Source organism: Zingiber officinale, chromosome 1A, assembly GCF_018446385.1.
Source record: "Zingiber officinale cultivar Zhangliang chromosome 1A, Zo_v1.1, whole genome shotgun sequence".
Lineage (NCBI taxonomy): Eukaryota > Viridiplantae > Streptophyta > Magnoliopsida > Zingiberales > Zingiberaceae > Zingiber > Zingiber officinale.
In genome coordinates this window covers 136340457-136412545 of record NC_055987.1, presented here as the reverse complement: position 1 = coordinate 136412545, position 72089 = coordinate 136340457, and the positions used below count along the sequence as shown (strand labels likewise).

General features: G+C 41.5%; 2 protein-coding genes across 5 annotated transcripts; one reads left to right on the top strand and one right to left on the bottom strand.

Annotated features, from left to right (window-relative positions):
- Nucleotides 1-15341: 15341 nt before the first annotated feature.
- LOC122034658 (serine/threonine-protein kinase sid1-like) lies at nt 15342-24705 on the top strand. Of its 4 annotated transcripts, none has more exons than XM_042593989.1 (21): nt 15342-15861; nt 17418-17474; nt 17902-17929; nt 18017-18139; nt 19183-19294; nt 19444-19481; nt 19579-19632; nt 20727-20795; nt 20871-20987; nt 21109-21177; nt 21835-21914; nt 22060-22167; nt 22243-22618; nt 22736-22816; nt 22917-23078; nt 23174-23301; nt 23382-23511; nt 23911-24035; nt 24130-24285; nt 24365-24426; nt 24518-24705. In XM_042593989.1, exons 1-20 carry the CDS (start codon nt 15767-15769, stop codon nt 24399-24401), a joined length of 2145 nt encoding a protein of 714 aa, XP_042449923.1. In that variant the 5' UTR covers nt 15342-15766; the 3' UTR covers nt 24402-24426; nt 24518-24705. The 4 variants fall into 4 exon arrangements, with proteins under 4 accessions (XP_042449923.1, XP_042449916.1, XP_042449941.1 ...); XM_042594007.1 differs by having other exon boundaries at nt 15346-15861; nt 22279-22618; XM_042593982.1 differs by having other exon boundaries at nt 15343-15861; nt 24365-24705.
- A 13770-nt stretch (nt 24706-38475) lies between these two features.
- On the bottom strand, nt 38476-40357 carry LOC122034649 (squamosa promoter-binding protein 1-like). Its single transcript, XM_042593971.1, has 3 exons — nt 40222-40357; nt 39531-40080; nt 38476-38871 (listed from the first exon to the last, which is right to left on the bottom strand). Exons 2-3 carry the CDS (start codon nt 39884-39886, stop codon nt 38718-38720), a joined length of 510 nt encoding a protein of 169 aa, XP_042449905.1. The 5' UTR covers nt 39887-40080; nt 40222-40357; the 3' UTR covers nt 38476-38717.
- Between the last annotated feature and the right edge of the window lie 31732 nt (nt 40358-72089).

The window sequence follows — 72089 nt, the reverse complement described above, 5'->3', positions numbered from 1 at the left end:
AGTAACTGAAATTAGTAATTTCAGTAACTGAAATTCATAGGGATGTTCGATAGTTCGTGGAAGTTTTTCTAGGAAAACTTCCAAGTTCAGAACCTAGAACCTGGAGGATCTACAAGCATAACGATTACCTAAAAATTATGGTCTGAACTTGTTTATAGCCCTAAAGTTGCAGACATTTAGAAAACAGACAACTTAAGGCCTGAAAACTGAAATTTTTGACCTTTGTTATGTTCAGTTTCAAGTTTGTCAAAATATAACCAACTTGCTATCATTCTTTCAAGGACTTGTCCTAGTATCAATCATGAAAAGCATCGTTCAAGTGTATCAAACAGTCCATCAACCAAAGTTTCATAATTTCTAGGTAAAGGTCCAACCAAGTTTCCTTGGTTGGAATATATGAGTAAGATCTAGGAACCAAATACACATGAATTATGTAATGGTCTTCCCCATACTCAATTTATGTCTCTTCAACCTAATTATTCAAGGGATGCATGATACATTTTGAATAATTCAGCTGATCCTAGCATCTCACCCCATTTCTAGCAAACAAAAATCATTTGTTAAACCTTATAGTTTGTGTGAGATGTTCCCAAGTTGCCCAAATTAATTTTCCTATTTCTCTTGTTGTTTTAATTGTCCTTATTGATCATGATGAAGTCCTAATGGCCTATTGAGCCAAACACATTCCCAATTCTCTCCTCAAATGACTAAATTCATTTTCCGGAAGAGGTTTGGTGAAAATATCGGCTAGGTTTGACTTTGACTCAACATAGGTGAGTGCAATGTCTCCCCTAGCTACGTGATCTCTAATGAAGTGGTGACGTACTTCAATATGTTTGGTCCTTGAATGATGGACTGGGTTTTTTGTTAGGTTTATTGTGCTGATGTTGTCACACAACACTTGCACTCCCTTATACGAAAGTTCATAATCTTCTAGAGTGTGGATCATCCACAACAATTGTGATACACTCTCTCCCATGACAATGTATTCAGCCTCGGTCATGGAGAGAGCAACACAATGTTGCTTCCGACTTGACCAACTAACCAATGATGAACCTAAAAATTGGCAACCCCCACTAGTGCTTTTCCGATCCAATTTTCACCCAGCGTAATCGGAGTCGGTATAACCTTTCAAGTCAAAAGACTCCGTACGAGGGTACCATAGACCTACTCTAATTGTGCCCTTAAGGTATCTCAGAATTCTCTTAACTGCAATTAAATGAGATTCCTTGGCACAGACTTGATATCTAGCGCACATGCCCACAGCAAAAAGTATGTCTGGTCGACTAGCTGTGAGATATAGAAGACTACCGATCATGCTTCTATATTGCATTAGATCAACTGGTTTTCCATTCTCATCATTGTCAAGGCGAGTGTTTGTTAACATTGGAGTGGATACTTCCTTAGAGTCACTCATTTTGAATTTCTTGAGCATCTCTTGAGTGTATTTTGTTTGATGGACATAAATGCCATCTCGAGTTTGTTTGATTTCAAGTCCAAGGAAGAATGTCAATTCTCCCACCAGACTCATCTCAAACTCACTTTCCATGTGAGTGATAAATTCATTCAAATAATCCTTATTGTTTGAGCCACAAATTATGTCATCGACATACACCTGGGCTACAAATATGTTTTCACCATCTCTACGCAGAAATAGTGTTGGGTCTATTTGACCTCTCACAAAACCCTTTTCTAATAAGTAAGTTGACAACCTTTCGTACCATGCTCGAGGTGCTTGTTTAAGCCCATAAAGAGCTTTCTTGAGCTTGTACACGTGGTTTGGAGCTTCGGTATTCACAAACCCCGGTGGTTGTTCAACATAGACCTCTTCTTTAATGAAACCATTTAAGAAAGCCGATTTAACGTCCATTTGATAGAGCTTGAAGCCTCTATGTGCAGCAAAGGCTAGCATTAAACGAATGGACTCTAATCGAGCCACAGGAGCATAAGTCTCATCATAATCGAGGCCTTCGACTTGACTATAGCCCTTGGCTACAAGTCTTGCCTTGTTTCTTACTACTTCTCCCTTTTGGTTTAACTTATTTTTGAAGACCCATTTGGTTCTAATAATGGTGGTCTTCTTAGGTCTAGGAACTAAGTCCCACACTTGGCTCCTTTCAAATTGACCTAACTCATCTTGCATAACTATGATCCAATCAGGATCGTGCAATGCCTCATCAACTAATTTTGGTTCAATTTCTGAGATCAAAGCGACCTCATTAGACTCATTTCTGAAGAATGATCTAGTCCTAACCCCTTGTTGAATGTCTCCCACAATCTGGTCTTGGGGATGACTAGAGGCTATCCTAGATTGCCTTGGTGTTGACGGTGCCTCATGAGTGATCTCACTAGACACAGGCAAGGGCTCAGTATCAAGTAAAGGATTAGACTGAGCCCTCTCTTGCCTTTGCTCATCGTCATCAGAGTCAGCCTCGACTCTTTCTATGTTTCGATCATTTAAACTTAGATTTCTAAGTTCAAATTGAATTTCTCCTACATCCCTTAATTGATCATTTGATTTAGGGATTTCTTCAAATGCTACATCCGAGGACTCTTCAATCAACTTAGTCCTATTGTTGTAGACTCGATAGGCTTTGCTGGTGAGAGAATACCCAACTAGTATCCCTTCGTCAGCCTTAGCCGTGAACTTTCCAAGATGATCCTTGGTGTTCAGGATAAACACCTTACAACCAAACACCCTAAGATGTTTAATTGTAGGGGGTTTCCCAAACCAAAGTTCATGGGGAGTCTTTCCTAAAAACCTATGTATCAAGACTCGGTTTTGCACATAGCAAGCGGTATTTACCGCTTCAGCCCATAAGTAGCTCGGTAATGAGTACTCATTGAGCATGCTTCGTGCAGCCTCTTGCAAGACTCGGTTCTTTTTCTCCACAACCCCATTTTGTTGTGGGGTCCTTGGAGTAGAGAACTCATGCCTATATCATTTTTCTTGACAAAATTCTAAAAATCTATGGTTTTGAAATTCTCCACCATGATCACTTCTAATTGTTTTAATTGTTGTCGATTTTTCATTTTCAGTTCTTCTACAAAAAGAAACAAAAACATCTATGGTTTGATCCTTATTTTTCAAAAAGAAGGTCCATGTATATCTAGTAAAATCATCAATGATCACTAAACAGTATCTACTCCCATTCAATGAAATAACATTACTGCAATCAAACAAATCCATATGCAATAAATCTAAAGCAGTAGATGTATTTACAATGCTTTTACCTTTATGAGCCACTTTTGTTTGCTTACCCTTTTGACATGCATCACATAGTTTTGTCTTTTGATACTTGATGCTTGGTAAGTCTCGCACTAATCCTTTGTTGGCCAGCTTTCGAATATTCTTCATGTTTACGTGGGCCAACCTTCTATGCCACAGCCATGATTCTTCTTCTTTTGACATGAAACACTTAGCAGAGGCATTAGCAGCACTTTTAAAGGATACTTGGTAAATGTTATCTACCCTTGTGCCTACTAGTACCGTGTCAAGTGTGTCAATGTGTGTTGACCAGACATTGACTTGAATGAAACTCATTTGTGTAACCCGTATCACACAATTGGCTGACACTTAGGAGATTAAAGGTCATCCCCTTGACTAGAAGGATATTTTTGATTTGGAGACATTTGGATATTTGAATATCTCCAACTCCTATAACCTTAAGACTACCATTATTACCAAAGGACACATTACCTCTATTTTTGTTTTGAAGGGTAGTAAAGAGTGACTTGTCCCCGGTCATGTGTTTGGAGCATCCACTATCAACAAACCAAGTTGATAGATGCTCCCCCTTGACAAATGCCTACAAGACACGAAAGATAGATGTTTTAGGTACCCAAATCTTGGGACCTAATGCATCTACAATGAAAGACTTAGGAACCCATGCCTTGGTCACACCCTTCCTAGTCTCATGAACCCTAGAAGCATGTGATTTATGAAATTGGGTTCTAGACACTAAGGAAATGAAACTAGACTCCTTAGGTTGATATCCTAATCCAGCCTTGTTGTAGACCGCCCTTTGGGCATTTAGAATCATATCTAAGGTCTTAGAGCTAGTTGAGAATTTCTCAAGCATTTTCTTGAGTTTCTCAACTTCACTCTTTAAGGCTTTGTTTTCATCCTCAAGAAGCTCTTGATGAAGGTCATCAACCTCATCTTCCCTAAGAGTCTTCAAGTGTTCTACTTCTTCTTTTAATAATTTGATTTCAGTTTTTGATTTCTTAAGCAAAGTTGATAAATGTGCAATAGTTTTATAGCATTTTTCTAAATGTGGAGAAGTTACCTCTTCATTTTCTGAAGATGATGAAGCCGTGGTTGATGTATCACTTCCGGAGTCCGATTCCTCCCTTGCCATGAGCGCTAATTGACGAGTGTTTTTCTCCTTCTCTTCCTCCGATGAGCTTGAGGAGGATTCATCCCAAGAAGCTTTGAGAGTTTTCTTCTTCTTGGCCCTTTCTTCCTTCTTCTTGAGTTTTGGACACTCGCTGCGATAGTGTCCTTTCTTGCTACACTCATAACACGTAACGTTAGTCTTATCAATATTTTGATCAATAGACTTACCTTTCCCTTTGTATCTCCGGCTCCTTCTCATGATTCTTCTCACGAAGTTGGCCATCTCGCTTGATGATGATTCACCTTCATCATCGGACTCGGAGGAGGATGAGGATGTAGGAATTTCTTTCTCCTTCTTCTTTTCTTTCTTCCTTCTTCCATCCTTGCTCTTTTCTCCTGCAACTAAAGCAATACCTTTCTCCTTTTGACCCTTGTTAGCAAGTTTATAAAGTTCCATTTCACAAAAGAATTCATCTAACTTAACAATTGAAAGATCCTTGGAGACCTTGTAGGCATCTACCATAGATGACCACAAGGCATTCCTCGGAAAAGCTTTGAGAGCGTACCTTACAAGATCGCGATTCTCTACGTGTTCATCTACGGAATGAAGACCATTGATGATCTCTTTGAACCTTCCGTGTAGTTCACTTACCGTTTCGTTCTCCTTCATGGTGAGATTTTGTAGTTGGTTTAGGAACAAGTCTCTCTTGGCGATCCGAGAGTCTCGAGTTCCTTCTTGGAGCTCAATGAGTTTGTTCCACAAATCCTTTGCACTCACAAATGGATCTACCTTGACAAGTTGATCTTTGGCTATCCCACATTGTAGGGTGACCACTGCCTTGGCATCGGCTTGTCCTTTGCGAGTTTGCTCGGCGGACCACCTTGACGACTCTAGTTCCTTACCTTCTTCATCCTTCGGTGGTGTGAAACCTTCCTTGACCGAGAACCACATGGAGATGTCGGTCTTAAGATAATACTCCATACGGCTTTTCCAATATTGGAAGTCCGCTCCATCGAAGTAGGGTGGGCGATTAGTACTAAAACCTTCCTTCATAGCCATCTTCTTGCTCTTTAGGGTGTTAATCCGGATGAAGAGCGCCTAGCTCTGATACCACTTGTTAGGACCTTCGGATGGCTAGAGAGGGGGGTGTGAATAGCCTCCACTAGAAAGTCAATCAATTTCCTCACAAAACTTTGTTAGCACAGCGGAAATAAACAAAACAAAAACTGATGCAAGGAAAAAAATCAACCCACAACTTACACAAGTATATACGAGGTTCGGGGATAACTTGCCCCTACTCCTCGGCGTGTCCGTATGGTGGACGATCCCTTGATCTTTCAGTAGATCACACCCCGGACAAATTCTGGCTAAGTATTTCTCCTTCTCGGTGGAGTAACCTCTCCACAAAAGTCACAGAATAGATTTGTAAAATAAAGCACAATGACTTACAGAGTTCAGTGGCTAAAGAATTGAGCAAAATGAACTTACAGCCACGAAGTGAAAAACGCAAAGACAGAAGGAAGCTTCAGCCAAGAGCTCAACGACACAGCCTCTTGCTTAAGTGACAGAGAGTTTTTCCAGAACCTTAGCAAACCTCTCTTCTTCCTTCTTCTTATTCTTCTTTCTCACTGTCCCGAATCATTGTCACCTGTGTCGAATCACTGCAATCAACTCAGGCGTCGCCAATCACTCTTCCTTCTCATCTGGTTCTCTGAACTCACACCAATACCATCCATGGTCTTCACTGGTGTCTCTGAGCTCGAACCAATGAGCAAGAGTCCAACTGATCACGGCCAGTGAACGTTGAAGCTCGAATTGCATCACTTGCAGTGAAATACAGCATAAAGGCCACTTGTTCTTATTCTTCTGATGGAGCTTCATTTGAAATTAACCAATGGCACGATACCTGCAACTCAGAACTTAAAAATCTCACAGATGATTTGATCGGTGAATCGAAATATCGAGAAGCAAAAAACAACGACATGTTGTGGATCGGTCAATGCACGATCCATAGCTCTGGACCGATCGGGACTCATCCCGATCGGTCGAAGAGTCTGATCGGCGTGGGACCGATCGCCTATGGGTGGATCGGTCCACGATCGATCCCCTCTCGCTTTGAGTCCCAGTCTTTCTGATCGATCGGTCATCAGACCGATCAGATAACCCAGTGTGTCCTGTAGTTACTGATCGGTCTACAGACCGATCAGATAACCCACAGAGACTTTCTGTGTGGTCATTGATCGGTCATGAGACCGATCAGGTGACTATTGTATCACTGGATCGGTCTGCCGACCGATCCAGCCAACCAGAGTATCACTGGATCGGTTAACAGACCGATCCAATGCCCTTGTGTTAGTTTTAGAGCCTCCCAGCCCTAAACCCTAACGTCTTCCTGGTCCAGAGAACGAGCTACCAACCCCTCTCTGACCTAGTTCGGAGAACGAGCTGCCGAGCCCTCTCCGACTCCGTCCGATCCAGAGAACGAGCTACCGAACCCTCTCTGACCTAGTCCGGAGAACGAGCTGCGGAGCCCTCTCCGACTTCGTCCGGTCCAGAGAACGAGCTACCGAGCCCTCTCTGACCTAGTCCGGAGAATGAGCTGCCGAGCCCTCTCCGACTTCGTCCGATCCAGAGAACGAGCTACCGAGCCCTCTCTGACCTAGTCCGGAGAACGAGATGCCGAGCCCTCTCCGACTTCGTCCGGTCCAGAGAAAGAGCTGCCGAGCCCTCTCCGACTTCGTCTGGTCCAGAGAACGAGCTGCCGAGCCCTCTCCGACTTCGTCCGGTCCAGAGAACGAGCTACCGAGCCCTCTCTGACCTAGTCCGGAGAACGAGCTGCCGAGCCCTCTCCGACTTCGTCCGGTCCAGAGAACGAGCTACCGAGCCCTCTCTGACCTAGTCCGGAGAACGAGCTGCCGAGCCCTCTCAGACTTCGTCCGGTCCAGAGAACGAGCTACCGAGCCCTCTCTGACCTAGTCCTGAGAGCGAGCTGCCGAGCCCTCTCCGACTTCGCGTGCCAAGTATCCGTACTTGGACTTTTCCTCTCCTCATGATCAACCTTGATCATTAATCAGTCTGAGTTTAATTAATATCTGATACAAACTTAAATCAGTGTCAACATCAAAATAACAGCCAGGTCAGACTGTATCAACACATATAAATAAATTAGCTAAATCAAATCCTCGAGAAGCTAACATAAATCCAGATCCAATTATAAACCCTAATTGGATCATCTAACTCCTCAATCAATTCTAACAAATCCATTCAAATTAGGACTTACAATAAGCATAATTCATCTAAAATAATCAAATCCAACCATGATCTACATCTAAGATCAAAACCTACATTTAACTATTCAATCACACTAATCATGAATCAACTAGTGATATACTAACCATCTAGTAATCCATATCATCTCCAATTCAACCCATACCTAATTCATCAACAATACAAACTAATTTCCCTACTTCTTACCTTAATCCACAGCCCAACAAATCCATAGCAAAGACAACTTGCTGTCGGGACAGAAGTAGCTGTTGGAAATCAAGAAACGCCCTGCAATGCACTGTCTGGATCAAAATGAAGCTCAAGAAATCGACATCCAAACAACAACCAAATTTCCAGAACAACCTGAGCACCTTACCTCTTCCTCTAATTGTCTGCAATGACCAAGAACCCGACGAAGCTGCTGCTGGAAACCCTAATACCATAGACTCAGGCCGATACAAAGGTGGTTGTTGGCACTGGATGGCTGGTAGATCGGTGTTAGGGCACAGCGTATCAAGACTCAGTGCTGGCACGTCAGCAACGTCGGAATCGAAGGAGCAGCGACGCTGAGTGAAGCTAGGGCAGAGGAAGGGTGGTCGACGCTCTATGGCTGGCGGTGGATCTGAGCTTAGGGGGCTTCCTCCTCAGGCGACGTCGAAGATCGCAGAAGGTCCGTCGGCTTCAACTCGTCCGCGAGAGAACAGAGAGAGGAGGAAGGAGAGTTCGGGAGAGGAGAGAGCTGCGTCAGCTGTGGCGCGAGCTCGACGAAGGGGAACAAGGAAAGGGGGTGTGTGGCGGTGGAGAGGCTAGGGCAGAGGGGAGTCTCAGTCGCGGCGCGCATGTCAGAAGAGAGGAGAAAAAGAAAATCAAGAAAAAGAAAACAAAAGGAAAAATGAAACTTTTCCTCGCTTAAATTGGGTAACCTAAACAGGCTTTCCCTGGGCCCCATTTTTATCCCCGTAAACTCGTCCATACGAGCTCCGAAAAATTTCGGAAAAATTTCTAAAAATTCTGAAAATTTCCCTTATTATTATTCACTATTTCTTTTCGATATTTTACAGTAGAGGGTTCTGATTTTAGAAGGTACTATGTTCACTTCTGTTTCTAGAGTATATCCTTAAAATGAATTTTGGTAATTCTGAATAACATTGATCTAACTATTTCTATAAGAGTCATATTTCTTCATTCTACTACACCACTCTGTTGAGGTATACCAGGTGCAGTCAGATGGGATTGAATCCCGACTTCTGATAAGTGACTCCTGAATTTTCCTAGGAGGTACTTGCCACTACGATTTTACCGTAGTGTCTTGGTACTTTTACCTTGATGTTTCTTCACATCAACTTTGTACTTTTTGAACTTATTAAAGCACTTAGACTTGTGACGCGTCAAGTAAATGTACCCTTATCTCGAATAGTCATCTATAAAAGAGACGAAATATTCGAAACCACCTCTTGCCTGGATAGTCAAAGGTCCACACAAATCAAAATGAACCAATTCCAACACATCTTTGGCTCCTAACCCTTAGACTTAAAATACTTCTTGGTCATTTTTTCTTCCAAGTAAGACTCGCAGGTTGGAAAGTTTTCCACCACTAATGAACCCAAAAGTTCATCGGTTATCATCCTTTGAATCCTACTCAAGTTAATATGACTTAGCCTTAGATGTCAAAGATATGATTGGTTCATTTCCGAAGGTTGTTTTCTCTTATTAGAGTTAGAAGATGTGTTATTAATTTCCATTTGTTGCATCGTGGAATTTATTGGATTGCCATCCAATGTACCAGAACAGATAACTTTCCTCTTTTCCTTGATAACAACTTTGTTATCAAAAGAGACAGAATATCAAGGTATTGTTCATCCGAGGCTTAAGGTTTCTTATTTGTACCTGCAAGATTAGGTCGAATCGACGCCTACTGTTCCCTCTTTCGGGAACGCGTCCTCACCTACACTTCTCAGGAGATTTACCTGATGCCAGCACGATCCTCCTACACATCAAAATCGGCGCTCGATGCTTCCGGACTTTCTGTTGGACGCCTACTTCCCGACCCGTCCAGTCTTTCACCTGGTTCGCGACACTAGGACTTTCACCTAGGGTTACCACCCCCTAGGAATTTTTGCCTGAAGCCCTCGACCCACCAAGACTTTCCGCATAGGGTTACCACCCCCTATGACCTAGGGTTACCACTCCCTAGGATTTTTCACCTACCTAAGCGCAGCTAGGACTTTTGCCTAAGTACACTTAGGACTTTCCTACAATCTTATTCAAACTGTTAGACCACAAAACAGCTTAACTTTGAATCCTTTGCCATTATCAAAACACAGGTTCGATCGTCGGATGCTTCCAACACCAACATATATGATATAACTAGAAACCTCAAAAATCAAGCATAGGTATCAAGCAGGAAAGTAACAAATGAACACGATATAAGGTAAAGCAGTCTAATCCATCAAATAATGACCATGCACTAAGCTCGAAGGCAAACTAAATAAAGGCCAAGGAAGAAGTACCCGCCTTATCTGTCGATCGTGACAAACCAATCTCATGTCGAGACGCTCGCCTCAAATCAAAGTCCTGCGATCACATAATATATTTAGCTAATTACATAGGTAGCAAATAGCTAAATAACTCCCCAATCTAATTGGGGAAAAATCTTAATCGAAATAATTAACCTAATCCCTTAATCCAATTAGGTTTAATTAAATTCACAATTCTTCACTTCAGTCCTACTCATGAGTTAACCAAATTAATCATGGACATTTTCTAAAATCAATATACATTAATCAAATCCAATCATCCATAACATCCCATTATCCCCAACATAATATGATATAAATCCTTATGCATCCATCTATCACATAAATGCAACCAAAAACTCCATACTTAGCTTACCTTGATCCAAAATAAATTCACACCCTTTGATGAAGAAATCCAAAGTTTGTTGTGGAGAAAAATGAAGCTTCCCCACCAATTCACAGTTGATCCGGCACAAACAGAGAAGACAAGAACTCAAGGCATTTCATCAAACACCTTCCCGTAGTCAGAATTTGATAGAACGCCTGGTTTCCATAGCCGGATCGGAACTAAACCCCTATACAAGGAAAAGATCCAGAAATGTAAGCACAAACCAAGACAAAGATCAACTGGAAATCAGGAACAAGAAGGGCTCGACCGACGGTGGATCGCGGCAAAGAATCGACAGCATCTACTGGATCAAAGCGACATTGATCCAACTAGGGCACAAGCAATGGAGCAACATCCCTGACCTGACCCCGTGACCTCTAGCGATGACGATGGCATGGAGGTAACGACGCTAGGGCACCGCTGGAGGGAGAGCCGCAGTGATAATCGGAGAGGGGTCGGCGATCTAAAGGGACAACTGAACGGCATAGGTGATCGACGGAGAAGAAGGTTTGTGGTGATGGGTTGGACAACACCGGCACGATCGAGAATCACCGACATCAGGGCGGAAGTGCGATGAACAACGACATCGGGGAAGAGGAGGTCACGCGAGAATGGGATGAGGTTCCACACCTTGAGAGGGAGAGGGAGGAAGGAGGCTCGGCGTCGGTGATCGGGACAAAGGAGTCGCTAGAGAGGGAAGGGGGTCTCGGGCAGAAGGAATCGGGGAAGAAGAAGTCGCGCGTGAAGGGGGAAGAAACCAATATCGGGAGAAATAAGGAGAGAAAATAAAATAATAATAATAATAAAACCTGGGTTTAATTAAATTAAACCCTAACTTAAATCCTCAATCAACTTCCATTTAAATGAGTATTCCAAATAGGCCTTCACTGTACCCCGAATCCATCCCCTCAAAACAGATCATACAGACTCCTTTTAAATCCCAAAAAATTTCTAAAAATTCTAAAAAATCCAATAAGATTTTTTGTCCAATAACATTAATTATTTAATTTTACGGTATCTTATATGCCACCTCCCCTTTTTATAACCCTTGCCGTCGGTTACAAAGAAAGAAAAAATAACATAATTCTGTTTAGAAAAAATCTCCCTTTTATAATCGAATTCTGTTGGGGTAGATGTGAGGCTTTATATAGAGGCTACAACAGGGACCTAGAGGAGGAATTGGTTTAGGCCTCCTGATGGGCTTGGGCTTCTTGTGTTCGACCCAAACACTCAACTCAAGTCCATCAATAATAACTCATACCACTAAAGGGTTATTATTGAACTATCGCACCAATTCCATATTACAATATGGGCTCCTTCTTATCATGAGTGTGTTAATCTCCCTGTGTTTAAGATATCGTATGCCCGTTAATTAAATGAGTTACTGACAACTCAATTAATTAACATCTGATTCCAAGAGTAGTACCACTCAACTTTATTATCATGCCGGACTAAGTCCACCTGCAGGGTTTACATGATAATCCTTATGAGCTCCTCAAGGGGACATCATCAACCTAAATAATTAGGACACAGATTCCTTCTATAATCAATAACACACTATATAAATAATACTATCTCCCAACTCATCGGGCCTATTGATTTAACGAATAAATCTCACACATTGATAAGTTAAAGAAATAAATACTAAGTATACGTGCTTGTTATTATACAGGGATTAAGAGGGCGCACATCCATAATAATAGAGGTTTTGTTCTTTATGTAGTTAGTACAAATCAAACAACCTCAAACGGTCCTGCTCAATACACACATAGTGTACTAGTGTAATTTTATAGTCAAGACAAACTAATACCAAATTACATTACAACCGTTCCAATGGTTTACCCCAATCTATATTGGTTGTAAGCTACTATTTATAATTTATAAGGAACCGATAACATGATTTTCTATGTGGCACCACACACCATGTTATCTACAATATAAATTCAATGGATAATTGCATCAAAATATATATATATATATATATATATATATATATATATATATATATATATATATATATATATATATATATATATATAAAATGCAATCATTTGACCAAAGTTATTCTCATTTCAAAATATTTCAAAACAAATATTCATATAAAAGCTAGGCTTATAGTATATATCCCAACATTTCCTGTACACTCAGTCAGACTTATTAGAACAATAATAATCTTTAACTTTGAACCCTTTGTCATTATCAAAACTTGGATTCAATCATCTGGTGCTTCTTGCACCAACATCGGTGACTTTTGTCGATGATGGCGAGCGACAAGGGGCCTCGATGATGGATTATTGCCGGAGTGGTACTCCAGTGAGACCTTCCATTCCCTCACCCCTCTGTGTAGACCTTGTAGATGTGACTTGTAAAAGTACGAATCTCTTAGATGGTGGCAGTAGTTCATCCCTAGGTGCTCGTCGGAGTGGTTCTTCTCCGATGGGTTCCCTCATCTGCTCCCTGACCTAAATGGAGTCCTCCTTGTGGATGTGGTTTACGAAGGCAGGAGATTTTGAGGAGTGCAATAGCGACTGTTCATCTATTTCTCTAGCGAAGCTCCTTCCAAATTCTAGCATCGGGCATGGCTGAGAACTCCCTGCAGATGTTGTTAGTGGTGGTAGGAGTTTATCTGGAAAGCTCCAGTCGTTCACCATCCTTCTCCAACAAAAACTCTAGTGTACTATTTGATTTCTGTTTCCATTCAGCCTATCCAAACCAACATGGTTCGCACTGATGAGAGCAACTTTGATGAGGTTGGACAACACCTCCATGTCTTCCAGTCAACTTCCACTAGAGTGGTTCAGCTTTGGGGAAGAGTCACATCATTTCTTGTCATCGACGCGAGCATTCCAACATCTTTGTCGCTGCCTACTGAAGCTGGTGTTTCTATCTCCAGGCCCTTCCTGTGACGATGGAGGGTAGTTAGTTGGAACATATCGTGAAAGAGTGGTTTGGTTAATTTAGTTTATTTTTGTGTTTGATTTTGTAGTTATGTTATAATGCATGCTAGATTGTTTAGTTTCGCACTTTGTTTAGTTTCACTTATGCATGATTGTTAATCTTATATTATAAGGTGACAATGTGGTGTAGGCTTATCATTTATGCATAGTTAGGTTGTGCTTATTGCTATTAAGTTTGTTTAGTTCAATTACATTTATTTGATTATTATTTTGCAACTTCATTCGTTTTCATATCATGTCTATTGATGATGATGCTTATGTTCATCATTAATATTTAAATAAGATTGTTAGTTAATTCTTCTTGCATATTATTTTTGTTGATGGTGTTATCTGTAGTGTGGCAATGCCTTGTAGATTCATCGTTGATTGTTAGTTAGGACTTTATTTGTTGCATTAGGTTTGGAGAACAAAACCCCCAAAACAACCCCTATTCGATTTCATCTTAAAACAACTGCCTTATCATTGGTTCCGTGAGAGAGATGACTTGAGCCCTCTACTATACTACCTTAGTCTAGGTTAAGATGTTCGGTTGATTATAAATTATTAATTTTGATTTACAGATGTGACATTTTTTACTTATCAAACCCCTTGGCAGTCATTCTAACATCTTTTCCGCTTGTTTGTCATCGTCCAAGCTCGGAAAACCACATCATCATCATTGTCATCAAGCGATTGACAATTAAGTTGGCAATATAGAAAACTCACCGATGATTCACCCATCGGCGTTCGCGGGTATGATCACCCACTAATCAATCTAGAGGCCTTAGATTGTATGAGAAAACAAGAAAAGAAGAGAAAATTTAGTTTTTTCAAAGCCTCTGTACCCACTAGGCAAGCTGAAAGCATGTCTCTAGGTTGATTAATGAGTTTTGGCCAAAATTTACTAATCGATCTAGAGACCTTAGCTTGCAACCATTTCAAGTTCTATGAGTTTCTGAGATTATAAGGAGTCAAAATATGTCCTCCATTCTTATTTTTGGCTTCCCTAGTGGTAATACAGAGGTTTTGAAAAAATAATTTTTTTCTTTTTCTTGTTTTCTCATACGTTGGGCCTGATGTCCCTATATTAGCCCAACATGGTCATAATATACTCTCATATCAGGACCAAACAAAAAAAAAAATTTAGTTTTTTCAAAACCTCTATACCATCACTAGGGAAGCCGAAAATATTAATAAAGGACATATTTGGATTTCTTATACCCTAAGAAACTCCAGGACCTGAAATAAATACAATATGAGACTTCTAGGCTGATCAATGGATTTTGACCGAAATCCACTGATCGATTTTGAGAATTCAGATTTTATCCATTTCAGCTCTGGTTGGTTTCTAAGGTTTCTAGGAGTTTAGATATACCCTTTATTATTATTTTCTATCTTTTCTAGTAGTGGTCCAAAGTTTTTAAAACAAATAATTTGAGTTAATAAAAATCAATAGGTGAGAGAAAGTGAAAGAGAAATTTATTTTCCATAAGCAAAAAGAGAGGGAGATATGTTTTTTAAGTTGATAAATGAATTCTAACTTAAATCCACTGATTGTCATAGAAAAATTATATTATACTTATTTTAGATTTTGTTAATTTTTAAGATATATTTTAGATTTTGTTAATTTTTAAGATTATAAGAAATTTAAATGTGCACTTAATTATTATTTTCGATGTTTCCCAACGAAGGTAAACTAAATAAAGTCAAGTTAGAATAAAAATTGATAAGTGAGAGAAAAAGATAGAAATGTCTTTTCAACGGAGAGAAAGGGAGGGAGATCGAAGGAGGGAGAGAGCTATTAAAATGGCATACGATTGATAGATGGTTAAGAAGACTAGATAAATTAGTGCCCTTTATTCTTAGGAAAGTATGATACGGTCAATTCAGAAAGCGTGCGCATACGCGGATACGCCCTTTAATCAATTGCGTTTCAAATTCGATAGGATTAAATTCTAAAACATTATTTTGTTTTGTTTTGTTTTGTTTTTGTTAATCTTCTGGACAAGGGACGTCGAAAGCATGCTCCGCACAGAGCACAGTCGACAAATAGCCATTTGTTCAAAGGATCGTTGGCCTCCTTCTCTCTCTCTCGTTTCCCTCCTTTATCGATCGCATTGCTCCACTTCCAATTTTGCCTTCTGCGATACCTTCCCGGATTCGTTCTACCTTCCAATCTTCCCTGGATTTCGCCCAAAGCTCGGATCCTACTATTGCCGTGGCTGGCGCGAATTGAAGCAGGTGGTCTAGGGTTTCCTAAAACTTGGATTTCTGGTAGGTAGAAGCAGGGTCTAATCGTGTCGTCTTTCGGAACCCGAGATGTCGGACCCCGCTGCCTTGGCTGCGGCCGTGCAGACTCGATTCGCCTCTCTGGAGCTCGTTGGCAGGGGATCCTTCGGCGACGTCTTTAAAGGGTGAGGACCAGATTCGTCTTAACTATATGAAATTCACACACCGAACAAATCTCATTCTGTTTCTTCGCAGATTGTTTGGAACCACAACGTTTATGTAACTGAAATTTTATTTCTAATATTGTACCAGATTCTTGTGTCTGATGAACATGAAAAATTGGAGATTGAAATTTTATTCTAAAATATTGGTCTTTTAAAATCCAACTAAAATTGTTCCTATTGTGTGTGTGAGAATTATCGGAAAATCATGAGACTAATTATCTCTAACATGATTCAGAAATATATCTAACCTATGTTTCAAAAAACAAGGAATTATTTCTAATTCTCTTTTTTTTTCATTCACATTACTTAAATCCCACCATAAGGAGGACCAAAATTAGAATTCATAAGAATGCTTTTCTAGTCTAGAATTGGAAAATTATTTTCCAACAAGAAGTACTTCCACCCCAGCTAAAAGGGAGCCTTGGTTGTTGCTGTATGACCTAGAGGTCATGAGTTCGAGTCTCGGAAACAACCTCTTGCAAAGAAGGATAAGACTGTGTATAATAGACTCTTCCCTGTTACCCAGCCTTGGCAGTGTGCACCATGCTGCCTTTTTTAAGTACTCCCACCCTAGCTATCATTTAAAATTTTCCTATAAATGCATCTAGAACCTCTCTCGTATTTTGGAAAACAATGACTTAGCAATAGAAGGTCTGCCTTTTAGGTGTCTCTTGTTTGCAGTGGTTTGGTGTAAGACGGATTGCTTGACATTCCTATTGCAAAATTTCTCTCTTGTATAGAATATTTCTTCAGACTAAATTTGCATTCTCTGGCGCGATGTGTAATTGATATTTTTTTCTTCAAGGTCTTATCATAACTTCCGTGGACTAGGCAGTTGTATTAGGTATGTGAGAATTGAGAAATGTCAACACAAAAATGAACACATTATATAGGATGTGGAGAGATATGATCCATCTTGTATTTGATTGTTTGCAGAAGGATGAAATTCAAGGAATAGCCTTGATGGGATTATAAGACTTTTCAAAGATTTGTTATTTGCTTCTCTTGCAAAACGTTGTTCTGAGATAAAAGTATAACCTCACTTAGCTATATGAGCATTCTATTTTAACATTTTTGGTTGTCCCAAAGTGAAAAGATTCTTTGGTTCTTCAGGAAACTATGATTGTTGGGTGCTCATCTTAATCATGACAAGTGATTTCCATATTGTGTACCCATGTTTGTATTTCTTTATTAGTAGTTACTAATGTAGCTTCTAGAGCCCAATTATAGTGCCTGCTTAAACATTTATAGTACTTAGCCTTGCTTCCTATTTGTTGGTTTGTCAGCAATGCATATGCTTGTGAGTTCTTTAAATTTCTTGTCGTGTTGTGAACTCAAGTTCTCAGTTACCTTTCCAAAGTGTGTTTAATGTTCTCCCTGCCATATTCTACCTTTATAATCTTTAGAGCATCTCAATCCGCTTGTGTGAACCTTGCTGAACTGTATGCTGGTCTGCATCATGATGATTTCTGGAATTAATAGGTCCATGAGTCCTGAACAAATTATCTCTCATGCAGGTATGACACAGAGCTGAATAAGGAGGTTGCAATCAAAGTTATAGATTTGGAAGAAGCGTATGTCCTTGCTTACCATGTTACATGAAACTCTTAATCCTCAAAGTATTAAATTGTCTAATTCTTCTTTATAGTTAATGAAAAAAAAATGCACAAAATACTCATACTAACACTGGCCATTTTTAGTACTTATGGTTCAAAAACTTGCATAGACTTGGGATAATTAGAATGAAGTTCACATGTATGCTACCCATGCTAATTACTGATTGACTATCTTAGCTCTTTGAGATGTTTCAATTCTTCATCCAAATTGTAGGTTGGAAACATTGTGCATCCTACAGCTGGATTGTAAAATTTATGTTTGCTCCATTTCTTGCATCAAACACCATTGCATTTATTTCTCATTTATCAAATGTTTACTTTTTGATTGTTTTAACATTTATTTTTTTTTTACATTTTTTTCTTGCTTGCAATATTACATTTATAGCGAGGATGATGTCGAAGACATTCAGAAGGTTAGTTCATGTAGAATTGCCTTTTCCCTGAATATTATTCATAATTTCTTGATGGAAGTCTTCTTTTATTATTTATTTATTTTGTAGGAAATAGCAGTTTTATCACAATGTAGATCTCCATACATTACTGATTATTATGGATCCCATCTCTATCAAACCAAATTGTGGATTGTGATGGAGTACATGGCTGGTGGTTCTGTTGCTGATCTAGTGAGTTAAACACTAAAGTTTACTCTTTTTTATGACACCATCCATATGTGTGACTTTTTTGTTTTGCTTGTGAAAAAGCATTTGATTAGGTTGAATTTCATGTCATGCTTTTTTTTAATAATAATAGATATTTGTTTTCCATATAACCGGAAGCAAAAGGTTAAAGGCTTAATATAGTAAAATTTAAGTTTAGCAATATTAGATGTAATGAGACAATTGTTAATGTAGGAAATAACGAGTTATCAGAGCTTTAAGTATTTAGGATCATTTTTGCAAAAGGATAGAGGGATTGAGAGAGATGTCTTACATAGAATACAAGTAAGATGGTTAAAATGAAGGAGAGCATCAGGTATTCTATGTGATTGTAAAGTACCTCTAAAATCTAAAAGAAAATTCTATAAAACGGCGGTTAAACCTTCTATGTTATATGGAGCTGAATATTGGGGCATATGAGCAAAAAATGAGAGTTGGAGAGATGAGGATGTTAAAGTGGATGTGTGGACATACGAGGATGAATAGGATAAGAAATGAGAATATTAGAGGGAAAGTCAGGGTTGTATCTATTAAGGGAAAACTCCGAGAGACGCGTCTAAGATGGTATGAACATGTACTTAGACGACCAATAAATGTTCCAGTTAGCGATATGGAACTATGACAAATATGCACATCAAACTAGGAAGAGGTTGACAAAAAAATACTTGATTAGCAACAATAAAACAAGATAAAAGTTATTTAAATATAGGTGATGATATAGTAAGGGATAGATTCTAATGGCGTAAAAGGAGGATTCATATAGCCGGCCCCATCTAGTGGGGAAAGACTTGATTGTTGTAATAGATATTTGTTTTCTTATGCCCATATTTTTAAGCTCTAATTTGGTAAAGTTGTACTTGATTTGTTCGTTTTGATTGGTGTTTATATATAAAGTATAACTGAGTGTTTTTCTAAATTTTCTGTGATATACAGTTGTCTAAAGTTCTGACAAATTTGAGAATATTGGTTGCACAACCTTGGTATTTCATCATAATACTCGTGTTTTGTAGCTCCAATCTGGCCCCCCTCTGGATGAAATGTCTATTGCATGTATTCTACGTGACTTGTTGCATGCAATTGAGTATCTGCACAATGAAGGAAAGATTCACCGGGATTTAAAAGGTTATACTTTTGACTTAGCAATCTGGTCCCAGGAGATGCGTGTCAGTGCTGATATCTGTTAGCTTACCATATGATTCTTTTTTGTATTTTTCACGTTTTATTAGCTTCCAAGCTTCATTTAACATACAGCTCATTTATTTATTTTGCAGCTGCAAACATTTTGCTTTCTGAAAAAGGAGATGTGAAAGTATGGAAATACTACAGATTCTTTGTTGCATTTATAACTGTTGGAGACAACCTAAGCTGCTTGATGCAGTTACACAATGTGTCTGTCTTTGTTGTAGGTTGCAGATTTTGGTGTTTCTGCAGAATTGACAAAAACAATGTCAAGAAGGAAGGTACAAAGTTGACGGTCATTAAAGCATTTGTAGCTAGGATTTTGCTTCTGAACAAAAGTGCATTTAGGCCTTTTTTCTTGTATTACCTTTTAACCTTGCTCCATGTTGAATGAAAACAACCCTTTGGATCATATGACAATGCTTATATGCTCATGCTTCCTGGACAATTTCTTTTGCAATGCTTAATGTTTGTTAAAGTTGATTAGATTTCCAATGTCCAAAATGCTCAAGTTGTAAGTAAAATGATCAATCAATATATTTATGTTGTTATCACTCTCCTTCAAATATAGATTGGTGCAAAATCTGCTTGTTCGCTGAATAAACTGGGGAATGGGGATGCATGTCAAATACCAATACTCATAGGAGCAAACACTGACGGCTAAAGTTGACTTAATTGATCATTTATATTTTCAGCAGTTCTTATTTTCCTGATGTTTTTCTACAAGATATTTGAGAGATTGAAGACATCATTTTATAAACACTAGTAGGACCAATATAGTTTTATCTAACTATGCCATTTGCCACTTTTAGGGTAGAAGAAAATTTTTATAAGCGTATAGAACATTGAGTCATGTTTTATCGTTTAGAATATTTGGCAATTAACAAAGAATTCAAAGGATCTATGTATGAACTTAGAGGAAAAATAAAATAAAAATGTTATATTTGTATATAGTTAGATGTTGCTCAAGGATATAGGTTAAGACGATGAGTATGAGTTCATGGACAACCAAGAGATATCATAGTTAGACGACAAATAGAATTGGATAGAGTTGAAAGTGTGTGGTGAGAAGGAATACAAAAGAAAACTCTACTTAATATAAATTGAAAGCCATTAAAATGACTTGGACATTAATACAGCTGTAGCCTTATATAACTACATAAGATTCATATAGGCAACCAAAATAGTTTGCAAATATGAGTTATTGGCTTTTTCTCATTGCTGTTGTCCTTGCATTTCTTATTGCTTCAGGATGCATAGCTTGTTGTTGCTGTTGTTGTTATTTGTAGTTATTATTGCCCTATTTTGTTTAATATCCAAGTAAATTTCTTATTTCCAAATGAACATACCATTTTTTTGTTTTTGACTGTTTCAGACATTTGTTGGAACTCCATTTTGGATGGCTCCTGAGGTCATTCAGAATTCTGAAGGATACAATGAAAAGGTACATTGAAAAATGTTGTTTTCCAAATGCTTTAATTCTAGTAATTTCTCTTGATACATCTCATTGCTGATGCAGGCAGATATTTGGTCTTTAGGTATTACTGCTGTAGAAATGGCAAAAGGGGAACCTCCTTTGGCTGATATGCATCCCGTGAGGGTTCTTTTCATTATACCGCGAGACAATCCTCCTCAGGTCTTCGTGTTTGTTATTTATGAAAAATGTCATTTTAGCACCCCGTTTTACTATCCAATATAAAGTTGTTTTTCACTAATGATGAAAAAAGCCTGTGTTTGGTAAATATGCTTTTCTGCAGCTTGATGAGCATTTCTCTCAACCTATGAAAGAATTTGTATCTTTGTGTCTAAAAAAGAATCCTGCTGAGGTAAGTTTTTCCAAGACCAGTAATATTTTTATCATTATTGATTACGCGGGAAAAGATAAAAGGCATAATTGTGTTTTTCATTTGCTTAAAATCTATAGAAGGTAAGGTGTATAATTTTTTCAAATGCATTAGCCTTGTTTAGTTCCAGCTACCAAGGCACTTAATCATTGCCCTTTGCATGCCAACTGAACATGGCATTCCTTCTGTGCAAGTTTTGTGCTAATAAGAGGAACTTTTCTGTCTTTTAACCAACAAGTTAGAAGCATGTTATTTTTGCTGTAGACTTATTCCCATTTATATTGTTTTTTTATATTGCTGCTATCTGTTGCTCTGCTCTTTCTACAAATGTCAATGTTATTAAGAGAATGAATCAAAAGACCCGATCTAACATTTACACAGTTTTGAATTTGAGAAATATTTCTTTTCGCATGGCTTAATTGTTTTACAATGTATTTTCTTTTACTCTTTTTTTATCTTTTATCCTTTACTGTGACTACATTGTATTTGATTTTCCCTCCTTTTTTTAATGCCTTCTTTAACCTTCTAATTCAGAAAATTTTCTTAGCTGTACGTACTATAAAAAAGGGTTGCACTTGTATATGCACCTGTTGGGTCTATGATGTTGAAACTTGAAACTAAAATGATTAGCTTCTTCAGAGGTCTAGTGCGAAGCAACTTCTCAGGCATCGCTTCATCAGAAATGCCAGAAAAAGTCCAAGACTTTTGGAGAGAATAAGGTATTTGCAACAGTGCAAGTTGAACTTTGAAACTTCAATTACAATTATTTTATGCAAAAAGTGTTATTTAGTTGGCTTGCTCGACAAATAGTTCTCCTTAGTGGAGGATAACTTTAATGAGCTCGTGGTTTGCATTCTACAACAGAGAGAGGCCAAAGTTTCCTACCAAAGAAGACACGGAAGCCCAAAATCATACGAAAATGTATGATGATGGAACAAGAACCATAAAGGTAGTTAAGGATGCTTATTCAAGGTAAATTCTTCCTGATTGTTGTGTCAGTTGCATATCCTTTGGGGATCCTTCTTCGTCTTACTTTGCTCACCATAGTCGAAGCAAATTCCAGAATAATGCTATCTTGGACAGTGGCATGGATGGCATGGGTACAGGAACTGTACACAGCATCGAAAAGCCAATTGGCCAAGCATCACAAGGTACAGGTACTGCACGGATACCAAGACCAATGGATGGTTCACAGGGAACAGGGACAGTCCGAAGTTCTGTAAGATTGCCGCCAGTTGATTATACAAGAGACAGAAAGTCTGATGCCATTTATGGTCCTTACAAAACAAACAAGTCTAGTAGAGAATACAAGGTGTCATCTGAATCGGAAGGTTCGTTTGATGATTCTGCATCAAGATTCTCATTGCAGAAGGAAGCAGATCGTGCCAAAGATGCTAAAGAATTAGAAGATTCTTTTGAAGATGTGGGTTCTGTAACTTTGTTATTCTGATTCACAAATTATTACTATAATCTAAACCCAAGGATCTGATCTAAAGTAAACACGACATTCAACATCTTACGATATTTGTTTGATTTTCAGGATGAAAGTGGATCAGGTACCATTGTTATACGCTCTCAAAAAGAAATTTTGAAACAGGCTGCATTTGATTCAAATGTAAAGGTAAGATAAAAGATTAGTTTTGAATGATTAAAGGCATTCATGGTGATTCATGGGTGCCCAATTGGTTCCTTAAGCAATTGCGATCTTTCCTGTATGACAGCCTCTTAGTAGATACACCACTTCTGGAGATATGTCAATTAGTGGCACAGTAGTTCATGGCAAAAGTGATGAAGATGTTACTCGTTCATCAAAGTCAAGGCTACGGATGCAAGACAAGTTATCAAGTAGCTCCAATGAAGATAGTGCTACAAACCTTGCAGAGGTTGTTTATAGTATGACTGACAATTGTGTGTTCATGGACTTCGGTTGTACTTTGTTGCTAATGCTTGTCTGAATGTAAATACTGGAACACTTTAGGCGAGAGCTGCACTACAAGCAGGAGCAAGAAAAGGAATTGCCAGGGAAAGGCCTATGGTGAACAGACAAGTTAAGGATTCCCTTGAGCACAAGTTGACTGAGAGGACAAATGCATCAGAATCCTCTAGGTACTAAATTTCTCTAATTTTAAACGCAATGATGGTGGCTGTTAGATTTTTCAGATAAGAGTAGCCCTTTTTTAATCCAGAAATGATAGTGAGGGCCTACAGAAGGTACTGAACAAGCCACGTCAGTCAGGCACTGAGCTATCTCAAACCAGATCTGTTTCGGCAGCTTCTCCTGCATTGTCATCATTGATTATTCCTTCCCTAAAGGAGGTGTGCTTTTGAGATATATTTGTATTTATTACTATTATATATGAATGCTCGATCATTTGGCAGCGACTTACCTTTTTGATGTTGATTTAGAGATTGTGACATACTAATGAAGATAACTAGTGCGTGCAGCAAGTTTGTCAAAATCCATTCTATTATTCTGCTTCACTATTTTGTTGTATGGCTGTTATATAAATATTTTTTGCAATACAGAATTAGGAGTACTGTATAGGGATTTATTTAGTTATCCAAGACTAGTTATTTGTATTCTGATGTGAACACAAACCAGTTTGTCTAGTTTTGTGTTTTCGTGGAACTGCATTTTTCTATACTGAGTAAAAGACTGTTTTCCACATCCGAACTTGATCAGCAAATTCTATTTGTGTTGTTCATATCTTGTAGGCTACTGGTGATATGTCTCAAGCAACAGCAGTTGCAAAAGTAATGGAGTCGCTGATGGATTTGGAACACGAATTACCTGGCTCTTGTGAAACTTTAGTTATTAAGATTCTTAGACGAGTAGAGAGGTATCTCCCTTTTGACCTCATTTACCAAGTACAATTATCGTACTAGCTATGGGATCTGCTCTGTACAATGAACCTATTCAATCTCTACATGCAGTTCTAAGGAGCCGTCACTCAAGCGACTTCATGAATTAGCTGTCAGTATGTTTCCGGAGCAGTCTTCCCAGGATTTCATTGATAGGAAGAAACAACTTAACTCATCACTGCTTGAGACCCCCAGCTTAAGCCCGCTAGCAACGTTTCTTCTCACAAGGTAAACTGGCACGATGCTCTGATTATTCCTCCAGTCCAGAATCCTTTGTTTTTAGTAAAATTCTATTAACTCCATGCAGATGGCGGGGCCAAGTTTCTCAGGAACTCAGCTCATGAAGGAACCATAAATCATAATAACACAGTATACCCTTCTTGTAAATATGTTTTGGGCTATTAGCATCTGCTGCTGTGTTAACTGTTGCTTTTCTTGCCTTTTTATTTTATTCCTCAAGGATGTGAAGAAATATCGCATGCAGGGGGAAAAGTTCCTGTTCTTTTACCATTCATCATCAGGGTTCTAGGCTGATCCCAAATTTTCAGACATCTCTAATCGATTGTATCAAACCCATTATTGCCTTCTTAATTATAAATGTTCTGAATGCATCTTTTTTGTAAATATATAAGCTATGACATTGTCCAAGTCTCATTGGCATTGGATGTCTATTTTGATGGAATTTAAGATAAAGCTGTGAACCAATGCATTAAGAGGTTACTTCTAAAAAATAAATAGTCAATTGTAGAAACAATAAATAAATAAATACTCAAGGTGGTAAAGGTGGTTTGCTCATTCTTAACACATTTGTTAGCAGGTCATTAGGTTAATACGGAAAAAGATAAATCATGGATTACTGGCCTTGAGCAATTAAATTAAAATTAGTTATTAACTATGATAATATTATCATACGTTAGCCAATTATATATTTACTATTATGTTTTAGCCAACTGTATATTTCTGGGACAATAAATAAATACTCAAGATAGCGTTTCAGAGGGATTGGGATTCTCAATTTTCCCACCATCAGGTAACTAAATTAATGAAAGTTTAAGGAAAAAGTAAAGATAAAATCAGCTGAAGGAATGAAATTAGTTTGGAAGTCGTAATCAGCAATTCTACGAACTTAAAATCTTGGACCGATACCTAGCACAGCTAGTAGTGATTCGCTCTGGCGGCGATACGTGTGGCCACGACAGCGGCATCATTCCTGTAAAGGTACTGAACAATCCGTTTTTGCTTATTAGTCGCATTCGTGACATCGGAATAGTCGCTGCTCCTGCTAAGATGCTGATCAATATGAATAAAATTTATATGTGTTAATGTCTTTTAGTTAGTCATCCTATTCGAAACCGTGAAATTAAAAAAATTAGAAGGTGACGGCTTCACTGATTAGATATGGGCGTCGTTCCACTATGTAAAATAAACAGTGTTTGTACTGGATCGGAAAAAGAATTCCGATGTTGATTTTCAACGTTCAAATTAGTCATCGAACAATATAAAAAAGTAGAACAACAGTAACAATAGTAGAATTCAAGAATAATGTCTACCTCTATCAGTGAAGGACCTTCTTTATATAGAACCCTGATAGGCAGCGTGTACGCTTCTCAAGGCATGAGCACGCTCTCTCATATATCCCATGAAAGAACCTTATCAGGAAAGTACTCCTGACACCATACCTTAACAGGGCATGCATATCCCTGATGCGACAGTAGAAGCTTCGGCCGTACGATCTACCTGCCCACCATGTCTCGTGTCAGCAACACTATCTCCCAAAAGATGTCGAGAGATACTATAATGGCTCCGCTCCTTGGTTGGAACTTCGCTCTGTCCATGACCAGGTCCCATTGCTTGTCTGAGTGGGGTAGTCGCTCGATCGGGGCTCCGCTGCACCCTTGGCCAGGTCCCGTACGAGGTCCTGCCACTCTATATCAAGCGTTGGCTGTCTCACGCATCATCCCGAGCCTGAGTGGGGGTCAGGTCAGACACGTATCATTCTGGTCGGGGCCTGACCGCCCGATCGACAATTGTAATTGTCTTCTATTCAACCTTTTGACATCCGGGCGTTGACCGCCTTGACTTTGACCTCCACACTGGCAATTGATCTTGTGCTAGATAGGCTTCCCTTCATCGCTGCATCACAAGCCTCCCTCTCAAGTCTAGTCGAAGGAGGCTGCAAGTCCGACTGACTGGACCAGTAGTCTTCGATGACTTATACGCTTTTGTCGTTCGGCCTCACAAGGCCCGGCTGGATATATATAAATGCCACTCGGCCTAATTCCTTCGGAGTGACTGTGTTAAGGTCGTTCGACTATATGATAATCACATTCTCGCGCCGCTCGGGTGATGTGCGGCAGCACTTGGTGAAAAATTCCTTTCTCGCGCTCCTTAGCCGAATACTCTGACGTCATTAAATTTCTCAAAGACCGTGCAAATTCCTGATCATTATGGCTGAGCACGTGACCATGCTTTTTAATTAAGCCTCATTAATGTTGCCCAGTGGATGAGCGTCATGTGTCCCTCTTTCTGCCGCCGTACGTTTGACGTGATAGGCAGATATCTGCTGACGACATGACAGACGCCTTTTCGAATTCAATGACTGGATTTTCTCCTAGGTTTTCGCACCCTAGATCGGACGGCTTAGGTCGATTGGTCGTAAGGTTTATAAACCTCATGTGCGTTGCCTTCTTCCTTTGTGCACCCTCGTCTTTGAGTTCTCCGACTACGTTTCGTTTCTTTTCTCTCTCCAGCGATCTTCCAGTAAGCTTCCTCTCCCTTTCAATCGACTCTTTTCGTTACACTTCAATCTCCTTATTTTTCAATGGCAAGCTCCTCACTATCCCCATCGTCGTCCCTGGGCTCTATTATACATCCATCAAGTCCAGGTTCGACGGCGACGATGCTAAGAGTTTGAGAGCCACTTACGAAATTCCTTCTGACTATAAAAAAAAGTCTTCCTTCGGCTTTCGACCACCCAAACGAACCACCGTCGGATTTTTTATGCTTCTTTAGGGAGCAATTTACCGTCGGTCTGTGGTTCCCGATCCACTCTTTTTTTTGCCGTTTGTAAATATTTTCGCATTTCTCTTCATCAATTAGTGTTAAACTCCTTTCGATTGCTATGCGGGGTCGTTGTTCTATTCTGCCTACATGACATTCCTCTTACTTCTCGGCTCTTCCACTATTCTATTATTCCAGATTGTCCGAACCGGGGACTTTTCTTTTCCAAGCCCGAGTAGGCCTAGTCTTCTTTGATAAGATGTCGTCCTCCAACAAGCATTGGAAGGACTACTTCTTCTTTATTCGTTTTCTCGAGCGGCTAGACTTTCCGACCAGTTGGCAATTAGAAGTGTCGAACCCTCCGGAGCTCAAGAAATACAAGAGCCGATCGGACTACCTCCACGCAGCTTCAAGCGTGGTCAGTCAGAAATACCATATCCACAAGTTGCTGCTGGAGGGCGTCCTCTACGTGTTCGGCCTAAGCCCGATCCGTACAGGCCACCTCTAACGAGTCGACCACCTCCGATGAGCCCCTTTGACAACGCAAGAGACGCCGAGTAGAGGGGTCCTCCCGAACTGCCACTTCGGCCCTGTAGACCCCCCACAACAATTATCTCTCGACCCTCATCTGAACGGGGTGAGACTTTGCTTCCACCTCTCGAGTAGGGAATTGGGGAACTCCCTGCATTCCTATCCTCCGATCGGACACCTTCACTGTATGGACTGCTTCAAGGGGCGATTTGTGCGCCGTTGATCGCCTTCATGCCCTCGCCTTTGCCGACGGTGCAAGTGCCCCACATTCGGTCAGTCTCTCACATCCCACGACCAGGGCAACTTTTAAACCTTCTAGTCAGAGCGGCCAAAGATCAATAACGGCAATCATCCACTTGCCGACTGACAAGTATCGCAATTCGGACGACCCAGCGTCCCTCACCCCCAAGAATCAAATAAGAATCCAAGGGCCGCTCACACATATATGGGTTGATGCCTGACCACGTGCAGCGATTATAGCTCTGGGGGAACTGGCTAATAGGCACACCCAGATGTCCACTGGGATATGTATACCTTTATTTTTCCTTCTTTTTTTTTTGTTCACTCGGCTTATATAATGTTATCATCTTTGTAGTACTAGGTGGAAAGCCTAACCATGTGCCACAAGCTTGTTTATCTGGAGCATGAAGTCCAACAGCTTCATGCTCCGAGCAGCCAATCATCTGCTTCTCAGGCGCAACTGGAGCAGATGAACACTGAGATGACTCAATTAAGAACCGATCTGAATAAGAGCTCCGAGCAGCTTGAGGCGAAGAAGGGCAAGAGCGCCGAGCAGGCAACACAGCTAGCTCAGCTTAATAAACAGGTCGCCTCCTTCGAAGCGAAGATCCACTCAGCCAACACCACGAAGCTCCAAGACATAGAAGACTTGGAAATCAAAAATAAAGTGTTTTGGGTGTTGGCTCAGAACCTGAAGGATGTGGAGGCCTCGCTGAACACCGAACGAGAGGGAAGGTCGGCCAATCGGTCTACTGCGAAGGCCCAGCTTGATGCCAAGGATGAGGAGCTGGCGACACAGAAGGCAGACTTGGAAGCCTCCTGAGCGGCGCTGCAAGTTTACGAAGATGCAAAGTCCAGTTGGTTCGAGGCGTAGAAAAAGGCTTACCTCCGCTCAGACTCCTTCAATGACAAGGTCACTGATTGGGTGCTCCATCTCTTCAATCTTGCGATTGACGGAATGCTTTGTTGGTGCAATATTCCCTAGGTTAAGGTTAACCTGATTGATTGAGCTTGAATTGGTTCAAGCTCGAGTCTTGATATTTGAGTTTCAATATTTGACAATACATGAAGACAAGACATGGAGATTGCAGGTGCAATTGTTCATGTGGTGAGATTGTGAAGAAGAGTTAAGTAGGTCAAGGTTGACTGGATACTTGACTGGAAAATCCTGGTGAGTGAAGCCAGGTGAAAGTCCTAACTGGGAAGTTAGGCAATGGGAAGTCCTGGTGAGTGAAGCCAGGCAGTTGAAAGACCTAGTGAGTGAAGCTAGGCAGAAAGGAAGTCCTGGTGAGTGAAGCCAGGCAGTTGAAAGACCTAGTGAGTGAAGCTAGGCAGAAAGGAAATCCTGGTGAGTGAAACCAGGTGAAATTCCTGATGAGTGAAGCCAGGTGAAAGTCCTGGTGAGTGAAGTCAGGCAGTTGGAAATCCTGGTGAGTGAAGCCAGGTGAAAGACCTAGTGAGTAAAGCTAGGCAGATGGAAATCATAGTGAGTGAAGCTAGGTGAAAGTCCTGGTGAGTGAAGCCAGGCACAAGAAATCCAGATGGATCAAGTTTGATCAGACATCTGGTGTTGGAAAGTCAAAGTAGGTCAAAGGGATTGACCGGATACTTGGCACGAAGAAAAGTCCAAGTGGGTCAAAGGAATTGACCGGACACTTGGTGAGCGAGTTCTAGCAGGTCAAGGATGACCGGATGCTAGACATGATGTACCAACAGGTTATGGTTGACCGGATGTTGGTTTAGGGGACTTTGGACTTGATTTTGGGCAAATTCAAGGAGCTGGATCGATCAGCCGATCGATTGGGCGAGTCCCCGCGACAAGCCTCCTCCCAATCGATCAGTGGATCGATTGGGGAGAAGTGTCGCGTGAACAGAAAGCCTCCCAATCGATCAGTCGATCGATTGGGAGCCTCCAATCGATCGGGCGATCGATTGGGAGGTGCGATTTCACACAATAATTCCTAGATCGATCGGCTGATCGATCCAGGCAATTCCCGAGAGCACAGAGGTGCTATGGATCGATCGGTCGATCGATCCAAAGCCTCCCCGGTCGATTGGGAGCAATCCAATCGATCGAGATCCAACCGTTGGCACAGGATATAACTGTTAGCGAGCGCTTCTCTCGGTAGAACTTCCACGGCTTTCATCTCCGATCCTCACAGCGACTCCAGCGACTTCTCCACAGTTCTCACGCCAGATCTTGAAGGTTCTTGGAGGTTTTTCCAAGTCAAGAGGCGAATCTACAGTAAGAAGAAGAAAGCTAGGGTTAGGGTTTTCTTGTGCAAACTTGTAAGCTTTTACTTATATTTTGTTTCCTTTCCCTTTCTTCTTGTAGTGTGAATGTGTAGGGCTTCTCCGCCTTCGGTAGTTACCGTAAATGAGTGTTTTATTAGTGGAGGGTGTGTGAGTGTATGGATCCTTGGATTAGTCACCTCTTGTAAGGTGGAAACCAAGTAAATCTATGAGTTAGTGTTGTGTGGTTGTTTCTTTGTATTTTCCGCTGCATTTCATCATGAGAAACAAGCAACGACGAACATGAGATCACGACGAGCTATTCAGCCCCCCCTAGCTACATTTTGGTCCCAACAAGTGGTATCAGAGTGAGGTCGCTCTTCACCAGAATCATCGATGGAAGGGGCAACAAAGCTAGAGGGTGTAGAAGTTGGAGCAAATTCTATAAAGTCAAACACTTCATCATCAAGCTCAACTTCAAATGGAATTCCAAGATGGTCTTGGATTCGACACAAGGGTGCCTCCACCATTCACAATGATGAGCTTCGATCTTTGGAGATCAAGGATCGAAAATTTCTTAATGGTAGAGATAGAGCAATGGTTTGCTCTAATGGAAGGCTTCGAAGCTTCAAAGAATTCAAAGGGGAAAATTCTCAAGAGAAGCAAGTGGAGCCAAGACCAAATCCAAAGATGTGAGGCAAATGACAAAGTGACCAAGCTTTTGGTCAATCTATTGCTGAGCAACATCTTGGAGCAAATTGGAGATTTTGAATATGCTAAAGGGCTATGGAGCAAATTGGCCAAAATTCATGAGATCCCCTCCACTGTACCAAGCCAAGAAAAATCGAAAGAGGGTGACTCATTAGAGCAAGACCAAGAGGAGGAGAATTCCGAAGGTGAGAGATGCTCATCTTCCAAAGAAGAAGTCCAAGAAGCCTCATCTTCAAAGGAATGCAATGAAGAGGGCAAGGAGAGGGCATACTCCTTGTTCCATGTACAAGATGAAGATGAAGAAACCTCCACCTCTAGGATTGAGGGGGAGTGTAGATCATTGACACCGGAACAAGAAGAAGCCTCCACATCCGGGTCAAGAGAAGAAGAGGATGAAGAACCCTCCACCTCCACAAGTCAAGTCAAATCTATTGGAGGAGCACCATTATCGGAACAAGAGGAAGCTTCTACCTCCGGATCAAAAGGAGAAGATGTCATCCCTACACAGGAAGGTATAAATGTTTCAATTAAAAATAAAAACCATATTATATGTTTTGAGTGTAGGGAACATGGGCACTACAAGAGCAAGTGCCCTAAATTGGCCAAGAAAAAGAGCCAAGTGGCACCAAAGGGTAAGGAGAAGCCCAAAGAGACCGCTCTCAGAACAAAGAAGAGCAAGAAACACATTGTGTGCTTCTCTTGCAATCAAAAGGGACATTATAGGAGCCAATGTCCCAAGGGGAAGAAAGCGGTCAAGGTTCATGGAGGAAGCACAACTCAAGGGGGAGCCTCCAAGGTAAAAATAAAGGTATCATTTATTGAGCCTACTCCTTTGAAAAATGGTAAAAAGCATGCTAGTTCTAATGTTTATCATTTTAATGCTATTTACCACAAAAATAGGGAGCATAATAGTATTAAAGAAAAATATATGACTCTCCATGCTAAGACTACCACATCTAGGGCTAAGAAGGTAGATAACCAACTAGGAAGTAATCCTAAGGATTTTAGGTATTTACCTAAGAAAAAGAAAAATCAAGGGTTTAGTGAAAAATCCAAGGTTGAGGGATTATGGAGAGAAAATCAAGTCTTAAGGTCAAGACTTGATAAATTGGAGAGGACTCTTAGGAAAATCACAAATGATACACAAGGATGCAAGAGTCAAAACCTCTAGGACAACAAGGGTCATTCAATGGTTATAGAGGTTTGGGATACAAACCTAAGACAAAGAAGGATGTACCTTCTTATCATAGGGTTCCATATAGTTATGAAACCAACCCTAGGTCAAATGGTCAAGTCAAAAATACTAGGAAGGTTATTCCTAAGAGTATTTTTGCAACAAAAGTGACTAAGACTTCCAAGAAGTCCAAGAAAGTCACAAAGAAGGTCACAAGGGAAGAAATCCCTAGGGTTGACCTAGAAAGTGTGACCAAGGCTTCTAAGAAGCCTAACAAGGTCACTAGGAAGGTATCTAGGGAAGTTATCCCTAGTGAATACCTAGAGCATCCAAGGAGCACCAATAGGTTTTGGGTTCCTAGGAGCATTTTCTCTACCCCTTAGATGGGTTAGAGAGTGTCAACTCTAATTGAAATGGTAGTTAACCCAATCATGATAAAGTTGGCACTCTAAGAGCATTTTCAAGGTTATTGTTAACCTTTGAAAATGATAAGGATTAATAGCTTACTCTTGGAAAGAGTAAGATTAGCCAAGGTTTTAGGATACTTAGATAGGTAATCTAGGTATTTTATTTATGCTAAAACTTGCCATGTTTGTTTGCCTTTTATATGTCATGACATCATATTTAGTTGCTTTGGCATTCATACCTTATTATGAAAAATATAAAAATACCATGTCATGGCATACATACATCATATAGTCATAGGAAATTTTCTTTTGAAAATTATTTTTCTTTTTGATGCATGCCATAACATATCATGCATTATTTTAATTCCTTGCAATTTAAGGACAAATGACATTTATTAACAAATAACATCCCTGGTGGATGTTCATAACCTCAAAATGCCTAGATAGATATGCATGATCCCTAGATTAGGGCAAAACCAAACTTTACATCTCACTAAGAACTATAAGGTGACTTGTATGTGGTTTCGTACACATTAAATACAAGTGAGATGTTAGGATGATGAACAAAACTCAAGATGTTGAGTTAGTGCATTCTTGTGAGTTTTAATTTCATCAAAACACATAGTTATGTGTTTTCCAATCATTAGGAAAGCTAATGTACAAGTCATGTGCATTGAGCCCAAAGAACATGGTTGGAAATTGGTTTTGAAAATGGTTTTAAAAAACTTTTGGAAAACCTTGATGAAGACTATCTTTTGATGGTACTCATCATTGAAAAGTTAGACACAAACTAGAAGAAAACACTAAAGTTTTTACAAGTTTTCTAGTTTGTGTCAATCTTGGAAAATATGAAGTATTTTCTTAGAAAACTATTTTTCCTTGATAGTATATGCCCTAAGGAATGTTTACATGGATTTTTATGATTTTTGGAATTTTGTAGATTTTTCTAGGGGTTTCTGAAATTGACTAAAATAGAATTTCAGCTTTTTCAGATCTTCAATCGATCACCCGATCGATTGAAGGGTCTCAATCGATCAGGCGATCGATTGAGAGCAAGCTTCTCGTGAACAGAAGCTTCCTGGATCGATCCACCGATCGATCAAGCCCTCCTGAATTGATCAGTGGATCGATTCAAGCAGGTTCAATCGATTGGGAATGCTGATTTTGGCTGGTAAAGCCTGATTTCAGCATTTTCAACCATCTTTAGTCTAGGTAACCATACCTAACCCCTCAAAACATATTTGTATACAATTAGGGGGAGTTTTTATGATGAAAACAAGGATGGATTGGTTAAGGAAGACTAAGTCGAAGTTTAGGTTGAGGTTTGGTTTCAATATTGAATTTTTGAACCTCAAAACTTCTAAATTTGGGTTTCCTAAAGGTTTAGGGATTTCAAGTCATTTTTGGTGCAATGACAGAAGTTATGTGCATGTCTTTAGGGGTAGTTACTCTTTAAGGACATGAAAATTTATTTTTCATACACCTTGGATGGTGGTTAACCTTCTTTAGCGAAAATGCTTAAGGTTGAGCATTTGAATGAAATGAAGAGTGGATATCTTCATTATTTATGTGGTGTTTGCTCACGCGTGAGTATTTGATGACAATGAAGGGTATGAGACCTTCATTTTAATCGTGTGTGAATATACCAAGTGGTATATGTTCAAGGATGAGCGTTTAGAATAATGAAGGGTATGGGACCTTCGTTATTATGTTGTGAACAACGAGTGCAGTTGTCAACAACGTTGGGTAACTCTTCAGGGGGAGAGTTCTTAATGTGTGCTAATAGGGGGAGAATGTAGGGTTAAGTTAAGCCTTCATTACCTAAGAGGGAGTTTGCCCTCTAGAAAAGGAGGAGAATGAAGGAAACCATCATTCTCATATTGGCATGAAAGGAGTTGAGGCTATGAGATTAGCCTAACTTGAGGTGGTATTGTCAAACATCAAAAAGGGGGAGATTGTTGGTGCAATATTCCCTAGGTCAAGGTTGACCTGGTTGACTGAGCTTGAATTGGTTAAAGCTCGAGTCTTGATGTTTGGGTTTCAATGTTTGACAATACATGAAGACAAGACATGGAGATTGCAGGTGCAATTGTTCATGTGGTGAGATTGTGAAGGAGAGTCAAGTAGGTCAAGGTTGACTGGATACTTGACTGGAAAATCCTGGTGAGTGAAGCTAGGTGAAAGTCCTAATTGGGAAGTTAGGCAATGAGAAGTCCTGGTGAGTGAAGCCAGGCAGTTGAAAGACCTAGTGAGTGAAGCTAAGCAGAAAGGAAGTCCTGGTGCATGAAGCCAGGCAGTTGAAAGACCTAGTGAGTGAAGTTAGGCAGAAAGGAAACCTGGTGAGTGAAGCCAGGTGAAAGTCCTGGTGAGTGAAGTCAGGTGAAAGTCCTAGTGAGTAAAGCCAGGCAGTTGGAAATCCTGGTGAGTGAAGTCAGGTGAAAGACCTAGCGAGTAAAGATAGGCAGATGGAAATCCTAGTGAGTGAAGCTAGGTGAAAGTCCTGGTGAGTGAAGCCAGGCACAGGAAATCCAGATGGATCAAGTTTGATCAGACATCTGGTGTTGGAAAGTCCAAATAGGTCAAAGGGATTGACCGGATACTTGGCACGAAGAAAAGTCCAAGTGGGTCAAAGAGATTGACCGGACACTTGGTGAGCGAGCTCTAGCACGTCAAGGATGACCGGATGCTAGGCATGATGTACCAACAGGTTATGGTTGACCGGATGTTGGTTTAGGGGACTTTGGACTTGATTTTGGGCAAATTCAAGGAGCTGGATCGATCAGCGATCGATTGGGCGAGTCCTCGTGACAAGCCTCCTCCCAATCGATTAGTGGATCAATTGGGGAGAAGTGTCGCGCGAACAGAAAGCCTCCCAATCGATCAGCCGATCGATTGGGAGCCTCCAATCGATCGGGCGATCGATTGGGAGGTGCGATTTCGCACAATAAGCCCTGGATCGATTGGTGATCAATCCAGGCAATTCCCGAGAGCACAGAGGCGCTCTGGATTGATCGGTCGATCGATCTAAAGCCTCCCCAATCGATTGGGAGCAATCCAATTGATTCCGACCGTTGGCGCAGGATATAACTGTTAGCGAGCGCTTCTCTCGATAGAACTTCCATGTCTTTCAGCTCCGATCCTCACAGCGACTCCAGCGACTTCTCCACAGTTCTCACGCCAGATCTTGAAGGTTCTTGGAGGTTTTTCCAAGTCAAGAGGTGGATCTACAACAAGAAGAAGAAAGCTAGGGTTAGAGTTTTCTTGTGCAAACTTGTAAGCTTTTGCTTATATTTTGTTTCTTTCCCTTTCTTCTTGTAGTGTGAATGTGTAGGGCTTCTCCACCTTCGGTAGTTACCGTAAAGGAGTATTTTATTAGTGGAGTGTGTGTGAGTGTGTGGATACTTGGATTAGTCACCTCTTGTGAGATGGAAACCAAGTAAATCTACGAGTTAGCGTTGTGTTGTTGTTTCTTTATATTTTCCGCTGCATTTCATCACGAGAAACAAGCAATGACGAACACGAGATCGCGATGAGCTATTCACCCCCCCCCTCTAGCTACGTTTTGGTCCCAACATGCTTGACCAACTAAAGGACGACAACTACATTCCAATCGCTCTAACAAGCAAGGTCATCAACTAGGACAAGATGGCCGAGTCGCTGCCCGATGATGTTCTGAATTATCTTGAATGAGCCTGCTCCCGCGTGCCTTCTTTTTTGTACTACCTTTTTGGGCTTGTAAAAATTATGCAAGTGTTAATGAATGGTCGTCCACTCGGTGAACCATTTTATTTAATGCCACTCCTTCGTTCTGCGCCATTTGGCTCTGCCTTTTCATATTTTTTGATTTACGAACCGCTAACTATAATGTGCTTACTAGTGTGGCTTCGTGACCTTCCGATCGGCAACGGACTATCGGTTTTCATAGCCGATCGATCAATTCATTATTATTGAACGACCACCTTATAGTAAAAATTGTTGCTTTTGCGTAGCGTTTCTGGGTTATCCTTTGACGCCGATTGAAAGTCTCGGGTTTAAGGTCGTTCGCTCGACCATTGCTAAAAACCAAGGGTTTAAGGTCGCCACTCGACCGCTGAATGACGTAGACATGGGTTTAACGTCGCCGCTCAACAGTTGACGAAGACCGGAAGTTTAACGTCGTCGCTCGATGGTTGGTGATGACAGGGGTTTAATGTCGTCGCTCGACGGTTGACAAAGACAGGGGTTTAACGTCGTCGCTCGACGGTTGGTGAAGACAGGGGTTTAACGTTGCCACTCGACAGTTGACGAAGACAGGGGTTTAACGCCGTCGCTCGACGGTTGACGAAGATAAGGGTTTAACGTTGCCGCTCGACGATTGATGAAGACAAGAATTTAATGTCGCCGCTTGATGGTTGGCGAGGACATGAGTTTAATATCGCCGCTCGACGGTTGGTGAAGACAGGGGTTTAACGTCGCTGCTTGACGATTGACGAAGACATGAGTTTAACGTCCCCGCTCGACGGTTGGTGAAGACAGGGGTTAAACGCCACTGCTGGACGGTTGGCGAAGACAGGGGATTAACATCGCCGCTTGATGGTTGACGAAGACAGGGGTTTAACGTCGCCGCTTGACGGTTGTCTAAGACAGAGATTTAACGTCTCCGCTTGATGGTTGACGAAGACAGGGGTTTAACATCGCCGCTCGACAGTTGGCGAAGACAGGGATTTAACGTTGCCACTTGGGCTTGTATCAGTATGTCGAGATCCTCTTGCGTCAGCGTCATTGTTGTAAAACGTCCAGCGTCTTCCATCTTCCCGTTCGAATGCAGGTTGCATTCCCACAGACGACGTCAAAATGATTCTGTCCGAAACCTTGAAGCTAGAAAGCTGGGAGGTGGCAGCTTCACTGACCGGACATGGCTTCGCTCCGCTCTGCAAAACAAACGGAGTGCCAGGCTAGGGAAGGGATCCCTAACGTTGGCCCTTCGATGCTCAAGTCAGTCGTCGGAAAATGTGGAGAAGTAGAGCTACAGTAGTAACAGTGGAATTCAAGAATAACACGTACCTTTGCCGGTGAAGGACCCCCATTTATATAGAGCCCTGGAGGGTAGTGTGCACGCTTCTAGAGGTATGGGCACGCTCTCTCATATTCCCCATGAAAGGGCCTTGTCAAGAAAGTACCTCTGACACCATATCTTAACAGAGTATGCATATCCCTGACATGACAGTAGAAGCTTCGGCCGTACGATCCGCCTGTCGACAATGCCTCGTGTCAGCGGAACTATCTCCCAAAAGGATGTCGAGAATACTACAATGGTTCCGCTGCTTGATCGAGCGGTGTAGCCGCTCGACCAGAACTCTACTCCATCTATGACCAGGTCCCGCTGTTTGGCCGAGTGGGGTAGCCGCTCGGCCGAGACTCCACTGCGCTCTTGGCTAGGTCCCGTACGACGTCCTGCCACTCCATATCAAGTGTCGCGCGGTTGTCTTGCATATCATCCCGAGCCTGAGTGGAGGTCAGCTCGGACCCGTATCGTTCCGGTCGGGGCTTGACTGTCCGACCAACTATTGCAATTATCCTCCGTTCGATCCTTTGATATCCAGATATTGACCGTCTTGACTTTGACCTCCACCCTGATAATTGATCTCGTACCATATAGGCTTCTCTCCATCGCCGCATCTCTTAGAATGATAAAATGTCGCGTAATTTTAATAGACACAAGATTTTAACACGATTAGTAAAACATTCTACAATATGTTTTAATTAAAAATAAAGAATTATATTGGATTTAAGAAAATACGAGACGTTGTATTTTACATATAACGATGGTGTATGTTTTTCTCCGGAGTTGTTAACTACTTTTTGAGTTTGGTGACGAAGACTGATTTTTCTCCGGAGTCGGTGGTTTGCCTGTTGATGGGTTAAGGTCTAAGCCAACTGTGAAAGAGAAAATGAGAATCAAGAGGCGTCTATGCAAAAATTCTATCATGTATTCATATGGCTTGGAAATTTGGACTTATGCATCATGATGTTTTGACTGTAATGTGGTACATTACATGATATAACTATAATGGAAGAGACATAGCATGTTCCCTTTTCTTTTCTTTTCTTTCAAGAAAAAGGGAGATCAATATAAAAGTAGAATGTCAATAAAAACTTCAGGTCACTCAATAATTTATGGACAAGAAAATCCATAACTGTATACACAATTATTTAAGCAGCTGATCATAGACATGATAGTGGATTAATGAATTGCTATTGTGCTTAGATCACGAGAAAGTTTCATTTCACTCAGCATATATGTATATATACACTGAGAAAATAGTGAAGAAAGACATTGCATGACAGAAGAGAGAGAGCATGCTTCCATTCGATGGAGAGGTTGTTCATCTCTGGAGATGACCACCAGATTCACTCGTCTGGATCCTCGCATCTGAGCTGATCGCCTCGGAGGAAATCTTCCTGCGACGCTCATTGTGGCCAGCTAAACGCCTGCGGCAGCTCCTCTTGGAGTCATCAAACTCTGACAACTCATGGAATCTGCACAATCAAACTGAAATTAATGAACCCTAACGCACTTAGTACACAAAGCTCTGAATCTGTTTATAATTTAGGAGATGTCTCTTCTCGAGAACTCAAGTTTAGTTCTCTCGGAAGTAACGCACGGTTACATGTCTGTAGCAAATTTCCACCTTGTTAGATATCACGGGGACACTAGCTAGTAGTTATATACTCTTCATGGAATCCGTAACGAATAAGGATGAACAGTTAAATTGAAATATTGAAGTAAATCTTATTGTTCATGAGTGATTACAATGCTAGAATCAAAAGTAACTCCAAAAATCAAGTTTCGATAGACTGAGCAAGAATTTTGTTGGGTGAGAGGATGAAAGAAACTCTATTTAGCTAGATTGCTTCATAGGGATCATCATGTCACAATAAGGAAGAGTTGACACCTTCGTGCGCCAGATCTGTTCTTCAGAGAATTAAAGAGGAAATTTACATTTTTATTTATCAGTCAAACAATGAAGAAACTGCAATCTTTAACTTAGTGAAATCGCATTCCTTAAGATGAATTGATTCGCTAAACTAACAAGATGTTAAGCGAGACATGACTAAATTTGTCAATGAAACGAGAATAATGGAAAAAATTTATGCACGAGTAAGAAGTTTGAAGCCGAGGATGAAACAGGGGCAACCTGCTGCATTGCTGGCAGAACCTCTGTCGAAGGCCGGAGACGATGACGACGGCGGCCTTAGAATGCACCTCGCACACCTTGTGCCGCCGGTAGTACCGCTTCGCCTCCGTCAGATCGGCGGAGCACTTCTCGGCCTGACAGCAAGGCGGCGACGCTCCTCCGCTCCCCGACCCCCTCTTGGACGATGTCGACGGCTGCCGCTTCTTGTCCTCCTCGACTCCGCCGCCAGGCGCCGCCTCCCCATCTTCCTCGTCCCCGTCCACGTCCACGTACGCTGCCGTCCCCATCTCCTTCGCCTTCGCTTTCTCCTTTCTGCTCCTCCTCTGTTGCTCCGCCGCCGGCTCCCGGTGTTCCATGGTCGGCCCAAAGGAGAGAATTCTGTGGAGCGAGGAGAAAAAAAAACAAAAAAAAAAAAAAAAGAAAAGTAGAGAAGAGAAAGCGAGGCACGCGTTGGACCTGCGAGGACCACTTAGACAGGCGTGAGAGGAGAGTCGCGGCCTAACTGTTGCCCCATATATTTTTTTTCCCTTTCACCAAAGATTCTGTTGGTCTTATAATCGACATACGTGAAAAAACAACGAGAATACGATCAAATTTAAATCCAAAATACTCATGTTATGATTTCTTTAAGAACTTACTCTACCTAAAAAGTAAATGGTTGCCCAGACAGAGGGAAAAAGAAAAAGAAAACCTTTTCTAGTGCCGTCGCAGACGAGTGATGTGCGTAGTGGTGGGTGAGCGAAGCAGACTGTACCCTCTGCTCCATCTCGGCCATTCCAACCTCGACACGCCCAACTTTCTTTCTATCGGACTCGTACCTTCATCCTCAATGGCGAGCAACTTTTTAGTTTTCCCCATCTGATCTAATTTTTTTTTCCCTTGATACCAATTAGGCTTTCGATATAGGTTGATGAATACGAATGAGGATTAAATTAGCGAGCAGTAGTGGTGGTTCTGCTCGACTGGTCTCTCTCACCTCCACTGTCGCCTGACAGCTGAGCTGCGCGCGATCCTAGATTATACGGCAACAGCGAATCGAAGAATTGTTAAGAGCTCAGGTTTTAATCTTAATTAAATGGGACATTTGCCTTCCCCGCTTGTGAGTTGTGGCTTCTCTCTATGCAACGCCGTCACTAATTGGGTTCCATGTCACCAGTGGCACCAGCACAAGTAGCCTTCAGTGTCTTAATTGATGTCATAATTTAATTGCTGTATGCTTATTTCAGAGCCTGCACCGAAGTGGAGCTAAATATTGCCCAATTCATTTCGTGTGATGGATTTTCACTCTCAGAGTAACTCGAGAAGGACGTCCAAGGGGCTCTCTTTCTTCCATCCTCGCTATTTAAATCAAGGATCAAGAAGAGGCTATTTCTTGGACTTGAAATGTCATATCAAAGAGTGTTTATTTTGGGAAAGAATTTCAAGGTTTATGTCTGTGTCTTGCTTCTCATTGTGCGAGGCTAAGAGCGCTCATTTTGTAATGAAGTTAGAGAGATTTGCTTCAATGAGCAAAAACAGACTTTACAGAGGTTTCCTCCTTTATAGTTATTTGTGTTAAATTCAGAGATCTTTCAATTAAAAGTTAAAAACTTAATTTATTACAATATTATTGCTCCCACTCAAAATGAAATCCTCTTACCATTAATATAATAAATACTAAAAATATGTTGAAAAATTATTTTTTTTAACCAATTAGGGTGCGAATCAGAAATCACATGAATTTATTATATGATTTAATATGAATCGTCAGATTAATTTGGACAAACCAGATTCATCTAAATGAGAAGATATAAGTGTCTCTTTGAATTACTCAATCTCAATTATTGATTTCAAAAGGAAGACTTCCAAATGAAGATACATTCTGTCTCTTGGAAAGAGATGCCATTTAGATAATCTAATTCAAATTAGATGGATGAGATCAAATTAATTCGAGAGTTTCTTCTAACCCTTCATTTGGTAAATAACACTCACATTCTCATTTCATTCATTCCATTTAAAAACAAAGAATTATTGCATTTCATACTTGCATTTGGAGAGTTTAAGAAGCTTCTTTGATTATGAGGTCTTACGATTTATAGTGTTATTATTGTAAGATAAAGTTATTATATTTTGGGAGACAATGGTCACGTTCTGTGAGCACCGTGTGTAGGATAAATTCGTCTTAAAAAGACAGAGTCCAACTCTAGCATCAACTTCGCCAAAGCAGTGTTTACCGTCATTCTGCCTATGCTCAGATTGTACCACCACCATATCCAACAATTTTAACATGAAGTTTTTCGTGCAATCTTTATGGATTCTGTAGGATCGAAATCTCTAGAGAGGGGGGAGGGGGTGAATAGCGCTTGTGACTTTCACGTTCGTTTTAAAACAATCGAGTAATACGCAGCGGAAAAATAAAAACAATACTAACACCAAGGTTTTTACTTGGTTCGGAGCTTGTGGCGACTCTTACTCCAAGGCCCACACTCGTTGAGTGTTTACTCTGGGCAATCACTATCAATTCAAAATATTACAACTTTAAGTACAGTTAATTAAATGCAGTAAAATATACCAACGACTAAGATCAGTAAATTTGGAGCTTCAGATCGTCGGAGTCGAGTTACATCTTTGTTGGATCGTTCTTTTAGCAGCACATGGAAGAAGGATCGTAAGTTTTTTGTACTCCTAGGCTGCTGCTCGAACCAGACTTAAATAGCCTGTTGAGGGCGCCTCCAACCGCATGGAGGGCACCTCCAAGACCGCCAAAATCGCAGCGTCGATAAGCTCCTGCATCTTCACTGCTTATCCGCCTGAGGGTGCCTCCAAGCTCCATGGATGGCGCCCTTCATCCACCGTCTAGAGCGCCTCCAAGTTCCATGGAGGGCACCCTCGCACCTTGCTGCGAGGCGGTCAACCAAGTCACCCGAGGCGCCTCCAAGCTCCATGGAGGGCATCTCGGGAATGTTCATCCGAAGCTTTTCTTGTGTCATTTCTGTCCTACAAGGCATGTTAGTCTACAACAAGGTATCCCCTGCAAAACAAAGTTAGTGCAATAAAATAAGATAAATAGAAAGTTATTTTGACAGTCTCCGGACTATCCGATTTTAACATCGAATTTCATCTCCGGAAACCCTAGGTCGAACCGACGCCTACTCTTCCTTCACTGGGGAACGCGTCCTCACCTACTCTACTCAGGAGAGTTTACCTGTTGCCAAATCAGTCCTCCAGACCGATTGGACTTTCTGCCTAGGGTTACCACCCCTAGGACCTAGGGTTAACACCTCCTAGGGTTTTCTTCAGCCTAGGGTTACCACCCCCTAGGACCTAGGGTTACCACCCCCTAGGGTTTTCTTCAGCCTAGGGTTGCCACCCCCTATGATCTAGGGTTACCACCCCTTAGGGGTTTCATCTGCCTAACCGCAGCTAGGACTTTCCACTACTTATGGTTACCGCCCCCTAGGACCTTGGGTTACCATCCCCTAGGGGGTTTCCACCTGCCTAGAATTCACTAGGACTTTTGCCTAAGACAACTTAAGACTTTCCTATAAGCTCAATGAACCTTATTAGATAACAAGATAACTTAACTTTGGACCCTTTGACATAATCAAAATACAGGTTCGATCATCGAATGCTTCCCGCACGAATAGATTCATCATCGCTGACTCCTTTTCCACCAATGCATGATGAGAAATCAGAGAACCTTACAGGTACCGATTTCAAGAAGTGGCAGCAAAAGATACTATTTAATCTAACCACATTAAATCTTGTGAGGTTCTTATATGAAAATGGTCCCTCCACATCTCAAGATACTGATAAAGGAAAGAGGAAGGCATTTGATCAATGCTTGGGGGCATAATTACTTTTTATGTCGAAATTATGTCCTCAACACATTATACAACATGTATAGTCCAATGTCAATTGTAAAGGAGTTTTTAGAATCTCTCAAAAGGGAGTACAAAATAGAAGATGTTGGACTAAAGAAATTCATCGTCGACAAATTTTTAGACTTTAAAATTATTGATTCCAAAACTATGATGACTCAAGTCCAAGAATTGTAGTTGATCCTACATAATCTGCATGAAGTGAGCATGACAATGAATGAGCCCTTTCAAGTTGCTGTGATAATCGAGAAACTCCTCCTTCATGAAGGGAATTCAAAAATTATCTAAAGCATAAGCGAAAGGAGATAGACTTGAGGATTTAATTGTAAGATTGAGGGTTGAAGAAGATAATCGCAAGCAATCAGAATAAGTAAAAATACATATATTTACAAACATTAATCTAATGTAGGGATGACAATGGGTATAATTTGGGAAGGATTTCATATCCTGCATACCCACCCCCATTTATTATATACATCCCTATAGCATTGGGTATTTAATTTTCATACTCATCTCCATAACTGTTAGAGGATCGGGTATCCATATCCTACCCATTATCCTATTACTACCTACCATTCTCTCTTTTTTTTAAAAAAAAATATTTCAATGTACTTGTTTGCTCTTTCTCGTCTCTCACTCCTTCGATCGGGTGAGCATTTCTCATGTAAAAGAAGATAAGGTATATGCTGATGACCGGATAAAAAGACAAATTAAGTTTTTTTTTCAGGCGAGAAGTGAGCTAAAATTTTTCTTTTCTAAAAAAAAAATGATATATATATATTGGGTATCAAGTAGGGTATGGATATGATTTTATCACATTGACCTCTATATCCATATCTGAAAATACCTATACTAGAATACCTGATTACTATAATTGAGTCTAAAAATTTCCTCCATATCCTCCATACGGGTCAGATGTTTGATTCTCCATCAAATTCAGAGGAATTTGTCATCCCTAATATGATAAAACCAAACACTAGCGGAAGTATCACGGCAAAGGGAAAAGCCAAGGGATGGTTAAGAATTTCCAAGGAACATGCAACAACTGTGGCAAATCGAATCACAAGGCTAAAGATTGTTGATGTCCAAAGAAAGTCACTCAAGTGCATATAACTAAAGATAAGTCTGTGTCAATAGACATGTCAGAATTAGACTTGATTATCATTATATTTGAAGGTAAATTAGTGGACAATCCAAAGCAGTGGTGGGTCGATACTAGTGCCACACGACACATTTGCTCAGTCAAATTTCAACATATACCCCTATTAATGGGAGAAAATTAATCATGGAAAATTCTTGAACTTTTTACATTATTAGTCTCGATAAGGTGATATTGAAGATGATGTCAAGCAAAGAAGTGACACTAATTGATATGCTTTATGTTCCCAATATCAAGAAAAATTTTGCATCAGGGTCATCTCTTGTCAAAGTTAGTTTTAGGCTAGTATTTGAATCAAATAATGTATTGATAAAAAAAGGTCAATTCATAGGCAGAGGGTACATGGAAAATGGTATATTCAAAATAAATGTAATGGTTGTACACTGTGATTTCAATGACAATAAAATTATAAATTCTGTTTATTTAATTTGTGTTCTAATTTATGACATTTTAGACTTGGGCATGTAAATTATAAAATTTTACAATAACTTATGAATTTAAATTTATTGCCAACATTTAATATTGATCCTATAGGATCGAAAGAGTGCGATAGAGGGGGGGGTATGAATATTACGCTTTTAAAAACAATTCTTTTACTTGTTAAAATCAAAGTCGTGCAGCGAAAAATAGAAAACACAATTCGGTTACTGGGTTCGAAGCTTAGGTTGACTCATACTCCAAGATCCACGATCCTTGATCGCACTGATGGGCAATCTACTAAAACTCTTCTTTCTGAAAACCTCGAAAAGAAGCAGTACGTACAAATGAGTAAGATAGTAATAGCCGACTATCTTCCTAATAAATAAGTACAATTACAAGCTAGTAAAATTATACCGATTAAGAATGAGTATGCAGCTTGTCGACACTTCTTGGAGCAATAACTTGCGTGTGAAGAGTAGATGTACCACGGATAGTAGTTTATGCAGAGATGAACTTCGAACCAATCAGATTTTGTTACCCAGCCTTGGACCTCAAGCTCACTTTTATAAGAGTCGTCGACGTTCGGTCGACCGATCCTTAGGTTTGGTCGACTGAACCAGCTCCCTTCCATCTTTGCTGAGATCTAATACTGATTCAATCTTCGACATTTAATGACAATTAAGTGTTCGATCGACTGATCCCCTTGTTGGGTTGATTGAACAGAGATCCTTCCCTATTCGCCAAGATATGGAATTAATGCGCCATTAAGTTATGATTGTTCGGTCGACCGATCCACTGGTTTGGTCGATCGATCAGTTGCTCTTCCTTCTTTGCTTTTGCTCGATCTGAATTGTGCTGAGTCATCAGGGTTTGGTCGACCGATCCTCTGGTTCGGTTGAGTTAGCCTTCTTCGGTCAACTGATCATCTGGTTTGGTCAATTGATCAGGCCGAACCTACAAAATAGTGTTAGACAATAATCCTGTGAAATAGATATTAGCACAATAGTAATATATCTAATGCATGAGTAATAATAATAGACAGTTCAACTGTCTTGATCTCAACTTGGAAACTTTCCCGATTTCTTCAGTTGGATCAGCGAATTTAAGTTGTTCCTTTCAGGAACACAATCTCACTGTCGCTCCTCTAATTGCTTACCTCAACCTACCTGCCAAACGTTGATCTTCCAGATCTGTTTGGACTTTTCACTTAGCCTTAATCAGCTTGCCAGGACTTTCTCTCGATATATCTTCGGTCCTCCAGACCTCTCGATCTCACTGCCAAGTGTCGGGTCCTCTCGACCCACTTTGTCTTTCCACCTGGGTTTAATGATCTATTAAGACTTCTATTGTCTAGCCTCCAACTAGGTCTTTCCCGGTTGAGTAAACAACCTGCACACTTAGTCAACTTGTTAGATCACAATAAAACTTAACTTGAACCTTTGACAACATCAAAACTTAGGTTTGATTCTAGTGCAACTTGTACCAACAATCTCTCACTTTTTGATGTTTGACAACTAAGGTTCAATGTTAAGTTAAAATATGTAAAAATAAATAAGCAAGCATTTTTAATTTTAACTCCCCCTAAGTTAAACATCTCCCCCTGAATTCACTATTTCTCTCCCTTTGACATCAAAAATAGGGGAAACAATCACACTTAAGTGAAGTTTGAATTTTGAAAATATATAAAGATAAAATTTTGAGAATTTAGAAACTCAAAAATTTCAAATTTGTGTAAATTAGAAAACATTTAAAATTAAAGTTAAAATTTTGAAAAAAATTATAAAGTAAAATTCTAAAGAAATACTTAAAAATTTAAAAATATTTGAAAAGTTTTAGTAAAGTTTAAATTTTGAAAATTTTAGCAAAGTTAAAATTTGAAAAAAATTCGTAAAGTAAAATTTCATTAAGTGATAGCAAGGTTAAAATTTCAAAAAAAATTCAAATTTGTAAAGTAAATAATATTGAAAATTTTTAGTAAAGGTAAAATTTGAAAAATTACCAAGGAAAAATTTTGAAAAATTATAAAGAAAATAATTTGAAGGTGTTTGAAAATTATAGATAAAATTTCAAAAAATTTCAAATGTAAATAATTTTCAAAATATTTTGTTAAAGGTTTAAAAAGAAAGGAAAGGATTTTGAAAATTGATAAGATAGAAAATTTAGTTTGAAGCTCCCCCTAAAATTGATAATTTTTTAAAAGTCCAGGCATAGTTTAAAAACTAAAAAAAAATATCCTTACGATAAAATGTCCAACTAGGGCTGTAAATGAACCAAGCGTTCGTGAACAAGCTTGATGTTCGGCTTGGTAAGAGCTTGTTTATGTTCGTTCAATATACATTAGATTAATTAAACAAACAAGCTTGAACAGCTCGTTAAGCTAAACAAACAAGTTTGAACACATATGTGTTCAGCTCGTTAACGTTCGTGAACAACGTTTGTGAACAATGTTCACGAATAATATTTATTAATAAAATTCTTTTCAATATGCTAAATAAATAATAAAATAAAATAAATAAATTTAAATTATCAATCTTAATAATCAATCAAACAATCAAACAAGCTTGAATTGAGAGCTTGATAACATCTAAAGGAACCAAGCTCAAACCAAGCTCAAGCCAAGCTCGAACCAAGCTCAAGCTAAGCTTGAATTGAGAGCTTGATAACATCTAAATGAACCAAGCTCAAGCCAAGCTTGAACCAAGCTCAAGTCAAGCTCGAACCAAGCTCAAGCCAAGCTTGAATTGAGAGCTTGATAACATCTAAACGAACCAAGCTCAAGCCAAGCTTCAAACAAGCTCAAGCTCATAAAAAATAAACCAAGCCAAGCTTGAACACTCATTTCAAAAGCTTGGTTCATTTTAAGCTCGGCTCGGCTCGGCTCAGTTATCTTATCAAACAAGCTTGAACACCCCAAAGCTTGGCTCGGCTCGGCTTGTTTACAGCCCTATGTCCAACTTTTGTACAAAGCTAACAACTATAAGATAGTAGCTGATCCGGCGGTAAGAATGGGGGACCCACTTCCTGAAGGGTCCCAGCCTGAGGACGGATGGAGGGCTGACTAAGCGGGTAATGGCCGCGTCAAGTAGTTGAGCAGGTCCGAGCGGAGCCAGAGATAACCCAGCCATAGGCTTGGGTTTCCGATGCCAAGGCGGGAGGACTGAATGGCCGAGCGGGTGTCTGCCCGGCTGGAACCGAAGGGCCGAGCGGGTGGTGCCGAGCGGGTGTCTGCCCGGCTGGAACCGAAGGGCCGAGCGGGTGGTCCGTTCGGCCAGGATAAGGGCGAGGATACGAAGGTTAGCCGAGCGGCCTATCCGTTCGGCTCGGGATATGGGATGTCAGCAAAGGCATGTCGGATGATTATGTCGTACACAAGATTTCACGATAGAGGGTCTTATCGCCATATCATGGAGAGGTTGATACAGTAGCGGTATGGCCTTATGGGTGCTCTTCTAACAGACCCATACCTGGGCATGGATGCCCTTCTGACAGACCCATACTTGGGCATGGTCGAAAGTAGGTGATTGCTTTGATTGGCGCGCCCAGGCTCCTTCGAGAGGTCTATATAAGGTCTCCATTTCTTCACCGGAGGTACGCTGGTCTGAATCTCTGAAGCCACCTCTTTGTTATTCCTCGCCTGACTTGAGCGTCGGAGGGTCGTCGCCGGGACACCCCTCCCGGCTCGGTTTTGTTGCAGGTTCGCCGGAGCACTCGAGGATCCAGCAGGGAGCGCCACATCCCCAGCGTCCGTTGACTCCTGGTTCGGACAGGATCAATTTGGCGCCGTCTGTGGGAACGCACCTGCATCCGAGCAGAGGCAATGGACGAGGCTGGAAGAATACATACCGTGGCACTCTCACAAGAAGAGTTGGACGCTATAGTCGAGGCGAGGGCAGCCAAGATAGTGGCGCAGCAAAAGGAGAAAGCAAAGGCTGAGCGAGCGCAACAGCAAACAACCTCGGCTTCAGCAGGCCGGGCGGCGCAAGCAGACCGCCCGGAATATGTTCCGTATTCCCCCAGAAATCGCGCCCGCTCACGGGGAGCAAGGATCTTCATCTGATGAGCCTCCCGTTCGGGATCATAGGAAAGGCAAAGCTCCCCGAGCGAACGCACCGCCCGAGCAAGTTCACCGACAGTTCTCTGAAGCCATACATCGGGATCCGTTACCAAAATACTACACACCACCGTCGATCGGAGCTTACAATGGGACGACCGACCCCGACGATCATTTGGGGAAGTTCGACAAGATCGCCACCTTGCAAGATTCGATGGCGTAGTGCCGGTATTTCATCACAATCTGCACATAGGTGGTTTCGGAGGTTGTCGGACGGCTCTATCACTAGTTTCCAGGAGTTCCGAACGGCATTTCTTCATCACTTTGCGAGCAGCCGACGTTATCAAAGGACAAGCGTCAGCCTGTTCACCATCAAACAAGAACCAAGAGAATCTCTCCGGGCGTATATACAGCGATTTAATCAGGTAGCGGTGGACATCCCCACAGCCACCTCGGAGACAATGGTAAACGCCTTCACGCAAGGCCTCGTGGAAGGGGACTTCTTCCGCGCGCTCATTCGCAAACCGCCCAGAGACTACGACCACATGCTACACCGGGCGAATGAGTATATAAACGTGGAAGAGGCGGAGGCTGCCCGACGGAAGGGAACTCATGCCGAACGTCCAGCCCATGCCGAACGGAAGCAGTCCGCTGCCCATCAGCCACCAAGAGGACCAAGAGTTGAGGCATCCCGGGCACATCATGCGAAGTCCCCGGTGGTCCAAGAGGTAGCGGCCGAGCGGTCGAAGATGAAGAAAAAGAGGGTATGGACCCCAATGTTTTGCTCTTTCCATAATACTGACTCCCACAACACCCGCGACTGTCGGGGCCTGCCTTCAATCACCCATCCCGTACGACGGGGTGGCCCGCGTCGACCGCCTTCTCCCGACCACCGGCAGCGGCATCAAGAGTCCGGTCGGCGAACATATAGGAGATCTCCTGAACAGCGCTTCCCTCCAAGGCATGAAGATCGTTCTCGGTCCAATGAGCGACCTAGGCAGTCCGCTTGGGAAGAGGAGAACAGAAACAACACCTCCCGGGGAGAAATCAATATTATTGCGGGTGGGCCGACCGGAGGAGATTCACACAGGGCAAGAAAGGCAAGCGCCCGGCAACTCAGAATCCATGAGGTGGGTTGCAGTCAAGAAAAGGCGAGCGGGCCCGAGATCAGTTTTGGGCCCAAGGATCTTGAGGGAGTTGAAGTGTCGCATGATGATGCCCTTATCATCAAAGCGGTGATAGCCAACTACACCATCCATCGTATCTTCATTGATACTGGCAGCTCGGTCAACATCATCTTCAGAAAGGCCTTTGATCAACTACAAATCGATCAAGCCGAGCTGCTGCCCATGACAACCCCCCTCTACGGGTTTACGGGCAACGAGGTTCTCCCAGTCGGACAAGTAAGACTGGCTATCTCCTTAGGGGAAGAACCGCTCCGGAGAACAAGGACAACAAACTTTATGGTGGTCGACTCCCCTTCATCCTACAACGTGATACTGGGGCGACCGGCGTTAAGCGAATTCCGAGCTGTTGTGTCGACATTCTACCAGAAGATCAAATTCCCGGTCGAGGACAAGATCGGTGAAGTACGAGGAGATCAGTTGGCCGCTCGGAAATGCTATATGGAAATGGTCCGAGCCGAATCCAGCGCAGCGCGAAAGGCTCCACGGATCGAGGTACACGCCATAACCGAGAAACCTCCTGCTTTAATTTATGATGAAAAGGAGGAGGTTCAGATCCATCCGAGCCGATCGAAGGCTACAACATTTGCCACAGTGTGGACGACGAGAGAGAGGCGATGGGAGTAGTGGCGCAGCGCCTTCTTGAGAGGCGGCCATGAGTCTCTGCTGTCAGGGCACACAGGGTCGAAGAAGGCCTCCACCACCACGGATTTGCCCCACACGGGAGGATCAGCTCCGTAGACGAAGCCATCGATTCGGGGTGGGATCGGCACCTGCGCCGCTGCTCGCTCCAAGCCGCAACACAACAAGGATAGGAGGACGAGGAGCAGCACATCGACCAAGGTTGTAGCCTTCTGCTTAATCGATCCTCCTTCATGCCGCTATATCGGTCCTTCATCTACGCTAATCAATGGAGGATCAAGAAAAAGTTAGCTTCGTTACACCGGACGGGACGTATTGCTATACGGTGATGCCGTTCGGGCTGAAGAATGCCGGAGCAACATATCAAAGATTGATGAATAAAGTCTTCCTCATCAAATCCTTCCGAGCGGCCACTTTATGCAAAGATATGGAAGAAACCTTCCGTACACTTAGAAAATATGGGGTCAAGCTAAATCCTCATAAGTGTTTGTTCGGCGCCAAAGGAGGACGTTTTTTGGGCTATATTGTGACCGAACGGGGCATTGAAGCTAATCCTAGCAAGGTGAAGGCTCTTCAGGACATGCTACCGCCCAGAAACACAAGGGAAGTACAGAGGCTGACCGGTCGGATTACAGCGCTATCACGCTTCATCTCCAAGACTGCCGACCGGAGCCTTCCGTTCTTCAAAATCCTCCGCAAAGCTACAAAGTTCCAATGGAATGAAGACTGCGATCGGGCTTTTGAAGAATTGAAGACGTACTTAAACTCCCTACCTGTACTGGCCAAGCCAGCTGTCGGTGAACCGTTGTACATTTATTTATCCTCAACCGAGCAGGCAGTGGGATCAGCATTAGTCCGGTCGGGAAGTGAGGAGCAACCTGTATATTTCCTTAGTCATATCTTGAAAGATGTTGAAACCCGCTACACCGGACTCGAGAAGTTGGCCTTTGCTCTGATCCTAGCCGCTCGGAGACTTCGTCCTTATTTTCTGGCGCACACGATTATCGTCAAGACCAATAGCCCGTTGGGACGAGTGCTTTTAAATCCAGAAGCTTCCGGACGGCTCATCAAATGGACAACCGAGCTAAGCGAATTTGATATCCAATATCAGCCCCGCTCGGCTATCAAGGCACAAGCCTTAGCCGATTTTGTGACGGAGGTGCAGGACCCGGAACCCGAAGCTGTGTGGAAAGTGTTCGTGGATGGATCGTCCACTAGACACGGGAGCGGAATTGGCATAGTTTTGCTGTCCCCACAAGGAGAGCGGATGCAGCTCTCCGTCCGGCTAGATTACCGAGCGACCAACAACGAAGCAGAATATGAAGCCCTTATTGCTGGATTGCAGGCCGCTCGGCACGTTGGAGCCGTCCGGGTCATCCTCTATTCAGATTCCCAGTTGGCTGCTCAGCAAATCTCGGGGATTTTCGAGATAAATAGTACAAGGCTCAAGCTCTACGTGGAGGCTATTGAAAAACTTAAGCTCAACTTTAGGGAGGTGATTATTCAGAAGATCCCCCGGGCGGAGAATCAAGTGGCGGATGAATTGGCCAAGCTGGCAAGCGCGTTATCCCCGGTCGGCTATCAGAAGCCAATCGAGCAAGTATCTTTAGTAGCACATGTCGATCGGATGGAGGGCATCACATACCCGAGCGACTGGAGGACAACAATTGTGGAGTTTTTGCGCTCGGGAGCTACCCCCTCCGACCGGGAAGAAGTGCATTTGCTGAAGAGAAGGGCTAGTCGGTTCACCCTCGTGGGAGATCAACTCTACAAGAAGGCCTTCTCCCGTCCGCTCCTAAAATGCGTCAGCTGGGAAGATGCCGAGTACATCCTTCGAGAAGTGCACCAAGGTTCGTGCGGCGGACATCCAGGTGGACGATCGTTAACCAGGAAGATTTTGCTAGCTGGGTATTTTTGGCCAACACTTCAAAAGGATGCTGCCCGGACCGTTGCAAATTGTCTATCCTGTCAGAAGTATCACAGCATGTCCCACCGACCGGCAGATGAGATGAAAGCATCAACTGTGGCCTGCCCGTTCGACCAATGGGGGATGGACATCGTGGGACCCTTCCCCATGGCTACCGGGCAGCGGAAGTTCTTATTGGTGGCGGTCGACTACTTCTCAAAATGGGTAGAAGCTGAGCCACTTGCAAAAATATCCGAGCAGATGGTTAAAAAGTTCATATGGCAAAATATCATCTGCCGCTTTGGCATCCCAAGACGACTCGTCTCCGACAACGGACGCCAATTCACTGGGAAGCTGCTCGGGAAGTGGTGCGAAAGTTATGGCATCGAGCAGCACTTCACATCGGTGGCATACCCTCAAAGTAACGGTCAAGCCAAAGTAACCAACCGAGAGATTCTCAGAATTTTACGGGCTCGGCTCGACTATGAAGGAGGCAGCTGCTGCCGGGCATCCTATGGGCTCTCCGCACGACACCAAAGGAGGGAACGGGCGTCACTCCATTTCACTTGGTATATGGAGGCGAAGCAGTCATCCCGATTGAAGTTGAGGTGGAGTCCGTTCGGGTACAAAATTATGATGAAAATAACGCCGAACGGAGGAACATGGAGCTAGACTTTGTCGAAGAGGAAAGAGCTAAAGCGTCCGTCCGGCTGATGGCGTACCGGCAACGTATGAAACAGAACTACAACCGGCGCATGATCCCCAGAGCCTTTCAAGTAGGCGACCTAGTTTGGAAGAAAGTCAAGCCAGTCGGAGATGTCGGCAAGTTGGAAGCTCCCTGGGCAGGACCCTTTGAAGTGGTCGAGAAGCTCCATTCGGGCACTTATTACCTCAAGGATGCGGAAGGTCGGATGTTGGATCGGCCATGGAGTGTAAATCACCTTCAGCCATATAGAGCTGGGTGAGAGGTGCACTCTTGCTCTATTTTGTGTAAATTCAAAATAGCTGTACTCCTTTTATCGCAGGAAACAAATTATTCCCAAGGCATTCTGTGTTCATAGCCGAACGGTTAGTTCTTCGAAGGCCCCGTGCCGCTCGGCCGGAGGTAAATTATCGGAGCCAAGCACTCGACAGCGAAGGCCCCCCGAGCCGATCGGCTGGGAGGTTTATATACGAGCTGGGAGCTCGAGAGCGAAGGCCCCCCGAGCCGATCGGCTGGGAGGTTTATATACGAGCTGGGAGCTCGAGAGCGAAGGCCCCCCGAGCCAATCGGCTGGGAGGTTTATATACGAGCTGGGAGCTCGAGAGCGAAGGCCCCCCGAGCCGATCGGCTGGGAGGTTTATATCCGAGCTGGGAGCTCGAGAGCGAAGGCCCCCCGAGCCGATCGGCTGGGAGGAGGATATACGTGCTGGGAGCTCGAGAGCGAAGGCCCGCTAGCCGATCGGCCCGGGAGTGCATAATCCTGCTGGGAGCTCGACAGCGATGGCCCCCCGTGCCGATCGGCTGGGAGGTTTATATACGAGCTGGGAGCTCGAGAGCGAAGGCCCCCCGAGCCGATCGGCTGGGAGGTTTATATACGAGCTGGGAGCTCGAGAGCGAAGGCCCCCCGAGCCGATCGGCTGGGAGGTTTATATACGAGCTGGGAGCTCGAGAGCGAAGGCCCCCTGAGCCGATCGGCTGGGAGGTTTATATCCGAGCTGGGAGCTCGAGAGCGAAGGCCCCCCGAGCCGATCGGCTGGGAGGTTTATATACGAGCTGGGAGCTCGAGAGCGAAGGCCCCCCGAGCTGATCGGCTGGGAGGTTTATATCTGAGTTGGGAGCTCGACGACGAAGGCCCCGAGCTGCTCAGCCGGAGGTATATTGCACGAGCCAAAGGCTCGATTCCGAAGGCCCCGTGCCGCTCGGTCGGAGGTAAATTATCGGAGCCGAGCACTCGGCGATGAAGGCCCCGAGCTGCTCAGCCGGAGGTATATTGTACGAGCCAAAGGCTCGATTCTGAAGGCCCCGAGCTGCTCAGCCGGAGGTATATTGTACGAGCCAAAAGCTCGATTCCGAAGACCCTGTGCCGTTCGGCCAGGTAAACGTTGTCCAAATTAGGCTTAAAAGCCCGACGAACACCGTCGTTAAAGATCGAGAGCTGCGCCGACCGGCTATAAATATCCGTGCCGACGAGCTCTGTCGTTAAAGATCCCCGAGCGGAATACCGATGAGCTCCGTCGTTAAAGATCGAGGGCCGCGCCGACCGGCTATAAATATCCGCGCCGACGAGCTCCGTCGTTAAAGATCGAGAGCCGCGCCGACCGGCTATAAATATCCACGCCGACGAGCTCCGTCGTTAAAGATCGAGAGCCGCGCCGACCATAAATATCCGTACCGACGAGCTCCGTCGTTAAAGATCGAGAGCCGCCGACCGGGCTATAAATATCCGCGCCGACGAGCTCCGTCGTTAAAGATCGAGCCACGCCGACAGGCTAGAAATATCCGCGCCGACGAGCCCGTCGTTAAAGATCGAGAGCCGCGACGGGCTATAAATATTCGCGCCGACGAGCCCGCCGTTAAAGATCGAGAGCCGCTACCGACCGACTATAAATATCCGCGCCGACGAGCTCCGTCAAAGATCGAGAGCCGAACCCGCGACTATAAATATCCGGACGGAGCTAAGGCCGCCAAATATCGAGCGCCGCAAGTATAAATATCTTCGCCGACGAGCCCCGTCGTTAAAGATCGAGAGCCGCGCCGACCGGCTATAAATATCCGCGCCGACGAGCTCCGTCGTTAAAGATCGAGAGCCGCACCGATCGGCTATAAATATCCGCTCCGTCGAGCTCCGTCGTTAAAAATCGAGAGACGGGCCAGCGTCTATAAATCCCCGAGCGGAAGACCGACGAGCCCCGTCGTTAAAAATCGAGAGCCGCGCCGACCGGCTATAAATATCCGCGCCGACGAGCTCCGTCGTTAAAGATCGAGAGCCGCGCCGACCGGCTATAAATATCCGCGCCGACGAGCTCCGTCGTTAAAGATCGAGAGCCGCGCCGACCGGCTATAAATATCCGCGCCGACGAGCTCCGTCGTTAAAGATAGAGAGCCGCGCCGACCGACTATAAATATCCGCGCCGACGAGCTCCGTCTTTAAAGATCGAGAGTCGAACCCGCGACTGTGAGCTTACTGGACAAAACTAAGGACACCAAATAACGAGCGTTCGCAAGTACTAAATTGATTAAGTCCGATCGGCCATCAGTTTGCCAATACTTCGCATTCACTGAACGCAAACAACATAGCCAAGCGCTAAACGACTTCGAGGAAAACAAGTCAACTGATTAACCTGATCGGTCGTCTAGTGGGGAACACGTGGAGCTTAACTGACTCTACGGATAAGCACCAAACAGACAAAAGAAGGGCAATGAAGGGCAAACAAAAATACAAGCAAAGGAACGCAACTAGGCCGAGCGGCGCGTACAAAAATTTTACATCCGCGAAGAGGATGAAATACAGGAAGTACTTGAAAAAACTCGCCTCACTCCGGGTCCTCAAAATTAAAAAAGGCATCCGGGATTTCATCAATCATAGCCGCTAGATCTGAAGAGGGAATGCTCAGGTCAGCAGGAAGGTGCCCTCCCTTCTTCCAGTACGCCGTGGTGACCTTGACCGCCTCGGCGAAAGTTGAGGAGACGTTGCCACCAAATTTTGCGCCGAACCGCTGCGCGCTGCTGCTAGGCGACTCGGCTCTCCCTCCTTGTACTTTCTGAGCGCCGCTCGGGAGGCAACTAGTGAATCTTGGAGAACTTTCTGGTCCACCTCCGCTTTAGTGCGTTCAGCTGAGCGCCCATCCCGTTCGGCAGTTAATTGGGCTTCCAGGTTCTTAGATTACTGATCTAGGGCTCGGACTTCGACTTTCATCTTGTCCAGATCAGCGATCGCCCGCTTCTTCCAGGTTCTTCCAGATCAAGTCGAGCCACCTCTGTAGCCAGGTCGGCGGCCTTCTTCTGTTCGGCCTCACGGGCTTGTTTCTCCCGCTCGGCCGATGGACCCCCCGAGACTTGGAGTTTTTCCATGAGATCCTCCAGCTCGGCCAGCCGATGGCTAGTGGCGATTTGCTCCGCCTAGAATCAAACAGTAGCATGGCGCAGGAAGAAAAATGAACCTACCTGAGTGGCCTGCTGCATGTGGTTATCGCCGAGCTGCTTGGGCGTCATGAGGGTCACCCGAATCTGGGCGTCCTCGAAAAGTTTGGCGAGCGGACCTGTCAAGGTTATTTCATGAACGGGGCTTGATGGCCGATCGACAGACAATAAATATTCCTCCGATGGGAATCGAAGGGTAGTTTTGATGGTCGGATGGCCGGATGGCACTTCCTCAGCCGCAGTCGCCTGGCCCGAGGACTCTCCTATGGTTGAAGTCTCGCCCATCCGTCGTAAGCGACGACGAGTCCGTGGAGGAGAGCCAGAGGGCTGTGCGGTGGGCGAGGCCACGGGGGTCCTGATCTGCGACGGCGTGCGATCTGGCGAAGCGATCTCGATCGGCGCCTGTGGTTCGCCCTCTGGGGTCGGCGGAAGGCCGGAGTCCCTTCGACGTTTCCGCCGAACTTCCAGTGGTTAATCCCCGGTCTGGGGGACTCCCAGCTCTGCTGGAGCAGAGGAAACATCCGTTTCAGGGGCGGACTGCGTCCCCCCCTCTCCTGTAGCTGCCAGGCGGCTGGGGATTAGACCTCGCTCGGCGAGTTCTTTTTTGGTAGCCGCCTCAATTTCCACGGCTTTCAATTTCAGATGATCAGTTGCCTTGGAGCGCCACATGACTTCAGCTGCAGTAGAAAAAATTAAAATCAGTTAGACAAAAAAGGCGAAGTGAGTAAAGAGTCCTTACTCATGCGGTAGGGAAGATTGGCCCGAACGGGAGATAATCCAAAAATATACAACACCCCCTTGAGAAGCAACTGGTCGATTTTGTACCGCTGACCGGACAACCAGTTTGCCGCATGAAGGTAGGCTGGATTGCTTCTGAATTTGCCGAGCTCCGGCTGGGTCGGCACAGCGGTCTGCCATTTGGTTCTGAATGCTGGCCGCTCGGGAAGTCGTATATAGAAGAAGAACTCCTTCCAGTGCTTGTTGGAGGTCGGCATATTCTCAAAAAATTTGAAGCCTATTCTACTTTGGAAAATAAAAGTACCCAACTCGGATTGTTTGGGGTAGAAGAAGTAGTGGAATATTTTGGGGTCGAGTGGGATACTGTGCAGCTTAAAGAGGACGACCACCCCGCTCAGCAGCCTAAAGGAATTCGGCACAAGTTGGCCGAGCGGGATGCGGAAATAATTACAAACTTCCAAAATAAATGGATGGGTAGGAAATCTAAGGCCGCCCTGAAATTGGTCCAGAAAAAAACAAATAGTACCGATCGGCGGGTTATGGGGCCGGTCGGTCGGGTCGGCTACAACTATTTCATGGTCATCCGGGATCCCGTACGTCCGAACAAGACGCCGAGCGCCCTCCTCGTCAAATTTACTCTCCATGTTCATATACCAGGGACCATGAACATCAACAGCGGGTACGGAAGTGCTCGCCATGACTAAAGTTCCAAGAAAAAGAAGGAAGCCAAAAGAAACTCGGAAACGGAGGACAGATAAAAGTTCGCAAGCAAGGGGATGAAAGGAGTTCCCCGCGAAAGGGAAAGGCCGAACGAAAGGAAGGGAGAAGCTTACTGAGGGAAGATGAATGGAGAGGATCACCAGAAAGCCGAAAACCACCAAGAGGCAAGAACTAGGACAGTCGGAACGACGCAGCCGCGGGCACCTTCGACGGAGGACGCGCAATGAGACAGAGAATGCGGCGTAAGGGCGAAGACGAAGGCTTTATGCGAACGAGGCTGGTCGGCCTCGTCCGTCGGATGCAGGTCACGAGAGACGAGGTCATCATCTAACCGTCCATTTCAAAACAATCGGCGTCCCATCGTACGGATCATCACCGCCACGCGAGAAGAGCCATGTGGCGCTCTGTCACCAGGCGCAATTAATGCGCCCATACCGCGCATGCTTCGACTTAATGAAAAGGATTTTTGTGATTTTCGAGAAGATTTAGACAAGCAAACATCCACGTTGAGCGCCAAGACATCCAAAACGAAGAGCCGAGCGGCTGAATTTGGCATAAGGGCCGAACGGCTCAAGGGATATTATAAGCGATGGAAAGGCGACGACCGCCCGCTCGGACACATAGTCCAGTCAGTCGGACTCACTGCCTCCTTCGACTAGACTTGAAGGGGAGGCAAGTGATCCGGCGGTAAGAATGGGGGACCCACTTCCTGAAGGGTCCCAGCCTGAGGACGGATGGAGGGCTGACTAAGCGGGTAATGGCCGCGTCAAGCAGTTGAGCAGGTCTGAGCGGAGCCAGAGATAACCCAGCCATAGGCTTGGGTTTCCGACGCCAAGGCGGGAGGACTGAATGGCCGAGCGGGTGTCTGCCCGGTTGGAACCGAAGGGCCGAGCGGGTGGTGCCGAGCGGGTGTCTGCCCGGCTGGAACTGAAGGGCCGAGCGGGTGGTCCGTTCGGCCAGGATAAGGGCGAGGATACGAAGGTTAGCCGAGCGGCCTATCCGTTCGGCTCGGGATATGGGATGTCAGCAAAGGCATATCGGATGATTATGCCGTACATAAGATTTCACGATAGAGGGTCTTATCGCCACATCATGGAGAGGTTGATACAGTAGCGGTATGGCCTTATGGGTGCTCTTCTGACAGACCCATACCTGGGCATGGATGCCCTTCTGACAGACCTATACTTGGGCATGGTCGAAAGCAGGTGATTGCTTTGATTGGCGCGCCCAGGCTCCTTCGAGAGGTCTATATAAGGTCTCCATTTCTTCATCGGAGGTACGCTGGTCTGAATCTCTGAAGCCACCTCTTTGTTATTCCTCGCCTGACTTGAGCGTCGGAGGGCCGTCGCCGGGACACCCCTCCCGGCTCGATTTTGTTGCAGGTTCGCCGGAGCACTCGAGGATCCAGCAGGGAGCGCCACATCCCCAGTGTCCGTTGACTCCTGGTTCGGACAGGATCAGTAGCTATTGACTCAGTTTGGTCAATTTGAGTATTTGGGACTAACTAGGTTGTTACTAGCTAGTAAACTCAAATTAATCAATGTATGTTATTTAAAGCCCAGATTTATAGCGATGCACTGACATAAGCATATGAAATCTTAGGCTAAGTCCTAAGCATCTCACACTGTTTTAAGTTTCACAAGCAAGGGACCCGATTGTGCTTGTGAGATGCTGGCTGCTAAATCTATAGGATCATGCAAATCTATGGTAAGATCTAGGCTACTCTAAAAAAGAAAAAATTGTTTGAAATAATTTTGGAAAATAAAATTTTGAAAGGGATTTTTACAAAAATAATTTTGAAAAGCTACTAAGGAATAATTTCAAAAAAAAAAAACTATTCTATGAAACACATGCCTAATTATCTTCTTAAGTTACTAAATTCAATTTCAGGTAAAGGTTTGGTAAATATATTAGCTAGATTAGATTTTGATTCAATGTAGGTAAGGTCAATGTTTCCTTTAGAGACATGATCTTTAATAAAATGATGTTTAACATCTATGTGTTTAGTTCTAGAGTGATGTACTGGATTTTTAGTTAGATTTATAGAACCTATATTATCAATGTAAGTTTTTACATTTTTATAATCTAGATTAAAATCTTTTAAAGTATGGGACAATCATAGCAATTGAGCTACGCATTCGCCCATTGCTATGTATTCGGCTTCAGTAGTAGATAAGGCAACACAATGTTACTTTCTACTAATCCAGCTAACTAAAGAAGATCCTAGTAGTTGACAACCTCCACTTGTACTCTTTCTATCTAACTTACAACTAGCATAATCTGAATCAAAATACCCAATTAATTCAAAGTGGGATGTTCTAGGATACCACATTCCTATATTCATGGTTCCTTTTAGATATTTAATTTTCCTTTTAACATAAGATAAATGAGACTCTTTTGCACATGTTTGATAGCGAGCACACATACTTACTGCAAATAAAATGTTAGGTCTGCTTACAATTAAGTATAATAAACTACCTATCATGCTTCTATAGTGCTTTAGGTTACCTTCCTTAGTTTGTTTAATTTGAAGTCCTAAAAGATAATTTAATTCTCCAACTAAACTCATTTTAAATTTAGTTTCCATTAAAGTTATAAATTCTTTTAAGAATTTTGAGTTGGTTGACCCAAATACTATATCATCTACATAAACTTGGGCTATGAAAATGTCAGAATTAAGGGTTTTTATGAAAAGTGTAGGGTCAATTTGACATTCTTTAAATCCTTTTGAATTTAGAATGCTAGACAGTCTCTCATACCAAGCCCTAGGTGCTTGTTTTAACCTATATAGTGCCTTTTTTTTAGTTTAAAGACATAGTTTGGGTTTTCTAGATCTTCAAAACTGGGTGGTTGACCTACGTAGACTTCTTCTTTGATTTTCCCATTTAGGAAAGCATATTTAACATCCATTTGATATAATTTGAATCCTTTATATGCTGTGTAGGCTAGTAACATCCTAATTGATTCAAGTCTAGCTACTGGGGCATAAGTCTCGTCGTAATCTAGACCTTCGACTTGACTAAATCCTTTGGCAACTAGTCGGGCTTTATTCCTTATCATTGCCCCTTGATCATCTAACTTATTCCTAAATATCCATTTAGTGTCAATAACTGTCTTTCCTATGGGTGGAGGTACTAAATCCCAAACCTGATTTCTTTCAAATTGACCTAATTCTTCTTGCATTGCAATTACCAGTCAGGCTCGGACAATGCATCATTTATGGTTTTAGGTTCAATTTTAGATAGTAGTGCTATTTGACTTAAGTTCTTAAAGGCTGATATGGTTTGAACTCTTAATTCAGGATTACCTATGATTTGTTCAATTGGATGATTAGGGTTTGATTTTATTTTTTGTGGGTTAAATTTTTCATATTGTTTGGTTTGTGTTAATTGTAGTTCTTCTTCTTCTTGATTTATGGAACTATGTTGATTAATAGGTATAACATTTTCATCAAAAGTTACATTAGCGGTTTCTTTAATTTTTAAAGTGGATTTATTAGAGTTAAACTCTATAGGCTCTACTTGTAGATGAATATCCAAGAAAAATTCCTTGTTGAGTTTTTGAGGAGAATTTTCCTAAGTAATCCTTAAGGTTTAGAATATGCACATTTCATCCAAATACTTTAAAATATTTTATATTTGAAATTTTATTAAAATAAATTTCATAAGATGTTTTATTTAGAAATTTATTAATTATAATTCTATTTTGGACATAACAAGCTGTGTTAATAGCTTCAGCCCAAAAATACTTAGGTAAATTATATTCATTTAACATTATTCTTGCAGCTTCCTGTAAAGTTCTATTTTTACGTTCTACTAGACCATTTTTTTTGTGGTGTGTTTAGACATGAAAATTCATGATGATATCCATTTTCTAAGCAAAAGGTTGTAAAATTTTGATTTTTGAATTCTCCTTCATTATCACTTCTAATTTCCTTATTTTTTTATTTTCTTTCATTTTCTATTTATTTGCAGAAATTACTAAATGTTTCAAAAGTTTGATATTTATGAGTTAAGCATTTAACTCAAGTGTATTTAGAGTAGTCATCTATTATTACTAAGCAGTAAAGACTTCCATTTAGTGATTGTATTCCATGAGAGTTGAATAAGTCTAAATATAATAATTCAAGTATTTTATTAGTTCTATTTTGATTAGTTAATTTATGAGTTGATTTAATTTATTTTCCTTGTTGACAAGGATTACATATTGTTAGATCGTAGAGTTCGCTAGAGGAGGGGGGGGGGGGTGAATAGAGATTGTCGAGAATTTGAAAATCAAATCGAGTACGTAGTGGAAATAACAAGCACAACGCTAACAAAACTAATTTTACTTTGTTCGGAGCCTTCGTCGACTCCTACTCCAAGGCCTGAACGTGAGAGTACTTTCGTTGGACAATTACTAGTAGTTCACAAAAGGATTACAGATTAAGTACAAGAACGTGTAAAATGAAATTACTGACAACAAGAAAATAAGGACTGAATCGTTGGTTGTCGGAGAAGCTTCGTAGCGTAGCAAGAGAGTCTTGGAAGCAGCGTGCACGAGAGCAATCGCAGAGAGAAGGTGTTGTACTTTGCTCCACATGGTGGCCTCCTTATATAGGAAGCTCGGGGTGCTCGGATCCCTTCCAAGCGCCTGGACTGTGACGTAGACCTAGCCAACCAGTGCGCTCCATGTTTGCGTCGAGATAAAATTTTTCATTCTGGGCGCCCGGAAGGGTTTCAGGCACCCAGACCAGCTCCGGGCGCTCGGATCCCTTCTGGGTGCCCAGACCACCATTTTTCACCAAATCTTTTTCCTGCAAGAAAATATTAGTCCAAGGTAAATATAAATTATACTACCCTACAAAACAAAGTGTTATCACAATTAAAGTCAAATAGAGTAGTAATTAAATTTCATCTCACCGAGATCAGAATCTAGTCAAGATCTTAACTTAGATTTCTGAAATGGATCTAAGTTGGATCGACGCCTACTGTTCCCTCGAACGGGGAACGCGTCCTCACCAAGTCACTCCCCTCTAGTGATTTACCTTTACTTACCTTTTGCCAGACATTCGGTCAACCTGTCGACCAGTCTGGACTTCGTGCCAGCTATCCGGTCGGCCCGTCGACCTAGCTAAACTTCCTTGCAACACTGAGTTAGCACAATAGATAAAATGGTAATGTAAAATAGTGTTAACAGAATTCAAGATTCGTTGGTCCGGTCGACCGTGCGCAATCGATCGAAAATCAGTCGGTCACATATAACCTAGGGTTATCTCGCCCTAGGGTTGCCTAGCTTCACTCACTAGGACTTTCATTGCATGACTTCACTCACCAGGACTTCCTCCTCCTAACTTCACTCACCAGGACTTCCACCACCTAGCATTACTCACTAGGGCCGCCTGACTTCACTCACCAGGACTTCCTCCACCTAGCTTCACTCACTAGGGCCCGACTTCACTCACCAGGACTTCCAACACCTAGCTTCACTCACTAGGGTCTGACTTCACTCACCAGGACTTTCACCACCTACCTTCACTCACTAGGGTATGGCTTCACTCACCAGGACTTCCACCACCTGGCTTCACTCACCAAGAATTTCACTACCTAGCTTCACTCACCAGGACTTCCACCACCTAGCTTCACTTACTAGAGTCTGACTTCACTCACCAAGACTTCCACCTTTTCCTAACCTCTAGTTAGGACTAGTCACTCAGTAGACTTCTCACCTGCCTATCCTTTAGTTAGGACTTACCTTTGCTAGTTATCTAGTTCTGATTAGACTTCTCTCTTCCAAACATCAATTCCTGTTTGGATCAACCCTTGGTCAAACTAACCAGACTTAGGTATATTGTCAAACATCGAAACCCTAGAGGTCAATTGCACCAACACATATTTTATTTTCAAGGTTTCCTAATTTTGGTAGACCTTTAACCAATCCATTTTTATTTAATTTTAGTAAATTCCTAATATGGGTGTGAGCTAGTCTCTTATGCCACAACCAAGTTTCTTTATGATAAGTTAGAAAATAATTGGGTAATGTTTTTGGTAGATTAATTAAATAAGTATTTTTATCTCTAAACCCTTTTAGCAATATATTAGTTGATTCAATGTAACTTATTAGATATTTAGAAGATAAGAACTTTACTTTGAATCCAGAATCACATAATTGACTTATACTAAGTAAGTTATAATCAAAATATTTAACAAGCAAAACCTTTTTAATTGGTATATTTGATTGTAATTGAATTTCACCTTTACCAATTACCTTTAGCTTGCCATTATTTTCAAAGGCAATTGATTATAGGTTTTTGAACTTGATATTTGTGAATTTGTGCTGATCCTCAGTCATATGTTTAGAGCAGTCGCTGTCCAAGATCCATTTATCCAGAGCTTTGGATTCCTACAAATAATGTATGAGTTGAACCAAAGTTTGGTTAAAAAATTTTCAAATTTATGAGTTTAGTTGTTAGGTAGTATTTTAAGGTAATGTTGATTCAATATTAAGTTTAAATATAAGTTTTAAAATAATTTTTAAGTTAAGTATTTTTTAAGTTAAGTTTTAAAATAATTTTTAAGTTATGTTTTTTTTTAAAAAAAATTTAAAATGTTTTTAATTACATTTTTAATAAAGTTTTAAAATAAATTTTATTTAAAATTTTTAATTAGGTTTTAAAATAATTTCAAAGTTAAGTTTTAAAATAATTTTTAAATTAATATTAAAAACAATTAAATTTTAATTAAATTTTTAATTAAGATTTAAAATAATTTTTATTTAAATTTTTTAATTAATTTTTATTTAAAATTTTAACTAGGTTTTAAAATAAATTTTATTTAGCATTTAAAAATAAATTTTATTTAAATTTTTAATTAGGTTTTAAAATAATTTTTAAATCAAGTTTAAAAATAATTTTTAAATTAATTTTAAATTAATTTTTATTTAAAATTTTTAATTAAGTTTTAAAATATTTTTTATTTGAAATTTGAAATTATGTTTTAAAATAATTTAAATTTTTATATAAAATTTTTAATTTTGTTTTAAAATAATTTAAATTTTTATTTAAAATTTTTTATTTTGTTTTAAAATAATTTATATTTTTATTTAAAATTTTTAATTTGGTTTTAAAATAATTTTTAAGTTAAGTTTTAAAATAATTTTTAAATTAAGTATTTTTAATTAATTTTTATTTAAATTTTTAATTAGGTTTTGAAATAATTTTTGTTTAAAATTTTTAATTAGGTTTTAAAATAATTTTTAAGTTAATCATGTTTTAGTTAAATTTGAAAAAGGTTATTGAACCCATGTTACATTGAAACTTAGCTTTGGGTTAATCAAGCAGACTTCCTAATGATAAGTTTTCAATTTAGTGGTGAGGCATATGACTTTCTTGTGTATCAACGGTGTACCACTTGCTGAATACTTTCTAAGATAGTCCTGCCCAAAAAACTTAATACTAGGTTTTAGTCTAACTAGCCCATGTTTAACTGGGGTAACTTCGATCAAATCCACTAAGTCTAGTGCACCAGGTAGAATACACAAGATTCAGCCTAGACATGCCTTCGATAAACCTTCTTTGACGTACTATCATCCCAATCCATTCCAATGCTATTTATAGGGTTTGGTAAACCTTTTTAACTAAAAGTTCGAAGAAAAAAGTAAACCTAATCCTAATCATGTAAAGTTGGTTAATTAAGTTGGTTGAACCATTTTTCTAATTGCTCCCTCTGAGTCATAACTTAGATATGGTCTATCTAAGTAGTGAATTTGACTCTTAGGGATCGAATAGAGATTTGGTTTAGTTAAATGTTTTATTGGAACACATGTATGGACTTGACTTTTAACATTTTGACTAATTAAGGACAAATATGGTTTGCTTGTTTGATTTGGTTTATAGCCAAGTCCTGATTTATTGTACACGGCTCGTTGTGATCCAAGTGCCATGTTTAGACACTTGGATCCCAGTTCGAACTTTTCTAATATTTTCTTGAGTCGCTCGACTTGACCTTTCAAGTTGGAGTTTTCTTCCTTAAGTTTTACAACTTGAGTTGAAGTTCCGACTTGAACTTGGTTAGTCGAGTCACTCAAGTTAACTTGCTTCTTGAGGTGGTCTATTTCCTTAAGTAGCAAGTTATTTTGTTTTTCAGATTTTGACAACTTTTAAAATAAATACTTAACTACTTAAGCAAGTTTGACTTAGAATAAATCGTTACCATATTTGGACCTATGGAGACGGATGCAGATCCGTGGCTTCTCTCGGACTCGATGTCGATCTCGGATTCGGTGCCGATTTCTCACTCGTATTCTTCCTCGGGTTCGGAGTCTTCGTTTCTTGCCATAAATGCAAGATGGCTCGAGTACTTCAGTTTTTCTATGTTGGATTTGTCGGAAGATGTCTCGTCCCATGTCGCTTGGAGGGCTTTCTTCCTTCTTGTCGACTTGGGCCTTTCTCCCTTCTGATTTGGTCATTCATTTTTGAAATGCCCCTTCTTGTTGCATCCGTAACAAATCATTTCTAATTTGTTTTGCGTTTGGTTGATTGGTGTCCTTTGGTGCTTCTTTTGAATTTCTTCTTTGTTAGCAATCTCCGGACCATATTGACCAATTCTTCTTCATTTGTTGAATCAGAGTCTGACTCACTTTTTGATTCGATCTTTGTTCTTGATTTGGTTTCCTTGCTTAGACCTGCATACAAAGCGACTCCTTTCTCGACTTTGTAACGACCCAATTTTCCTCATTAGGAGTTCTAAAAGTGCTTTAAAATATTTATAAATCCTTTAGAAAAATTCTAGATATTTTTAGGAATTTATAGAGTATTTTTATGTAATTTTTGGAGTTCGTTTGGTATTTTTACCAAACGAAAGAAGTTAAAAAAATATATATATATATAAAGTGTTAAGGTTGGGTTTTGAACCCTAAACCCTAGACCTTAACCAAGGTCAGCCAACCAACTGAGCTAAGCAAGTTTTGTTATAATATAGGGGAATTAAATATAGTTAAGTAGTTGTAAGAAATGAAATTAAAATACCGTTTAAAAAGGAGCCGAGGGCGGCTCGAACCCGAAACCTTCGGGAATCCAACTTTCCAGCGGACCAAGCGAGCACGCTGATATTTCGTGAACAAATCAATCACGAATTGGTCTTAAACCATAACCCTAGGTTATAAAAGGATAGGTAAGGGAGGGGTTAAGTTATTTTTCTTTTCTCTCTTTTCCTCTTCTCCTCTCTCGCGTCGACGATTCCTCTCGGGCGAAAAACGCAGCCGAGCTTTAGGGCGTCTCCGGTGGCCGGCCAAAGGCTCATTCAAAGGCTTCTTCATCTCCTTGCGTTCCTCTCGTCGAGGAGGAGCCGTAAGCACAAGGAGGGACCGAAAGCTCGAGTTCTCCGAAGCCCTAGAATTGTTCTCGCCGGCTGTAAGTCCAAGGAACCGAGGTAAGTTGCTACTCACCTGCAGTAGGATAGCTCCGATTGCTCCTTTCCTTTTTTCCGAAAGCTTTGGGATAAATTGTAAGTGGTTTGTGCTTTTGATCGGATCCTATGCTACATAGTTGCATCTGTGTCGACCACTACAGAAACTAGTTTTTAAGCATATAGTAGTTTCTGTAATAACCCTGAAACTATGAATTGAGACAGACAAGGTTATGTGAGTTGCTAATAGGTTTCAAGCAATAGCAATATGGTGAACCATCTGCCGTGAGTTTTGATGTAATCCTTGTGTTATGTTCGTTAATTCATTATGCATTATTAGGCTTCTGATAGTTTAATTCTTGTGTTATGTTTATTAATTCTTCAGGCCCGATTTAGTCTCTTGATGTTCTAGTGCTAAGCATGAATTGTAAATAGAGAGGATACTGTGAATCTGTATGGTTACAGAGTAAATGCCATGTGCTTTCAATCCAAGCATGAAGTAGATGGGTTATGATATTTATGTGACTAACTGGATGGGCATGAACACATGTGGTGATGGGTTTTAAGCTTTAATGTGATCTGGCCATCATTCAAGTTCATTGAAGTGTAGAGCACTTATATGAAAAGCTACAGCAAGCATTTAGTTTTTAATCTTTAAATAAGGTTTAATTTTCAATCTGGTTCCATGTATCAATTAGCAAGTAGAACAATAAGTCATAATAGTAGTAAATCACAGTTAGCTAACATAAAGTCTTTATAAATGTCATAAAGATGCTGACCATCATAAGTCAATAAAAGAATGTGGAAGAGGTTAGATAGGGTTTTAATGTTTCCCTCTTAGAATGAAAAGGATTTAGAAGAATGCTATGTTTGGAGTCTTCATCTTTTTGTCCAGCAACTATGTTGTTATGTATTGTGACAAGACAATTTTAGTGTTTGAACAACGGTCAAGAATCCCCAAGCAAAGAAGCTGTTTACATATCAAATTAATTATGATGACAATAGAATGGTTAGTCTAGCTGTCCTAGGCTAGACAGGCTTTCTAACTTGAGGGGAAAAATATCCTTTTTATACTATGTGCACATTATGCTAGCCTTCAGTTAAGTATTGGCTTTTGGGTACTTTAGCTTTTCTAGTTTCTGCATTTTACCTTTCTAAAGTGCGTGCCTTGACATTATATAAAGAATTGTTGACCTTGTCTTCTTGGATTAAAGATAATGTTATGTATATACATATGATTTGTCTTGGTCTTTGTAATCAGAAACTCTCTTAGCTGAAAGTACATGTTTCAGTTTTAGAATTTATTTAAACATTTCAGTTTTTAAGGAAGCATTCTTTTATTAGAAGTATTAACAAGTATAAGACAGATAAAGAAAAGAAAGAAAAAGGTCAAGGCCTTAAGTAGATCCCAAAGTCAAGACTTTAGGGATCTTGGCACACAAGGTGCTAAAGAAAATGCCGAGGCATTATATAGAAGTATTAAAAGATAACAAGTATTTTACTTTTATCAGTGGCACTGTACTGGACTCTCTGTCCTTGGACTGGGCTCCCATAGTCGTCCCTAGGTTTAGATAACCTAGTAGTAACGGCTCGGCCGACGGTCGACGGTCGACGACCATAGGGTCGTCAAATGGGCCGCCAAATGGGCCGCCGAATGGGTCGGGTCGTTACAAAAGTAAAAGCACAGTTGTCGGGCCCAAGAAGAAGATGATTATTATTTTGAAGTATTATAAGTATAAGTTTTTGAATAAGTAAAACAAGTTTTTATATAAACATAAAGTGTTAAAGAATAGGTTAGAACAAATGAATCAAGTTTCACTTTGTTTTAGAATCAGCAAGTTTAGTTCCCTTTTATGCTAGCATGTTATTTAGATTGGCTTACTGTTCTTTGCTATTAGAAGAGCATGAGTAGTTTTACATGTTTAGCTTTACATGTTAGCATTCAGTTTTAGCATGTTTTTATTTCAGAATATTCACATGCATATCGAGTTTTTGTGAGTTAGATAGCGCTTACTAAGCATTTTGCTTATAGACTACACTTCCTCTTACTGCAGATACAAGAAAGGAAAAGATATAGAAAGGAAGGCGACAAGGAGGTGTTCGAAGGATGTGTGATGCCAGGACTATGGAGAGACCTGGGAAGTTTTGAGTTTTCATGTTTAGTGGATAGAAATAGTTGAGTTGTACCTTATGATTTATGTCTTTTTAGATTGTATTTTCATTCCGCATTGTTAGTTTAGTTTTATTCATTTGTTATTGCTAGAATAGTTTATTTTCTTTAGTTGTTGTGTCTTATAAACTGCGTGGTTGTTTGATAAATGTTCCAGTCGCCTGTGACTGTGTATATTATGTTATGTATCAATGATTATGGTCACCGGTACAGGGGAGACTCTGCCGAAATTTTTCGGTAGGGTTTCTTCGAGGATTTTAATTATACCGGTTAAGTAGAGTTAGTAGATAAGTAACGGTCATTCTTAGAGAGTAGTAGTAGTAAGAAGGGTGGTCGTTACAGACTTGGCTCAAGTTAGATTGTTCGTGTAATTCTAATTCGCAAAATAACTCATCTAGTTTAAGAATTAAAAGATCCTTAGAAACTTTGTAAGCATCTACTATTAATGCCCACAAAGCATTCCATGAAAAAGTATTTAGTACGTACCTTATTGTGTCGCGATTCTCTAGATTGTGTCCGATCAGATGGAGGCCGTTGAGGATGTCCTTTAGTTAAGCATGTAGTTGTGAAGCCGTCTCTTCGGGGAGCATTTTAATATTAAATAAAATATTTAAAAGTAGGTCTCTATTATTTACCTTAGACTCATCAGCCCCTTCGTGTAGCTTTATCAGACATTCCCATAGTTCTTTAGTATTGTCGTATGGACCGACTCGGTTCAACTCCTCCATTGTGAGCCCGCACTGAATGGTGTTGATCGCCTTGTAGTTTAGTTGTGCCTTCTTGATTATTGGGGGAGTCCAGTCTTCTGGTTTTAGTGGCACTCCATCTTTTGTTGGAGGTGTGTAGCCTTTTAGTATTGTAACCATAACTCAATGTCAGATTTAAGATAACACTCCATTCTATTCTTCCAATAGCTGAAGTTCTCCCCTTTGAATAGTAGAGGCCAGACGGTGTTGTATCCTTCTTGGTAGGAGTTTGTCATACTTGCAGCCATAAAAACAATAAAAGAAATTTCCAAGACTTTCGTCTTGGAATTAGCAGTGCGAGATAAAAGAGATAAGAGTAAAGAAAATTTTAAAGGAAAAGAGGAAGTTTTTAAAAATGCTCGAAAAATGATTAAGTACTTTAAGAGCAACCTTGCTCTAGTACGAATTGTAGGATCGAAAGAGTTTGATAGAGGGGGGGGGGATGAATATCACGCTTTTAAAAATAATTCTTTTACTTGTTAAAATCAAAGTCGTGCAGCGAAAAATAGAAAACACAATTTGATTACTTGGTTCGAAGCATAGGTCAACTCCTACTCCAAGGCACGCGATCCTTGATCGCACAGATGGACAATCTACTAAAACTCTTCTTTCCAAAAACTTCGAAAAGAAGCAGTGCGTACAAATGAGTAAGATAGTAACAACCGACTATCTTACTAATAAATAAGTACAATTACAAGCTAGTAAAATTATACTGACTTAAGAATGAGTATGCAGCTTGTCGACACTTGGAGTAGTAGCTTGTGTGTGAAGAGTAGCTGTAGCACGGACAGTAGCTTGCGCAGAGATGAACTTCGAACCAATCAGATTTCGTTACCCAACCTCGGACCTTGAGCTCACTTTTATAAGAGGTTTGATTCTGATACAAATTGCACCAACAGATCCAACACATAAATATGAAATGTGTGTTGAAATTAAAATGACAAAGTTATCTTTCCATTCAATGGAAAAAGCATGAACCCTTTAGAATTAATTCACAATGACATATATGATTTAAAATTCATGTAAATTAGAGGGGGCAACAAAAAATACTTTGTTATTTTCATTGATGACTGTACTAGATATTATTATGTGTATCAATTGAAAGGTAAAGATGAAGCCTTAGAATCATTCAAAAATTATAAGAATGAAGTTGAGAATCAAATTAGTCAATGAATTACAAGAATTCAAAATGATCGAGGAGGAGAATATGATGGTTCATTTAATGAATTTTGTATATAATCTAGCAATATTCATCAAACGATAACTCCTTACTCTCCAAAATCAAATGAGATTATAGAGCGTAAGAACCAAACTCTTAAAAGAAATGTTGAATGTTTTATGTTGATAAATTCGGACCTACCCCATAATTTGTGTGTGTGTTGGGGGGGGGGGGGGGCTATTTTATCGGTAAATCATATTCTCAATAAAATCCCTCACATGCAGTTCTTGATGTAGGA

Excerpts from the sequence above, each read along its gene's own strand:
- LOC122034649 (XM_042593971.1), bottom strand. The coding sequence starts at position 39,886 with ATGGAACACCGGGAGCCGGCGGCGGAGCAACAGAGGAGGAGCAGAAAG. Across the intron at positions 38,872-39,530 it reads TTCTGCCAGCAATGCAGCAG|ATTCCATGAGTTGTCAGAGT; the intron begins GTTGCCCCTGTT and ends TTGATTGTGCAG.
- LOC122034658 (XM_042593989.1), top strand. The coding sequence starts at position 15,767 with ATGTCGGACCCCGCTGCCTTGGCTGCGGCCGTGCAGACTCGATTCGCC. Across the intron at positions 17,930-18,016 it reads ATGTCGAAGACATTCAGAAG|GAAATAGCAGTTTTATCACA; the intron begins GTTAGTTCATGT and ends TTTATTTTGTAG. Across the intron at positions 24,286-24,364 it reads GCAACGTTTCTTCTCACAAG|ATGGCGGGGCCAAGTTTCTC; the intron begins GTAAACTGGCAC and ends AACTCCATGCAG.